Below are 61771 nucleotides of genomic sequence, written 5' to 3' on the forward strand. Positions count from 1 at the left end.
CAGGATGTTAAACACTGCTGAGCTGTGGATGACGAGGGCATTGTCGTCAGCATAAAAGCAGCTCATAGACAAGATGATTTAAGGTCTCAGTGTAGGCCTTCAGTCCCCTTAGGTTGAAAAAGCTTCCATCAGTACGATATGGGATGTAGATACTGTTTTCTTCATCAAGTTCTGCCATGGCCCTTTGGAGCATCATGCTGAAGAAGATTGTGAATGGAGTTGGTGCAAGAACGTGGCCTTGCTTCACACCATTGGTTATTGGAAAGGGCTCAGAAAGTGCATTGCCATATCTGACTGGACCACGCTGGTCCTCATGAATCAAGATGATCATTTTGAGGAACTTGGGGGGATATCCTAAACGTTCCAAAATCTGCCACAGACCTTTCTGCTCATAGTATCGAAAGTCTTGATGAGATCAGCAAAGGTTACACAGAGTCCTTTGTTCTGTTCCCGGCACTTCTCTTGCAGTTGTCTGAGAACAAATACCATGTCTGTGGTACCCCTGTTGGCTCGGAAACCACACTGGCTTTCAGGTAGTTCTTCTGCTATAGTGGGTATTAATCTGTTCAAAAGAATTCTTGCAAGGATTTTACCAGCAGTGGAGAGCAGAGTAACACCTTGGTAATTCGAACAATCTGATTTATCTCCTTTCTTCTTGTACAAGGTGACGATGACTGCATCACGAAGGTCTGATGGGAGTTCGCCTCATTCCCAAGAACGCACCACGAACTCGTGAAACTCAGCATGGAGTGCTTGGCCACCATGCTTCCAGACTTCAGGTGGGATTCCATCGACCCCAGCTGCCTTGCCAGTTTTCACCTGCTGTATGGCCTGAAGAGTTTCTCCCATAGTGGGGGCAATATCCAATTCAGTTTTCACCGGTTGTTGTGAAATGTACTGCATTGCTGAGTCTTGAACTACAGGGCTGGTACTGAAGAGAGTCTCAGGGCTCATTTGAGGGGACTTCAGGGTTCGGGGGGCCCATGGGAGCCATTGGGGACAGCAGATTTTGGGAGGATTTTGGGACTTTGGGGGATCCCTCAGGACCCCCTACAGCCCCCAGGGAACCCCCAGCGCCCTGTTGGCCGTGAATGTAAATGAGGAGAAGTCAGATGAGCCCTTCCCCCACGGTTCCATCCTGACACCCCCAAATCCTGCCAGACCCTCCCCAGACAAGGGCTGGAATGGAAAGGGGTCCCGGAGGCGCTGCCCGCACTCGCCGGGGACACTCCTGTGCTGATGCTCCGTGGTTGTTGTGCCTGCAGGGACTGGAACAGGAATGTTTGTCCCAGGAAAGCACTGCCCCATCTCCGCACGGCCCCTGCTCCAGTCACATCTTGTTCTCTCTCTTCCCCAGTAGCCCTTGGTTGGCTCCAGAGCCCTGTGGCTGTGGGTGTGTGACACATTCACATCAGTCCCTGCTCTCCTGGGCTCCTACACACGCCAGCCACGAGCTGCTCCTCCGTGATCTGGCTGTCAATTCATAAACAGATCCTTGAAAGTGTTACTGCTTTGAAACTGAACTTCTCAAGGCCCTTTCCCATCTCCATTGCCTCCTTTGGAAACTCTCTAATGGCTCAATATCTTTCTTATATTGTGTCCCCCAAACTGCCCCACTATTGCAGGTGAGGCTGCCCCAGGGCAGAGCAGAGTGGGACAATCCCCTCCCTGATGCCCCCAGCACAGGCTTGGCCCTCCTGGCTGCCAGGGCACTGCTGACTCAGGGACAACTGGCCACCCACCAGCACCCCCAGGGCCCTTTCCCAGCACTGCTTTCCAGCCTCTCATTCCCTTCTCTGTCCATCTGTGGTTGCCCCATCCCAGGGGCAGAATCGGAAACTTCCCCTTGTTGAACTCCCTGTGGTTGGTGATTCCCAGCCCTCTGATCTGTCGAGGTCTCTCTGCAGAGCCTCTCTGTTCCATGAGGCCCCTCAGTGTCCTGTTGCCTAAATGGCTGTGGGGAAGAAAAAAAGACTCCCAGCCAAATTAGGTAGGAGATAAGATAAGGATACAAAGGCTTTAATGAGCCCCCAGGCTTTCCGGAATACCCCAACGTGTGCTCTGGAATACAGATGTCCACAGTTTTTATAATGATTTTCACCCAATCCCTGTCCGGCCACCACCCAGGTTCTGCCCCTGCCACGCCTCTTGGGAATTGGGTCTGGGGGCGTTTTGGGACCCCCTCTTCTTCATCTTCATCTTCCTCAGAGCACGTAATGTCCTTGGAGGCCTTCCAGAATTCTAGGCCTGAAGGTTGTTGAGTCTATGGCTGTATCTTCTTCCCTAGGGTTAGGATGTTCTTCTACAATTCTACCTTGAAAAAGAGACTAAACAGGCTGTGGAATTTATAGGAATTGATATGGGAATGGGTAACAGGGGTTTGAGCTGGTGTGTTAAGGGTAAAGGGATAATATGCTGCTACTCTAAAATCTACATTTACTACATAACTACTTCTAAGATCTACAAAAATTAAAAAAAATCAAAACATCAAAACTCCAAGGTATCAATATATATAAGGAAAAATGGTGTTACTAATATAATGAATAAATAATAATTAATATTATAAAAATAATAAAAATATTAAATTAAATAATGTAAAAATAAAAATAAATAAAATAAAAAATAAAAATAAAAATAAAACAAAAATAAAAATAAAAATAAATAAAAATAAAAATAATATAAAAATAAAAAATAAATAAAAAGAAAAAGAAAAGAAAATAAAAATAAATATAAAATACAAATAAAAATAAAAAGAAATTAAAATAAAATAAATAAAAAGAAAAAAGAAAAAGAAAATAAAAATAAAATACAAATAAAAATAAAAACAAAAATAAAATTAGAATAAAATAAATTTAAAACTAAAATTAAAATAATAAAAAAATAAAAATAAAAATAAATTAAAAAGAAAAAGAAAAATAAACTGGGATCTGGGCCCTCCAAACTGGGCTCTGGGCCCTGGAGTGACGGACTAAAGCCCTGACCATTCCCTTGCAGAAAATTAATTAATTAATTAATTAATCGATGACAGAGGAGCCCCTGATGTGTGTGAGTGTGACCGGGGAATGTCATTAATAATTAATTAATTAATCGATGACAGAGGAGCCCCTGATGTGTGTGTGACTGGGGAATGTCATTAATTAATTAACTGATGACAGAGGAGCCCCTAATGTGTGTGAGGGTGACCAGGCAATCCCATTAATCATTAATTAATTAACTGATGGCAGAGGAGCCCTTGATGTGTGTGAGCGTGGCCGGGAGGGGGGGATTGGTCGGTGCCCACCATTCCACAGCGATCCCAAATTGGCTGCCCAGACCCTGGGGCTGCTGATCCCCCCCGGGATGTGGCTGCTGATCCTTTGGGATGTGTCCCCCTGTCCCCTCGATTTGGGCTGAAACCAAACCAAATCCGCTCTGCTTTCCCCCCTGAGGGGACAGGGGGGGTTACTCAGGGTTACCCTGCCCTGCCCTGGCTCTGGGACAGGGATCAGCTGCTCCTGACTCAGCCACCAACCTTCCCCCCCATACCCCGAGGGAAAACAGGAAAACTCTGGGGAGTTCCACTGGATTTCCTCCAGGGAAGGCATTTCCCAGGAGTCCCAGAGCCTGCCCAGCGTGGTGGAGCAGCACAGGCCCTTCCCCAGGGATCACAGCTCATCCCTCCCCACCCCAACACACACAAAGGCTTTGCAGTTCAAGAGGAAAAACTTTATGCATTTACCTATAAAAGTTGGGGGTTTCCTCACTGCTTGATTCCTTGCTTGAAGCAGAACAATCAACAGAGGCTCTCCCAGCACATTCCTGACCCCCAGCAATGGGATTTCAGCAACTGCTAACAGCAAAAAAAAATGCATTTACAACTGGTACGGAATAAAATCAAGATATCAGCAATTGAGAGGATGGGGATTTGCACACAATTCCCCGAGCAATAATCCTGGGCATTGGCTTATTTGGGGCTGTTTGTGAGGCTGAGTGTGCTGTTGAGACCCACAACTCACGGAGGAGGATTTCTTCCTTCTTTGCAGGAAGATCTGAGGGAATTTCACTGCAGAAAGGGACACCCTGACCACACCGACATCCCTCGCACTCCTCCCTCCTTGTGGGTTGGGGGGGTGGTTTTTTTATGGAAGGGCCAATTGAAAAGGTTTCCTGTGTGGTATAAACACAGATAAAACCATGGGACACTTTTTACCCAGCAGGGATTGCTGAGGATGAAGCCAAAGTCTCTGTTTCCCTCCCCCAAGTATTTCCTGGCTGTTTCCCCTCCCCGGTGTCAGAGGGTAGAATTGAATTAACACATGTGACTGAACCCTCCCAAAGGATAAACTGAACCAGAAAAAGCCAAAGGAGAGATTCCAGCCTCAGGATTGATCTCCCACACGGAGGCAGTGACCTGCCCAGTGGGACAGGTCAGGGGCCTTGCTGGGCTGGGAAGGCAGAGTTGCTATTTCTTGTCTCTGTGGTTGGTTTTGGCTAAAACTGAAGTTTTAGCTAAAAAAAAAAAAAAAAAGAAAAGCTTCTTTTATTCTTCAAGTAAACTAAAGGATGGAAACTCCAGAGGATCTCTGTAAATTCCCTTCCCCAGGAGCTGAACATGGGCCAGGGGTGGGGAGTTTAAAAATGGCAAAGCCTTAATTGGACGTGGAGCTGAGTCCAAGGGGCTGGGGGGTGGAAAATGGCAAAGCCTTAATTCGACATGGAGCTGAGGGACGGATTCCAATTCTGTAGAACTGCTCAAGCACAGCTCCCTGAGCGTGTTAAATTTGCAAATGAAGGTGCAACTGGATCCAGTTTGCAGTCAGGATGGGCACGGATGAGAAGGTTTGGAGGCTGAGAGCAACAGTCCTTCCCCTTAAATCGGGGAGATCCTCAAATTGTCACGTGTTGGGCAGGTGCTTTGGCTGAGCTCTCACCAGCACTTAAGGCACATGGGTGTCATGGTTTTGCCCACCAGCCCATCCCTGGGGCTGAGGATGGTTTTGTCCAGGTGATTTCCGGACAAAAAACCAATCAAAAAGTTCAGTGACGCCTTTGCTAATTACATCTTTAAGAAAACGGAAGAGAAGGTTGTGGCGCAGTTGAAATTAGGAGCAGCAGCCATGTAGAGAGGCGTAGCGGGCCCGAGGAGGGCCAAGGCCCCCTCCTCCCCGGCTTGGGCCGGGGGGGGCAGGTGTAGTACTGAAGCCTCCCTTCTCTCTTCTGAGAGAGTGAAGAAAAAAAAAGGTTTAAAAGACGAACTGCTTAGACGAGAAACCGCTGCAGAAGAATTCCAGCCATGAGATAACAAGACTTTCAAGGTCAAAGCTGCAGTCGCAGGAGAGAGAAGAAAAGTTCGAAGGGGGGAGAGCTGCTGTTTTCTCCCTTTCGCTCTCCCTCCCTTCAGCAGGGTAAAGACTGAAAAATAAAACCCTGCCACCTGTAGAAGTTTGTTGGGGTGAAGAGACCCCCGTGCGGCTCACAGAGGAGCTTGTGGATGCACCAGAGATTTGTGACTTTAACAGAGAGAAAGCCTTATGCTGGAGTAAAAGCGGCTCAGATGAGGCAGAGTCCTGTTAAAGACTTTGTGACCCTCGAAGGGATCGATGCTTATGCTGGAGCGAGACGGCTCAGATAAGCTTGGGATCTCAGTGAGAGATCCATGCTGCTGCTGTTGAAGATTTATGACCCTGACGGGTATTAGAACCTACGCTGGAACACAAAACGGTTCAGGTAGGGATGTTGGGATCCATGTGTGGGATCCGTGCTGCTGGTGCTAGAGAGAACCTACGCTGGAGCAGAAAATGGCTCAGGTGGGATATTGGGATCCGAGTAAGGGATCCAGACTAGACCCATGCCGAGAAGTCAATCAAGGACTGTTCTCCCATGGGGAGGGACCTCCATAGGGAAACAGGGGTGAACTCTTAAACCATTATCCCCTGTAACCCTGTGGAAGAAGATCCATAGTAAGCAAGTGTCCCCTTGCAAGTCTATGGAAGGAGACCCTTCAGGACCTGGGTAACCCTCAGCCTTCGGTTTTAACCCAGGAGGGGGGTAGGCCCAGCCCTGGAGGCCAACACAGAATGAGAGAGAGATAAAGAAGTTCCAACTGCGACGAAAGTGCTGCAGAGTTACTAGAGAGAGAGAGAGAGAGCTGGAATTCTGAGAACAGAAAAGGACTGCTTCTCCTCCTTGGACTGATATAAAGGGAAGTGGGGGGAGAAGTATCTTTTGTAAATACATAATACCTTTTACTTAAGTAGAATTGTTGTAAATATAATTCTTTAGTTTTAGTTTGTTAATAATAAATACTCATACTTTTTTTTAATTCAGTCTCTTTTTGTCTGCATAAACCTTCTCTCAACTAATAGTAATTGTATGTGGGGGTATAAAAGTAAATTGAGCCAGGGCAAAACCACGACATTTTTTGGTGGAGAATGCGGGCAAAGACTGCCCAGAAAGGCAGTGACTGAATCAAACCCCAACATTTTTAGTGCCTCATGTGAGGAATTGGCCATAATGATTTTAAGATAACTGAGAGAAAGGTCTGCAGACAAAAGTAGACTGACCATGTGTACTGTGGTTGTAGTAAAAAGAGAATAATAGAGTTAAATATTATAGTGATGTTGTTTTAAGTTTTAATAGAGTAATTTTTAGTTATAGTTTGTTTATTTATAATTGTATGTTTATTGTAGAATTTAAGATTTCTTAAAATGTAATTCGCAAAGGCGAAGGGGGGAAATTGTCGTGGTTTTGCCCACCAGCCCATCCCTGGGGCTGAGGATGGTTTTGTCCAGGTGATTTCCGGACAAAAAACCAATCAAAAAGTTCAGTGACGCCTTTGCTAATTACATCTTTAAGAAAACGGAAGAGAAGGTTGTGGCGCAGTTGAAATTAGGAGCAGCAGCCATGTAGGAGAGACGTAGTGGGCCCGAGGAGGGCCAAGGCCCCCTCCTCCCCGGCTTGGGCCGGGGGGGGGCAGGTGTAATTCTGAAGCCTCCCTTCTCTCTTGTGAGAGAGTGAAGAAAAAAAAAGGTTTAAAAGACGAACTGCTTAGACGAGAAACCGCTGCAGAAGAATTCCAGCCATGAGATAACAAGACTTTCAAGGTCAAAGCTGCAGTCGCAGGAGAGAGAAGAAAAGTTCGAAGGGGGGAGAGCTGCTTTTTCTCCCTTCCGCTCTCCCTCCCTTCAGCAGGGTAAAGACTGAAAAATAAAACCCTGCCACCTGTAGAAGTTTGTTGGGGTGAAGAGACCCCCCATGCGGCTCACAGAGGAGCTTGTGGATGCACCAGAGATTTGTGACTTTAACAGAGAGAAAGCCTTATGCTGGAATAAAAGCGGCTCAGATGAGGTAGAGTCCTGTTAAAGACTTTGTGACCCTCGAAGGGATCGATGCTTATGCTGGAGCGAGACGGCTCAGATAAGCTTGGGATCTCAGTGAGAGATCCATGCTGCTGCTGTTGAAGATTTATGACCCTGACGGGTATTAGAACCTACACTGGAACAGAAAACGGTTCAGGTAGGGATGTTGGGATCCATGTGTGGGATCCGTACTGCTGGTGCTAGAGAGAACCTACGCTAGAACAGAAAATGGCTCAGGTGGGATATTGGGATCCGAGTAAGGGATCCAGACTAGACCCATGCCGAGAAGTCAATCAAAGACTGTTCTCCCATGGGGAGGGACCTCCATAGGGAAACAGGGGTAAACTCTTAAACCATTATCCCCTGTAACCCTGTGGAAGAAGATCCATAGTAGGCAAGTGTCCCCTTGCAAGTCTATGGAAGGAGACCCTTCAGGACCTGGGTAACCCTCAGCCTTCGGTTTTAGCCCAGGAGGGGGGTAGGCCCAGCCCTGGAGGCCAACACAGAATGAGAGAGAAATAAAGAAGTTCCAACTGCGACGAAAGTGCTGCAGAGTTACTAGAAAGAGAGAGAGAGAGAGAGCTGGAATTCTGAGAACAGAAAAAAAGACTGCTTCTCCTCCTTGGACTGATATAAAGGGAAGTGGGGGGAGAAGTATCTTTTATAAATACATAATACCTTTTACTCAAGTAGAATTGTTGTAAATATAATTCTTTAGTTTTAGTTTGTTAATAATAAATACTCATACTTTTTTAATTCAGTCTCTTTTTGTCTGCATAAACCTTCTCTCAACTGATAGTAATTGTATGGGGGGTATAAAAGTAAATTGAGCCAGGACAAAACCACGACAGGGTTAATTAATCAGCGTTAATTACCCTGCAAGGGCTGCAGGAACAGCTGTGAGGCTCAGCCTGCGGTGATTCACTTCTTTAGGTATTTATTTATTGGGGTTTTTTTTCCATAAGAACAAATGTGGCCATATTTCCTCGTTTTTGTTCCATGGACACCCCTAATCCCCAGCACTTTTCCTGCAGTGTCATCGACAAGAAATCACTCTAGGCCAGAATTCCTCTCTTGGCTCCAGCTCATTAGTCAGCGGGAAAGGCTGAATTCCACTGAGCAAACCCAGGGACCTTCACCTTTCCCATCTTTCCAGCATTCCCCGTGGCTGGATGGAGGAGATCCAAACAGGTCTCAGGGAACAGGGGTCACAGCTGCTGTTGTGTCACTGCTGATCCTGGGGGAGTTGACATTCCTTCTACAGCTGATTTTAAAATTCCAACTGTTCTCACTAGCCAGGAATTTGTCCCTCTCCAAGGACAGAAAGCAGCTGTTTACAACCTAATAGTTATCAGTCTCAGTTTCAGTCCTGCCAGGAACTGAATGACACACATCCATCACACAGATCCATCTCCCATCCTCCTGCATGGCCAGGGAGGCTGGGACTTCGAAATGTTTCCAATTACTCTGATTTAGCGTGAATTTTGGGGTGTTTTCCCTGCTCCCTCCACTCCTCCAAGAAAAGGCTCTGGGCAGCACAATTCCAGCAGCTCCACCTGGAGAAGTTTCGACTAGTTTGGGGAAGATTATCCCGATTTTGAGACTGCAGAGAAAAGTGGATTTGCAGGTGTGGGAGCAATTTACCAAAGCTACTTCTGGCAGAATTGGGAGCTGAAACACTAAAAACCCCCAAATTCTCCTGCCCTGGAGCCACCCCAGGCTGTGCCTGGTGGATCCCTGGATCCCTCCTGTGCCAGTCCCACACATTTGTGTCCCTGGGATCCTTGGATCCCTCCTGTGCCAGGTGTTTGTGTCCCTGGGATCCCTGGCAAACCCACAGGATCCCAAAATTTGGATTTTTAAATTTATTTCTGATTTTTTGTTTGGCTCTGGCACAGGGAATGCAGGGCCCCAGTTCCTGAGATCTGTGGGAAACACGGTGGGTTCAGGGCCTTTCATCGACCCCAGCTGGTTGGAGAGAAAAACAAAAAGTGACTCCGTTTTTTGTGCCTTGAGATGGATTTCTTTCTTAAGGGTGATGGGACCCGGTGGGGCTGGGGGGGCTGGGAGTGGACAGGGGATGGAGGTGGATGGGATGGGGATTGGGTGGATGGGATGGGGATGGAGGTGGATGGAGGTGGATGGGATGGGGATTGGGCAGATGGGATGGGGATGGAGGTGGATGGGATGGGGATGGAGGTGGATGGCATGGGTATTGGGTGGATGGAGGAGGGTGGGATGGGGATTGGGTGGATGGGATGGGGATGGAGGTGGATGGAGGTGGATGGGATGGGGATGAAGGTGGATGGCATGGGTATTGGGTGGATGGAGGAGGGTGGGATGGGGATTGGGCGGATGGGATGGGGATGGAGGTGGATGTGCGAGAAAAATCTCATTTATTAATTTTAGAAAAAAACAACAGCAGAAAGAATATCTGTGAAACAAGGAAATAAAACGAGCAAGGAAAGTTCTAACACAGCGCACGCCGGGTGCCCAGGTCCCGAGGGTCCCGAGAACACCTCTTTATTAAAAAATCGCGCCTTTAAAAGTTCCCAAGGTCTCGCCTCGTATATACCAAGCAGAAGAGGCGTTCCCCTCTCCTTGGTTGGCTGTGCCGTGCTGGGAGGTGGGGCCTGCAGCAGCACGGCGGCCCCCGGTCTAACCCTGTGGCACGAGGGGTTTCCTTACCAATATTGATGTGACAGTTTCCCTACTCCCGTCCACATGGTTCCCTGATACCAGCTCCAGGCAGGGGCAGGTATCTTACAGCTTCCCGATACGCCTTATAGGTCAGTAAAGAAAAACTCTTAAGTTAGTGACCTGTTTAATCCATTTGCTTGTAATAAAACCGGTTATTTCTCACAGATGGGATGGGGACTGGGCAAATGGGACGGGGACGAAGGCGGATGGAGGGGAGTGGGATGCGGACTAGACGGATGGGATGGGGATGGAGGTGGATGGAGGTGGATGAGATGCGGACTGGAGAGACGGGAGGGGGATGAAGGTGGATGGAGATGGGTGGGACGGGGATGGAGGCGGATGGAGGAGGATGGGATGGGGATGAAGGTGGATGGGATGGGGATTGAGCGGATGGGACGGGGATGAAGGCGGATGGAGGTGGATGGGATGCGGACTGGACGGATGGGATGGAGGTGGAGGCGGGAAGATGAAGGCGGGTGGAGGGGGATACATGTGGATGGAGGCGGAAGGGAAGGGGATGGGGCGGATGGAGGCGGATGGGATGCGGATGGAGGTGGACGAGACGGGGATGGATGCAGGTGGAGGTGGAAGAAGGCGGATGGGGGCGGGTGGGACGGGGATGGAGGCGGACGGATGGGATTTGGGACGGATGGAGATTAAGCCGGCCGAAGGAAGATGGAGGCGAACGCATGGCGATGGAGGCGGACGGGGATTGGGCGGACTGGAGGGGGTGGGAGCGGACGGGGGAGGATGGGATGGGGATTGGGCGGACTGGAGGGGGTGGGAGCGGACGGGGGAGGATGGGACGGGGATTGGGCGGATCGCGGTGGGGGTGGACGAGCATGGAGCCGTTCGGGGGTGGATCCTGTGCCGGCAGCTCCTCCCGCGGTCGGGCGTCACTTCCAGCGGAGCCGAGGGTAGGAGAGGCCGCGTGGTGCGGGAGCGGGTGGGGGGTGCGGAGGTTTGGGGGTCCCGGGGGGAGCGGCTGGTTCCCTGCAGGCGGAGGATGCTGCGGGCACGGAGCCCCCTGGGCACCGAGCCCCCGGCCCTGGAGCTGCCCCCCGGGCCGGGGCTGTGGGAAGGAGTCCCCCCGGGCCCCGCCTGGGCCGGGGATGAGTGCTGGCATGTATTATCTGAGCCGAGCTGATGTCTCTCACCGCTTTAGCTCTAGGATTACTCTGAGGCCCAGGAATGCCCCCGGGGTCCCTCTGAGGGGCGGGGAGGTCGGCGTGGAGCTTTTCCAGACTCTGGGCAATCGAGTTCCCGTCGATCCCAATCCCTGAGGCGGCGGGAGGAGGAGCAGGAGCGGGGCGCGGGTCGGGCTTTGCTCGTTCCCCACGCGGGGCAGGAGCAGTTCCAGCTCAGTGGGGGCTGTTGTGGCCGGGGGGGGCCTCTCCCCTGGCCTGAAGTCTCTCGTTGGGGGCTTTGTGGCCACGTCCAGGGTGGGGATGTTGGCTCGGGGGGTGTCCCCGAGCCCCACGTGTGCCGGCAGAGCTCTGCGGTGCCGCGGGTGGGAGTGGGGCAGGAGGGGAGTGGGGCGTCCCATCAGCCTGGCCCTAAAACCAGAATGTTTTCTGTCCCTTCCCCAGGTCTCTGGGACGGGCCAGGACTGTCCCATTTTGGGTGTCCCAGAGCTGTGCCCCGGCATTCCGGAGAGTCCCCGGCGCTGCAGGTTATGGTAGGGTACGATAGATGAGGCTTGGGGGGGACCCAAACCCCAAAAGGTCCCTCTTGCAGCGGGTTTGGATCTCCAGGTGGGTCTCCAGCCCCTGGAAAGGTGTGGGTGCGTGTGTTCAGCTCCCTGGCAGGTCCTGTCAGCTCCCAAGGGACTGGGAAAGACCGGGGGCACTTGTTGGGTTGGGTCCTTTTGTGCCTGTAAAATGCAGGTTTGGCCGTTGGTTCCGTATTTATAACGAGGATTTGAACATTGCTGGGGCGGGGAGAAGCCCCCGAGCCCCGAGTGGCTCCTGGGGGGAGGTTTGTGCAGCAGGGTGGGGGTCCCAGGGGTGTTTTGGGGCTCTATCCGAGGGGAGGGTGCTGCCCATCCCTCTGCCCGGGGTGCAGGTCCCGGGCCACGGGGTGGGTGTGTGAGATCCTGGGTGGGAATTTCACTGAATTATTGACAGGGGGGTGGGAAACAAGTCATTGTGAGTGGGGAGGGAGGAGATAGGGAAGGGCTGGGCCTGGAGCTGCAGGAACGTGGCAAGGCTCAGTTTTCCCTGGGAGGGAAAACTGAACTCTATTATAATAAAGACTCCATGTGGTCTCTCTCTCTCCTTCCCTCCTGCAGCCTGAACCCTGTGAGTCAGTCACAGCTTTTTTTCCTCCCCTCCCCTCCCCTCCCTTCTCCCCTCCTCTCCCCTCTCCCCTCCCCTCTCCCCTCCCCTCCCCTCCTCATCTTCTTTTTTAATCTTTTTTTCTTTTTATCTTCTTTTTCCCACTGCATTAAAAAGAATTTCTCTCAGAGCAGAGCGTGTGACTCTTTCTCTGAGGGCACATGAGAGCTCAGAACCACGTTTTTAAAGGCTTTTTAAAGTCTTTTAAAACCTTTAAGGCTTTTAAAAAGTCTGGGGGGAGATGGGTTTGCCCCCTTACCCCTCTCCCTGCTCTGCCCCCCCAAACACCGGGATCACCGTGGCACGGGGGGATCACTGTCAGCTTTTATTAACCCCCAATAAAACTTTCACCTCCACAAACTCACAGGGACCCCCCCAACTCCTGGGGACCGACCCTTCCCCAAATTCCTCCCCCAGATCCTCCCCCTGCATTCCCAGGTCGGCGCCTCATCCTCTGTGCCCCGAAACCCACCCAAGACATTCCCCCTGCCCCCCCATCTCCTGGGGACCACCCGGACCCCCCACCCCCAATAACCCCTGGGCCCCTCAGGTGCTGGGGGGAGCCCCTCGAAGTCTGTCTCCCCCTTCCTCCTTCCCCCCCCCCTCAAATTCCAGAGTGCCCCTGTGGGGTTGCTTCCCCCGTGTCCCCTCGAATTTCTGGGACCCCCTCAAACCCTCCCGGGGCCCCCCCAGACCCCCCTCACCGAGCCAGAACTCGCCGCTGATGTTCCCGAAGCCGCGCGCGTACGACTCCCACCCCCGCTAGAAATCTGTGCCCCCGTCCTGGCGCCGCTGGAACACCTTTGGGGGAGTGAAGGGGGTCAGGGGCACCCCCAAAATCCACCCAGGGGCCCCCCAGTTCCACCCCAGACCCCCTCAGTGACACCACAGCCTCTTGCAAACCTTCCCCCCCCCAAAACCCCTAAAGTAGCTTCCCAGTACCCCCCACTTTCCCTCCTAGTGCCCCCCCAGTTCCTCACCAAAACCTCCCAGTCCCCTCCCAGTGCCCTCCACACCCCATAATCCTCCCTCAGAACCCTCTCTTGTCCCCCAGGACCCCCAATTTCCTCCCGTGAAGTGCCCTATGGAAGCCCCGCAGCCCCTCCCAGTGCCCCTGTGTCACCCCCAGCCCCCCGAAAGACCCCCTTTGCTCCCACAGAACTCCCTATATTCCTCCCCTAGCCTCTCCCAGTGCCCCCAGTCCCCTCCCAGTGCCCCCAATGCCCCCCCACACCCCCATAATCCTCCTTCAGAACCCTCTCTTGTCCCCCAGGACCCCAAGTTTCCTCCCGTGAAGTGCCCTGTGGAAGCCCCCCAACCCATTTCCAGTGCCCCTCTGTCACCCCAACCCCTCCCATTGCCCCCAAGACCCCCCTTGCTTGCACAGAACTCCCTATATCCGCCCCTCCCAGTGCCCCCAGTCCCACCAGCAGCCACCACTGTCGCTGTCCATGTCACAGAAGACCCTGAGGGGCCGGGCCGGGTCCCCCCCGAGGAACACGAGGGTCTCCTGCGAGGGGCCCGGCCCGTTCCGCTGCTCCTCGGTGCAGTCCCAGGGGTGGGGGTGCGGCACAGGGGCTGGGGAGGGACACGAGGGGGTCCCTCAGGCACCGTGGGGGCTTCTGGGGACCCGGGGGTGCGGGTGCCCCCTCCCCAAAAGGACACGGACCCTCCCCACGCCATCGACGCCATCCCCACCAGGGCCCCGGTGGCCCCAAAAGACCCGCTGGCCCCACCCAAGAGGCACAACTCCCCCACCCCCCAAAAAAAACCCTGCCCCTCAAAAGGACCCCCTTCAACGAACCCCCACCACCACCACCGGTGTCCATTTGACCCCAAAGACCCAGAACCCCTCCCAAAGGACCCCCTTCAACGAATCCCCCACCCAGGGTCCACAAAGACCAAGCGCCCCCCAAAAGGACCCCCTTCAACGAACCCTCCACCACCACCCCGGGGTCCATTTGACCCCAAAAAGACCCAGAACCCCCTCCCAAAAGGACCCCCTTCAACGAATCCCCACCCCGGGTCCAAAAAGACCCACACCCCCCAAAAGGACCCCCTTCAACGAACCCCCCACCACCACCCCAGGGTCCATTTGACCCCAAAAAGACCCAACCCCCCCCCTCCCCAAAAAAGGACCCTGGGGTCTGGGTGCCCCTCAAAATGAGCCCCCCCCTGTTGCAGACACGGGAAAGCAGGGACACTCAATATGAGAATCAACATGCTCCGTTTATTGAACACACACCACAGCAAAATATAGGATAGATAATGAGCTTATTTGGGGACATCAGGGATGGGGTTTGGGGCCAGTGGAATGGGGAGTGTCAAGGGGGAAACTGGGGCCATGGGGAGGCCCTGGAGACATTGGAGACACCAGGGGGGTCTCAGGGTGCCAAGTGTAAAATTGAGGACACCAGGAGGGTCTTGGGGACACCATGGAGGTCTCAGGACTCACCTGGTTGTGGTGCTGCCCCTCCTGTCCCCCCCCAGGCCCCAATAAGACCCCCCCAAATGTCCCCCAATCCCCATTTTTCCTTTAGTCACCTTCCCCCCAGATCCCTTTCAATGCCATTGCCACCAAGATCCATTGTACCCCCCAAATACACCCAGAGCCCTCCCCAAGCCCCCCAAATCCTCTCCAACACCCCTAAAGAGGGATCACCTGGCACAGGAACACAGTGGGCTGTACTGGGGGCACTGGGCTGTACTGGGAGGGCACTGAGGGGGCACTGGGCTGTACTGGGAGAGCCCTCATCCCCAAAGCCCCTCCCCTGGGCATCCGTGCCACGGTCTGGGAACCACGGCGGGGTTGGATCAAGGGGTGCACTTGATGATCTGGGAGGTCTTTTCCAAGGTGGCGGATTCTGGGATTCTCTGGGTGCCATTGCCAGGGCAGCACATGCTGGAGGCTCTGTCCACAGGGGATAGATGTGTCTGTGCAGACAGAGAGACAAGGTCAGTCTGCAAAGATGTGGGGTTAGAAAAGCAGGAGAAGTTGTGGGGTGGTTCTGGCAGGAGAAAGAAGCCCCCAGGCCAGTGCAAGCAGGCCCCCCTGGGCTTGCACATCATCTGCCCTCCCTGCAGGTTCCTGTCCTGGAGAGCAGGCCCTGAGGTGTCCCTGAGCAATGGCCCAGAGGTGAGCCCTGAGGTGTCCCTGAGAAGAAGTGGAAGGCAGAGGTGGTGCTGAGGCAGGAGAGCCCCGTGCTGGGGAAGAGGCTGAGCTGGGAGTGCCCAGCAGCGAGAAGGTGCTGTGTCCATGCCCTGTGTGCCAGGTGAGCTGGGGCTTTGCTGCAGAGCTGCGGGCACTGATTGGAGCGGCTGCAGCTGCTGAGCTGGTGGCACCCAGGAACACAAAGTGTGCCCGGCCACGGAGCCTGCAGGGAGGAGCAGGGACAGCCTCAGGGGAGCACTGGGGGGCCGTGAACCTCTTGGCTGGGGCAGGAAAGAACCGCTGGCCACGGGGACGGGGTGTTGGTCCCAGCCACTGATGGGGCCGAGCAGAGCACGAGGCCTCTTGCAGATCCCTGGAGCAGCCTCCCACTTGCCAGCCCTGCCCTCGTGGGGTGACACTGTCCCCTCCCTGCAGGACACTCCCCCTGAAATCCTTGGGGGATCCTTTTGTGTCTATTGCTGGTTGCTGCTTCATCCTGGGGACCTGAGGGCCCCTCTGCAATCCCAGCCCTGGGGCACAATCTGCTCTCCAGAGAAATCTGGTAAAGAAACTGCCCAGAAGCTTCTGGTCCTTTGAACAACAAAAGTGTTTATTTGTGGACGTCGGGAGCAGGCGGGGTTCGCACCACAATGCTCTTGCTCGAAGGTGTCGGTACAAAACAGGGTAATTTATACAGTGTAACTTCTATGATTACAACACCTTACATTCCTATTCATATGATTTCAACATCTAATCATTCATGTTGATAATAGCTGGAGTACAGGCAGAGCTCAGGCAGAGCTTGGGGTGGAGCTTTTCTTGGCCCTCAGTTCTGGGGGTTCATTCCCCTTTCTTCATCATCGAGGCTGAGGTCTCTGTAGTCTTCCTCAGTGTGACCCCTCTAACTTTCCACTGTCTTTGCCCCACTCACTGAAACACGGAGAGAGCCTTGGCTTTAGGCCTATTTCTCCTATTCAAATGTCTACCTTGGCTGACTTTGCCTTAATTTGTGGCCTACAGACCCACTGTAGAATGTTTCCAGCATTCTTCTTAAGATCAGGTCCAAGAAACAGAACAGAACAGATTTTTCTTTAGCAATTTAGGCAGAGCGGGTATGGAGGGGCTTCTCTCAGCTAAGCAAGATATTTCGGATAATTCTCTAGGCCTTGCTCTCATTTCAAGAGGGAATGTCTGGGAAGGCAGCACCCCAAAGGGGAGAGTCAGAGGAGAAGGGACCCTTGGGACCCCCAACACTCCCAGCATCCCTAAGTGGGACTCCCAACATCCCAGACAGGGGGGACCCTCTGAACCCCAGAGGGGGGAGACAAAAGAGGGGGAAGTCCTGGGAGAGATTTTTTTTTGTCTCATCTTCAGAATTTATATTTCAGCTGAATCTCAACTTTTTTGCAATTTTGGGGACGGGGGTCTTCTTGCTGTTTCTGAGGGGTTTTTACCTGAATCTTGGTGGTTTGGGTTTTTGTGGGCTGAATCTTGGTGTTTTGGAGGTCCCCCAGAACCCTGAAGTTGGGAGATGGGGGAGTCTTGGATTCCTGGGACCCCCAGCAGCCTGGAGAGGGAGGGCAGGGACCCCGTAGAGGGGAGACCCCAAATACACACGGGACTCCCAGCAGCTTGGAAAGGAGGGACCTCCAGAATCCCAAAGTGGAGGGACCAGAGAGGAGGAGCTCCTGGCTGGGGTTTTTTGGGCTGAATCTTGGTGTTTTGGAGGTTTTTGTGGTCCCAGGATGCCTGGTGAGTTCTAGAGATGGACTTGGGCAGGAGGAACCCCCAAGGCAACGCGCTCAGCCCTTGTTTCCCCCCAGCAGGATTTGTTTTTACCAAAGCTTGGGCGGTACAAGGAAGAGGAAGGTGCCGCGGGCCCCCCAGGCAGGTGAGGAGGAAGTCAGTGCCCCTTTGGCCCTGTCTTGTGGTTCCTGTGGCAGCCGAGCATCGCCCCCGGTTGCAGGACAACCCCGCTGGCGCCGCCGTCCTGCCAGGGCTGGATCTGGGGGATGTCCTTGCCCTTCCCTGTGGACCGGAGGCAAATCCCCTGCCTGTCCTTCTTCCTTCCTGCCCCAGGCCCCGAGCTGAGGACGGAGAGCACGGAGGACAAATCCCCCCGGCAGAGCCTGGTGGGAGATGCTGTTTTGAAGGACTCCCCGGTGCAGGAAGGCAGTGGGGAGGAAAAGACCCGGAGATGCCCCTGGAGGAGGGGCTGCAAAGCCAGCCCAGGGAGCTCTGAGGAGGAAAGACCCGTCCTGTGCCGGGAAGGCGACCAGAGCTTGAGCCAGAGCTCTGAGCTGGTGGTCCCTGAGCAGCCTCCCAACAGGGAGAAGCCCTTCAGGTGCTTGGAATGTGGGAAGAGCTTCAGGAAGAGCACCTGCCTCCTCAGGCACCAGCACATCCACACTGGGGAACGACCCTACACGTGTAGGGAATGTGGGAAAAGCTTCATTGACAGCTCCACCCTGATCCGACACCAGAGCATCCACACTGGAGAACGACCCTACACGTGTGGGGAATGTGGGAAGAGCTTCAGGCAGAACTCCAACCTGACTGCACACCGTCGCATCCACACTGGGGAACGGCCCTACACGTGTGGAGAATGTGGGAAGAGCTTCAGTGAACAACTCCACCCTTATCAAACACCGTCACATCCACACTGGGGAATGGCCCTACACGTGTGAGGAATGTGGGAAGAGCTTCAGCAAGAACTCCCACCTGATCCAACACCAGCGCATTCACACTGGGGAACGGCCCTACACGTGTGAGGAATGTGGGAAGAGCTTCAGGAGCAGCTCCTACCTGATCCAACACCAGCGCATCCACACTGGGGAACAGCCATACATCTGTGAGGAATGTGGGAAGGGCTTCAGTATCCGCTCCAGCCTCCACACCCACCGGCACATCCACTCTGGGGAACTGACCCACCGTGCAGCGAATCGCACGAAGAGCCTCACGTGCGGAACTACACGTGTAGGGAATGTGGGAAGAGCTTCAGGCAGAACTCCACCCTTATCCAACACCGTCGCATCCACACTGGGGAACGCCCCTACACGTGTGGGGAATGTGGGAAGAGCTTCCACCGGAACTCTGACCTCCGCACCCACCAGCTCATCCACACTGGGGAACGACCCTATAAGTGCTTGGAATGTGGGAAGAGGTTTCAGACCAGCTCCACTCTCCTCCTGCACCAGCGGACACACACAGAGGAGAGGCCCTTCCGCTGCACCGACTGCGGGAAGGGCTTCAAACAGAATGGCAACCTCGTCACCCACCGGCGCATCCACACCGGGGAGAGGCCCTTCAAGTGTGGAGAGTGTGGGAAGAGCTTCACCCAGAGGTCTACCTTGACCAAACACCAACGGACTCACCAATAAGGGAAGGCCCTACGAGTGCCCCAACTGCAGGAAGAGCTTCAACCGCTGCTCCCACCCCAAATGACCCCCTGATGGTGAGGCAACCCCTGGAGTCCAGTGACTGTCAGTCCATCCCTTTCTACCAGAAAGGGCCCATCCCCTTTGCCAGGGGCAGGTTGTGCCAACAGAACCCTTCTTGGGGGGTGTGTGGAGATTCTTGCCCTGGCTGGGGACCCCGCAAGGTCACTGCTGGAGGTTGAGAGCAGAGATCTCCCCATGAGCGTTTGTGGGGACGGAGAAACGACACAACGACTTCGTGATCAATAAGTGCGTTCGATTTATTGTCTATAAGCTGTCATTTTTATAAGGCATTTAATAAGCTCATACATATTGCAAAAGCCAAGCTCATGATTGGTTAATTTTTTAAAGCTGCTTACATTTGTGCATAGCTATGTCTACAATTCCAACTCTTCTTCCCTATCTGCAGTACAAGGTCTTTCTTTTGATTCTTATTCGGCTGCATGATCAAGGAGACAACTCCCAAAGAGCACTCCATCTCTCAGTGGATACATTTCTCAGTGACCCTTATCTGCTAACCATTCCTGAGCTATGCTTCTCAGTGACACATCCTCCACACTTCCCCCGTTTTCTTTTAGCAAGCTCGTATTTGCATGTTGAAGCATAGCGTTCAGGGAGCGAGTAATACAATTTTGAATGCAAGTAAAAATACATGGCAGAAGAAACAACAGAACTAAAATGAAAAGTACAACAGGCACCATTTGTTTAAGACTGTCTTTGAGTCATCCAGTAATTCCCCAGGATGCAAACCAGTCATCTAAACTAGAAGAGTTCACTTTTATGTGATGCAATTGTTGCTGATTTCTCAAAGTTTTTGGTGGATGCTGAGAGAGTGGTCAGACAGGTTCATGTAGCACATTCCATCAAATTCCTGGCAGCCGTGGCCTTGTGCTAAAAGCAAGAAATCAATTGCTGCTCGGTTTTGTAAAACAGCATGGCGAATACTGTCCACATCAGTCTCTAGGTCATATAAGACCCTAGAGGTAGAATTGAACTGTTTAACGGCCCAGCAAGCTAGCTTGCTGAGTTCTCGCCAATTAGCAGCAGCCATAGCACCAGGTACAAAAAAGGACAGAGCTATTGTTTCAGTCCGAGAAGTAAGTTTGACATTGTCATCATAGTCTTGCAGATACCAATATGGTAGACAGTAAATAGTGTTTATTAGCTTGTAACACGGCCTTTTATAACACTTTAGCTACATTGTCACTTCCGTTTGTTTATGCTATCACCTAAGTTACTATTGGCTATCGGGCATCGGAGGGGCGATGATCCCTGGCTTTCCGTACATTCCGAAATCTTCCGAGCACCAGACCCTGTCTGCCCACATTTCCCCCCTCTCCATGTCGTATAAATCAGGTCGTAATCTAAGGAGTGCAAAATGTTGTCATAGAGGTTACAGAGGTCAAAAGTTTTTAAGGTTCAACAAGTGGCTCAAAGAAAACTTCGAGAGGTAGAAAGGAGTGTCTTAACACTGAGGTACAGAATTGTGAGTCAGTGTAAAACTATGCAGAACTACATTGGTCTAAGGCACTATTTACAGCATTTGTCGCTCTTTGACCACCATGATGTTGATGGATTTCAATGGCTGGTTAAGTGAGTGGTTTGCACGGGCTGGCTCTACCTGGGAAAGTGCCAGGATCAGTATCACCTGATGATAGACCTCACTGTTTTTTTTTCGTGGTGGTTGTCTCGAGGCTGTCTGGGCTTTGTCTGCGCCAAGCTCGTGGGGTTGGACGGGATCCTGGTCGGTGTGTCGTCTCCCTCTGGTACTGGGCTTCCGATGACCCAATCCTACAAGTAAAAGCTCGCAGTTTCCATTAGTTTTATTCAGCAAGTCTGGTTTAACAGATTTAAGTGGGCACCATCTTGGGAAAGTGTCAGACTCAGAGGCATTTCATGCCTCGTAGCTGCATTCATATGTGGCTGTCTCATGTCCCAAGTGGGAGGAGGCTGGGTGTGGCCAAGGTAGTCGGGGTGCCCCCTCCCCTTCGTGTTTCTCTGATTCTTAACCCTACACTCCTTAGTAAAATGCCCTTTTTTGTCACATGTAAAGCATGACCTTCTTGGCCGATTACGAAAAGAGGGTTTTATTATTGTCGGGCTTCCCAGCTGGGGACAATTTATTGCCACTAGGCCTGGCTGGCCGCATTTAAAACACACCATTGCATTAGCTATTGCTGCGTTAACAGCCACCTGGATTGGGGCCAACCGTTCTTCTTTTGTGACATGCTTGATCATATCTGCAATACTCGCCCCCACTGGTAATGACTGTAAAATGTCCTTGGTTGTTGAATGACATTGCTGGTGTAAACAATCTGCAACAACCGGGCTCTTTGCCTCCGGGGGCAGGGAGGAGGAATCCACTGCTGCCTGGAGGCGATCTACAAACTGTGTGAAAGTTTCGCTTTCAGCCTGTTTGATGGTAGACCACGGACATGGCTTAGCAATGACTGCTGAGGCTATGCGAATAGCTTCTCTGGTTGCAGGGGTGGTTGCTCTAATCTCATGTAGCTGCATACCTTCTGCTTGAGTGCGAGTGGTAATCATAGTGGGGTCAGTACCTAGCAGTTGTTGCAAGCTGGAACCATACAGTGGATGATTTGCCCCGGCTATTGATGTTAGCTGTTTTGTACAATTATCCTCCCACTCCTGTTCGAAAACAATCATGCCTGCCTCATCGAAAATCATTCTACAGGTTTGCTTAAGCAGATCGTCCCCTCCAAAAAGACCGTCTATAAGAGTGAAAACCATGGCAGAATCAAGCCCTTTGCCTGCTATGGTCTTGATAATAGCTTGAACCCAATCAGCACATGCAGTTCTAATTGCCTTCCAGTCGATAAGAGGGGTTAGTTCTTTCTGTGGCTTCAAGTCAGTCGCGTGCTGCCCGCCTCTCTCTCGCCGCTGGCCTTGTAACTCCCGGGGGAGCGTGGAAGCGCCTGGCTCAGAGTCCGAGCCGGACTGACAGGGCACTTCCGGTTTACACTGCCTCTTGGACGGGCTACGGCCCCGCCCCTCCCCCTTGTGGGCGCACGACTGCCCGCCCCGCCTCTCTCTCGGGCACACAGACCGCTCCCTGCCCCTGCGCTTGCCCCAACCCCTTTGCGGGGCATGGGAGTTCCGTAAACCTTTTTTCAAGCGACCACCATGACTGACACTACCTCCCGACTCCCCCTCCTCCTCCGGACTCGAGCTGTCTGTTTCACTCGCGCTATCTTCTCCACTCGAACTCTCATTTTCACTTACACAGCCCTTTTTACACAATGCTTTTCTCTCACTCCACTGGCACTCACCACTCCTCCCCTTGGTCCGTAACTGTGTGAGCAATTTCCAATCAAGGGGTTTAACTTCATAATTTATCTGACCCTGGGGACCAGGAGTATATATAACAGGAAAGGTTAGTAGTCCCCCTTCTGGCAAACTACCACCCTCCTCCTCTAAACAGTGCCGTGAAACTGCTTGCCAAGTTTCTCTCCGTTCTCTCGCCACTGCCTCCGCCAGGGCAGCTCCTGCCCCGGGGGGAGACACTCTTGACGATAGAGATACAGGGTGTTCAGCATCTGGCGCAGTCGGTTTGCTAGGCGGCACTGGCACTAACGGAGGTGGACATTCCGCATCAATATTCTCGGGGGAGTCCCTGTGCCTGACTTCTGTTATTTCCCTCGATTCTTGACATTTTGGAATCGCCCCTATTTCTTTACCAGGAGTGTCATCACTTATATCTGCAACAGTACCCACAGCCCCTTGAGTAGTGGCAGAGTTAATACTACCACTAGAAAAAGCCGGTGGCATAGGTGTCTGAGAAAGCCATTCACTGTCAGTAAATTCTTTATTCTGATTGTGCACGTTTGCAGCCTGTGCTGCAGCCCTGCGCTGCGCCTCATGCTGAAGAAGAAGATTAAGTATTACACGCCACTTCTTGCCCCATTTTTTGACCAGTTTATCTTCATCTAGAAGGGCATCCTGAATTTTTTCCCCAAACTTACGCCACTCAGTTACTGCATGAACCGAATGAGGGTTACTAAAACATCCTAATTCTACCCCATATGCTAATAAACCAGGTAACTCCTTTTTCAAATCAATTTCTTTACAACCCTTTTTCTGCAAAAATGCAGTAAAAAAACTATATGCTGCTTCCCTATCCATACCTGATGCGAGCGTTGCAGCCTTTGCAGGCTTCGGCAGCACGTAGGCAGAGTCTGTCTATACAGCACTCCGGGTCCGGGACGCCCCGTCTTCCAGGCTGTCCTTTTGTGACCGACTCCCGCTGCTTGGAGCCCTGCTCTATTCCATCCTCACCGTGGTGTTAGAGATCATGTCGTGGGGTCACCATTTGTGGGGACGGAGAAACGACACAACGACTTTGTGATCAATAAGTGCGTTCAATTTATTGTCTATAAGCTGTCATTTTTATAAGGCATTTAATAAGCTCATACATATTGCAAAAGCCAAGCTCATGATTGGTTAATTTTTTAAAGCTGCTTACATTTGTGCATAGCTATGTCTACAATTCCAACTCTTCTTCCCTATCTGCAGTACAAGGTCTTTCTTTTGATTCTTATTCGGCTGCATGATCAAGGAGACAACTCCCAAAGAGCACTCCATCTCTCAGTAGATACATTTTCTCAGTGACCCTTATCTGCTAACCATTCCTGAGCTATGCTGCTCAGTGACACATCCTCCACACAAGCGTTGGTCTGGGGGAGTTCCATCCATCTCTAATTCATAATTCTTGTTTTGGTGCCAGCTTGAGTGGAATTGATTTAAGAATTGCTTTAGTTTAGAGCACTGTCCTATCTTATGCTGTACTACTGGTAGTTTTAGTGTTTCTATTGTGCAGTAAATAATTCTGATGAAGATCTTTTGTCTGATCATTTGTAACCCTAAATAATTCATTTCTATCAATAGATGTGATTTGCCATCCTTAAAACCTGGGAGACAAAAGTGGTTCAGTCCCACCTCTGTAATTCCTCTAAACTGAAAGTGTTGGCATAACCCAAGGCTGAGATTGGATCCAGCAGCCCCAGCACCCCACAGTCAGTTGGGAGCTCAGGGGGGCACGCCCCATTACCAGCCCCCCTGAACCCAAAGACCCCCATGGGACCATCAGACCTGCCAGACCATCCTCCCTTTTCCACCCTTCTACCTGTTCCTGCCACTTTTTCATGGTCCTCTCAATCCACAGCCCCTCCCAGATCAGTTTTGTGGTCTCAACCCCCACATTTTTCCCCCCTCTCCTATCCCTTCCACATCATCCCCCATCCCCAGTGGGGTCCTGGGTGGGGTGTGATTATGTTTGGGGGTCCTTGAGGGCCTGTGGGGAGATTTTGGGGGGTCCCAGCACCTTTTGGGGTGAGCTGGGTGCCCACTGAGGGGCAGGTGCCCTCCCAAAGCACCCCCAGAGCGGTATGACACGGGGGGAACACAGGGGGTCCCCATTCTCGATCCATCCCAGTGCTGGTTCTGCCCCCCAAACTCGGCTCCACCCCTTAGGATTCCCCCAAGCCTCCCCACTGCCCCCCAATAACCAGGACTGGGGAGAACTGGGAAGCTTTGCTGGGATCACTGGGAGCAGCTGGGTGGAGGCAGAGTGACAGCAGGGGAGGGGGACACACGACCCCCCAAAATCCTCACGGACACGGGGGGGGTCCAGGCTGTGCCTGAGGCCCCAGGGAGGGGCTGTGGCCGCTGCCGGCTCAGGAGCTCTGTGGGGAGAGAAAAGGGGGTGACAGCGGGGTGGGGGGACAGGGAGGACACCAGGATACACCCAGAGCTGGACTGGACCCAGCGGGACCAGAACTGGGGCAACTGGGATCGTACTGGGAGCACCTGGGTCCTACTGGGGTCATACTGGGATCAATACTGGGAGTGACTGCAGTAATACTGGGAGTGTGTGAGAGGGACTGCAGCCATGCTGGGGATGAATGGGATCAAACTGGCTTCATACTGGATGTGTCTGGATGTTACTAGGATCACCCTGGGGATCACTGGCCTCATACTGGGAGCAACTGGGACCATGCAGGGGGGCAAATGGCATCCTCCAGGCAGGGACTGACAGTGCCTGGGGCCATCCTGGACTCAGACTGGGAGTCCCTGAGAGGGAAAGGAACCATCCTTGGGGGGGGGCTGGGAGCAACTGGGACCACCTTGGGGGCAACTGGGATCGTATTGGGAGTGACTGGGATCACAGGGGGAGTGACCAGGACCATACTGGAACCATCCTGGGAGTGACTGGAAGTGCCCAGGATCATACTGGGAGTGACTGGAACTATGCAGGGGGTGACTGGGAGCAACTGGGATCATGCTGGAAGCAAGTGGGGGTAACTGGAAGTGACAGGGTGCATGCTGGAGGCAACTGGCATAGACTGGGAGTGACTGGGATCACACTGATGGGAACTGGAAGCATCCTGAGCTGAATGGAAGTAACTGGGTATGATACGAGCCTGCTGAGGGCAACTGGGATATACTGGGAGTGTCTGCAATGATACTGGGGGTGACTGGGACCATTCAAGTGGCAACTGGGAGTGACTGGATGTACAGTGGGACAACTGGGATTGACTGAGACCTTGCTGGGGGAAGACTGGGACCATACTTGGCTTGACTGGATCTGTGCTGGAGGCAACTGGGAGCAGCTTGGCCCATGCTGGGGGGAACTGGGCCCACAGTGAGGGTGACTGGGGTCATACTGGGAGTGGCTAGGAGCATTTTGAGGGCAGTTGGGACCATGCAGGTGCAACTGGGATAAACTGGGAGCAAGTGGGATCATACTGCAGGTGACTGGGATCGTAGTGGGAGCCACTGGGACCACACTGGGAGTGACTGGGAGTGGCTATGAGCAACTGGGATCATGCTGGAATCACGGCAAAGAGATTTCTTCCTTAAAATCCTCCTTTTGGCCAGAGAAGCCTGGGTGCCATCGCAGATGTTTCATGCGGTGTTGGAGCATTCCCAGGAGCACAAATCCACAGGGATCTGCTGCAAAGTCGCCTCCAGAAAGGCCAAACCAGCCCAGGGTGAGTTTTGTAGCCAAACACAACCAGGTTTGTGTTTCCAGGGTCACCAGCTCTGCCCTTCTCACCCCTCTGAGGTGGGGTGGGAGCAGCGCCGAGACCCAAAAAGCTGCCAGAAACACCCCACAAAAGTTGCCAGAACCCCCCCAAATTAACAAGCCCCCTCCAAATCCCAAGCAGATCCATCCTCCCATCCTTGTGCTTTGCTGCTGGTTAAGAGAAGGTTGGAAATACAATTATATACATAATTAATATTGCAGAAAACATTGATATTGATACCTCGGAGTTTTGATGTTTTGATTTTTTTTAATTTTTGTAGATCTTAGAAGTAGTTATGTAGTAAATGTAGATTTTAGAGTAGCAGCATATTATCCCTTTACCCTTTAACACACCAGCTCAAACCCCTGTTACCCATTCCCACATCAATTCCTATAAATTCCACAGCCTGTTTAGTCTCTTTTTCAAGGTAGAATCATAGGGAACACCCTAACCCTAGGGAAGAAGATACAGCCATAGACGCAACAACCTTCAGGCCTAGGACTCTGGAAGGCCTCCAAGGACATTACGTGCTCTGAGGAAGATGAAGATGAAGAAGAGGGGGTCCCAAAATGCCCCCAGACCCAATTTCCAAGAGGCGTGGCGGGGGCAGAACCTGGGTGGTGGCCGGACGGGGATTGGGTGAAAATCATTATAAAATCTGTGGACATCTGTATTCCAGAGCACGCGTTGGGGTATTCCGGAAAGCCTGGGGGCTCATTAAAGCTTTTGTATCCTTATCTTATCTCCTACCTAATTTGGCTTGGAGTCTTGTTTTTCCCCACAACCACTTAGGCAACATCACAATAGCCCTGTGACATCACGGCTGTCCCTTTGTTGTCAACAGGCCCCTGTGAGGTCATTAGTCCCCAGTGATGTCAACGATCTCCCTGTGATGTCACCACTATCCCCTGTGATGCCACCAGTGTCACCGATAATGTCACTGGTGTCTCTGTGGTGTCTCACCTGGCCTTGTGATGTCACCGATGTCCCCTATCATGTCACAGATACCCCCGTTGATGTCACAGGTGACTCTGTGGTGTCATCACTGTCCCCTCTTATGTCAACAATTTCCCAGTGATGTCACTGCTGTCTCTGTGATGTCACCACTGTCCTTAGCGGTGACACCAGGTCCCGATGATGTCACCGATGTGTTTGTGACATCACTGCTGTCCCTTTGTTGTTATCAGTCCCCTGTGATGTCACTGTTCCCTAGTGATGTAAGCTCTGTCCCTGTGATGTCACCACTGTCCCCTGTGATGTCAGCAATGTCCCCAGATGATGTAATTGGTGTCTCTATAATGTCAGCCCTTTCCTTCTGGTTGCAAATGATGTCACTGGTGTCTCTGTGATGTCACCATTGTCGTTGTGAAGCCACAGATGTCCCCTGTGATGTCACCAATAGCCCTGTGACATCATGGCTGTCATTTGTTGTCACCAGTCCCCTGTGATGTCACTGGTCCCCAGTGATGTCACCGATGTATCTGTGATGGAACCACTGTCCCATGTGATGTCGCCTATGTCTCCGATGGTGTCACTGGTGTCTCTGTGATGTCACCCCTGGCCTTGTGAAGTCACCAATATCCCCTGTGATGTCAAAGATGTCCCCGTTAATGTCACTGGTGTCTCTGTGGTGTCATCACTGTCCCCTGTGATGTCAACAGTGTCCCCAATGATGTCACTACTGTCTCTGTGATGTCACCACTGTGCCGAGCCGTTGCACCATGTCCTCATCATGTCACCGATGGCAGTGATGTCCCTGTGACATCACGGCTGTCCCTTTGTTTTCAACAGTCTCCTGTGATGTCGCTGTTCCCCAATGATGTCATCTATCTCCCTGTGATGTCACCACTGTCCCCTGTGATGTCAACAATGGTCCCAATGATGTCACAGGTGTCACCCCATCCTTGTGAAGTCAATGAAGACCCCTGTGATGTCACCAATGTCCCTGTGACATCACGACTGTTTCTTTGTTGTCAGCAATCCCCTGTGACATCACTGGTCCCCAGTGATGTCAGTAACAGACAGTTACTGCTGTCTCTGTGATGGCACCACTGTCCCCAGCGGTGGGACCGTGTCCACCTGATGTCACCAAGTTCCCTGTGATGTCACCGGATGCCTTTGATGTCAGCGATCTCCCTGTGACATCACGTGCTGTCCCTTTGTTGTTCACCAGTCGCCTGGGATGTCACTGGTCCCCAGTGATGTCACCCATGTCTCTGTGATGTCACCAATGTCCCCTTGATGCACTCATGTCACCGTAATGTCACTACTGTCTCTGTAACGTCATCCTTGTCATAGTGAAGTCACCAATGTCCCCACTGATGTCTCTGATGTCCCTGTGATGTCATCAGTGTCACCGACGATGTCACTGGTGTCTCTGTGATTTCACCCTGGTCTTGTGCAGTCACTGATGTCCCCTGTGATGTCACTGATGTCCCCTGTGATTTCATCGATGTCCCTGTGACATCATCACCATCCCTTGTGATGTCACCAATGTCCTTGATGATGTCAGTGGTGTCTCTGTGATGTTACCCTTGTCATTGTGAAGTCACCGATGTCCCCGTGGATATCAGCGATCTCCCTGTGACATCACTGCTGTCCGTTTGTTGTTATCAGTCCCCTGTAATGTCACTGGTCCCCAGTGATGTCACCCATGTTCCCTGTGATGTCACTGGTGTCTCTGTGATGTCACCCCTGTCTTTGGGAAGCCACCGATGACCCCTGTGATGTCACCCATGTCCCTGTGACATAATCACTATCCCCTCTTATATCACCAGTGATACCGATAATGTCACTGGTGTATCTGTGGTGTCATTACTGTCCCCTGTGATGTCACTGGTCCCCTGTGATGTCACTGCTATCTCTGTGATGTCACTACTGTCCCCAGTGGTGGCACCATGTCCCCGTGAGGTCACCGATGTCCCTGCGATGTCACCAAATGCATTGGACTTCACCGATGTCCCTGTGACATCGCTGCCGTCCCTTTGTTTTCAGCAGCCCCCGTGATGTCATTGGTCCTCAATGATGTCACTGCTGTCTCTGTGATTTCATCCCTGTCCCTGTGATGTCACTGATGTCCCTGTGACATCGCTGCTGTACCTTTGTTTTCACTGTTCCCCTGTGATGTCACTGTTCCCCAGTGATGTAAGCTCTGTCCCTGTGATGTCACCACTGTCCCCTGTGATGTCAGCAATGTCCCCAATGATGTAATTGGTGTCTCTATAATGTCAACCCTTTCCTTCTGAAGACACCGATGTCCCTGTGACATCAGGGTTGTCCCCTCTGATATCACTGGTTGCAAATGATGTCACTGGTGTCTCTGTGATGTCACCATTGTCGTTGTGAAGCCACAGATGTCCCCTGTGATGTCACCAATAGCCCTGTGACATCATGGCTGTCATTTGTTGTCACCAGTCCCCTGTGATGTCACTGGTCCCCAGTGATGTCACCGATGTATCTGTGATGGAACCACTGTCCCATGTGATGTCACCTATGTCTCTGATGGTGTCACTGGTGTCTCTGTGATGTCACCCCTGGCCTTGTGAAGTCACCAATATCCCCTGTGATGTGAAAGATGTCCCCGTTAATGTCACTGGTGTCTCTGTGGTGTCATCACTGTCCCCTGTGATGTCAACAGTGTCCCCAATGATGTCACTACTGTCTCTGTGATGTCACCACTGTGCCGAGCCGTTGCACCATGTCCCCATCATGTCACCGATGGCAGTGATGTCCCTGTGACATCACGGCTGTCCCTTTGTTTTCAACAGTCTCCTGTGATGTCACTGGTCCCCAATGATGTCATCTATCTCCCTGTGATGTCACCACTGTCCCCTGTGATGTCAACAATGGTCCCAATGATGTCACAGGTATCACTGCGATGTCACCCCTGTCCTTGTGAAGTCAATGAAGACCCCTGTGATGTCACCAATGTCCCTGTGACATCACAGCTGTCCCTTTGTTGTCAGCAGTCCCCTGTGACATCACTGGTCCCCAGTGATGTTACTGCTGTCTCTGTGATGTCACCACTGTCCCCAGCAGTGGCACCATGTCCCCCTGATGTCACCAATGTCCCTGAGATGTCACCAGATGCCTTTGATGTCAGCGATGTCCCTGTGACATCACAGCTGTCCCTTTGTTTTCACCAGTCGCCTGGGATGTCACTGGTCCCCAGTGATATCACCCATGTCTGTGTGATGTCACCAATGTCCCCTTTGGTGTCACCAATGTCACTACTGTCTCTGTAATGTCATCCTTGTCATAGTGAAGTCACCAATGTCCCCACTGATGTCTCTGATGTCCCTGTGATGTCATCAGTGTCACCGACGATGTCACTGGTGTCTCTGTGATTTCACCCCTGGTCTTGTGCAGTCACTGATGTCCCCTGTGATGTCACTGATGTCCCCTGTGATTTCATCGATGTCCCTGTGACATCATCACCATCCCTTGTGATGTCACCAATGTCCTTGATGATGTCAGTGGTGTCTCTGTGATGTTACCCTTGTCATTGTGAAGTCACCGATGTCCCCGTGGATATCAGCGATCTCCCTGTGACATCACTGCTGTCCGTTTGTTGTTATCAGTCCCCTGTAATGTCACTGGTCCCCTGTGATGTCACCCATGTCCCCCGTGATGTCACTGGTGTCTCTGTGTTGTCACCCCTGTCTTTGGGAAGCCACCGATGACCCCTGTGATGTCACCCATGTCCCTGTGACATAATCACTATCCCCTCTTATATCACCAGTGATACCGATAATGTCACTGGTGTATCTGTGGTGTCATTACTGTCCCCTGTGATGTCACTGGTCCCCTGTGATGTCACTGCTATCTCTGTGATGTCACTACTGTCCCCAGTGGTGGCACCATGTCCCCGTGAGGTCACCGATGTCCCTGCGATGTCACCAAATGCATTGGACTTCACCGATGTCCCTGTGACATCGCTGCCGTCCCTTTGTTTTCACCAGTCCCCCGTGATGTCATTGGTCCTCAATGATGTCACTGCTGTCTCTGTGATTTCATCCCTGTCCCTGTGATGTCACTGATGTCCCTGTGACATCGCTGCTGTACCTTTGTTTTCACTGTTCCCCTGTAATTTCACTGTTCCCCAGTGATTTCACCGATGTCCCTGTGATGTCCCCAGTGTCCCCTGTGATGTCACCCCTGTCCTTGTGAAGTCACTGATGTCCCCTGTGATGTCACCAATGTCCTCTGACAACAGGGCCTATCCTTTGTTCTCATTAGTCCCCTGTGATGTCACTGGTCCCCAATGATGTCCCTGCGGTCCCTCTTATGCCACCACTGACGTCAGCAGTGGCACCTTGTCCTTGTGATTTCTCCAATGTCCCTGTAATGTCACCAGTCCTTTGTGATGTCACCAGTCCCCTGTGATGTCACCGTTGGCCCTTGTGATGTCAGCAATGTCCTCGATGATATAAATGGTGTCTCTGTGATGTCACCCCTGTCCTTGTAAAGTCTCCTACGTTCCATGTGATGTCATCGATGTCCCTGTGACATCACAACTGTCTCTTTGTTGTCACCTGTCCCCTGTGACCCCATTGGTCCTCAGTGATGTCACTGCTGTCCCTATGATTCCACCACTGTGCCCACCAGTGGCATCATGTCCCTGTGATGTGACCGATGTCCCTGTGATGTCACCACTGTCCCCTGTGATGTCACTGATATCCCTGTTATATCACAGTTCTCACCAATGTCACCGATGATATCTCTGGTGTCTCTGTGATGTCACCCTTGGCCTTGTGCAGTCACTGATGTCCCCTGTGATGTCACCGATGTCCCTGTGACATCATGGCTTTCCCATTGTTGTCACCAGTCCCCTGTTATGTCATTGGTTTCCAATGATGTCACTGCTGTCTCTGTGATGTCACCACTGTCCACAGCGGTGGCTCCATGTCTTCATGATGTCACTGATTTCCCTGTGACATCAGGGCTTTCCTTTGTTGTCACCAGTCCCCTGTGATGTTACTGGTCCCCAATGATGTCACCCATGTCCCTGTGATGTCACCTCTGTCCCCTGTGATGTCACCATTGTCCTTGATGATATCACTGGTGTCACTGTGATGTCACCCCTGTCCTTGTGAAATCACCAATGTTCCCTGTGATGTCACTGATTTCCCTTTGATATCACGGCTGTCCCTCTGTTTTCACCAATCCCCTGTGATGACACTCGTCCACAGTGATGTCACCAATGCCCCTTTCATAAGGGTTAGCTTTAGGGTTTAGGGTTAGGGTTAAGGGTTATGGTTGGGATTAGGAGGTTATGGTTTAGGGTTAGGTTTAGGTTAGGTTTCGGCTTAGGTTTTAATGTTAGGGTTAGGGGTTAGTGTTAGGGTTTGGGTTTAGGGTTAGGATTTAAGTTTAGGACTAGGACTAGAGTTAGCATTAGGGTTAGGGTTAGGGTTTAGACCAAACTCCTCCCTCTTAGCAATTGTAAATCCAAAATTAAAAGGCTCTAAGTATGGAGAGGAAGTATGGAGAAAGGAAAAAGAACAGCCCTTTATTAAAGGATAGATGTGTATTCACAGAACAACGAAAGAACACAAAGAAAACAACCAAACAATAATCCCCTACCCAAAAGTCCCCTTCAAACAAAAAAGGAAACAGCTCAGTTTTTACGTTTTTGGTGCAATTGGAATTACAGCCAGCAGGGGGCGCTGTTGGATCACTGGAGGAGCAGAGCCTGCAGTGTTCTCTGGTGTCCAGCAGGGGGCGCTGTTGGATATGGCAGTTGCCATGGGGGGTCCCCGGGGGTGCAGGAGAAGTTGAAAATGGAGATTTTCCCACCCCACACTGAGAAGGAGAAAGAGGAGAGAAGAGGTTTCTTGCCAAGAAAACTCACGCTGTCTGTGGCTGGCTGTGTGACTTCCCCTTTTCCTTGATGTATATTAAAAAAAAAAAAAAAAAAAAAAAAAAGAGAGAGAGAGAGAGAGAGAGAAAAAAAAAAAAAGAAAGACTGATAAAAACACGGGAGCAGAAGAGGGAAAAAAGGGTGACCTCCTTCCCAAATAGTTCCTCTCTGATGAAGTCTGAGCAGTTCTGGGCTGGGGCAGAAAACAGGGTGCAGGCAAACTGGGGCCAAGCAGGCCAGGTTGAGAATAAAGAAACCTTGGAGCTTTTCTAACCCATGCCTTGTCTCAGTTCAGGCAACAATGAAGTGTCCTGTTTCCCAGGAGAGGGAAAAGAAAAGAAAACAAAAAAAGATCCTCATCCCTCCCCACAGACTTCCAGGGCCATCAGTCTGGAATCTGAGTCCCTGACCAGTTCCTTTGTGTTGCTCAATCACACAAGGCAAGACCAACCTGCCCATTCAACATCCCTCCCACAAAGTGGGCAAGGGGGGGAAGGAAAACATTCAATGCTCAGTTCCTTTTTTCCTTAGAACAAGCAAATGTGTCCCACTGTGGGACGGCCATTTCAGCACAACACTCCTACAAGAGAACGACTGCCCTTCCACCCAGGAAAGAAAGCCCTGAGTCTGCGTCTCTCCAGTGCAGTTGCTGCGCCACTCTCGGCACTGCACAAAGAGCAAGAACTTTGTGTGTGGGCACCTTTGTCTGGGAGGTATCTTCATCTGTACTGAACCCTAGACCTAAAGTTAAAAAAACCTCTAAACCTAAAGCTAACACTAAACCCTAACCCCTAACCATAAAACTATCCCTTACTCTAACCCAAAGTTACCTAAAACTTAACCTGAACCTAATCCTAAGCCTAACCTTAACCCTATATGTAACCTTAACCTTAAATTCCAACATCCCACATTAACTGTGAATCATCATCTATGAAGTGCAATTTGTGTGCCACTGTCGGTACTACACAAAGAGCAAGAGTTTTCTGTGCGTGCACCTTTGGACTGGGAGGTATCTTAGACAGTACTGAACCCTAGATCTAATATTAAAACAAAAATCTAAACTAAACCCTAAACCGTAACCCATACTGTAACCGTACCCCTTACTCTAATCCAAATGTTATCTAAACAATAACCTGATCCTAACCATAACCCTAAACCCAAACCCATAACTGTGACCGTATCCCTTACTCTAACCTGTTATCTAAACAATAACCCTAACCCTAACCGTAACCCAAACCCCTAACCTTTTCTGTAACTCTAACCTTAAAGCATAGCCCCTAACACTAATCAGAACCCTGACTCACCATCTATCTAGTCCAATTGTTGTGCCACTCTCGGTACTACAGAAAGAGCAAGAGCTGTGTATGCAGGCACCTTTGTCTGGTAGACCTACACCCTAGAAGTCCACTTAAAAAAAAATCTAACCGCAAACCTAAGCCTTACCCTAAACCCTAAACACTAACACCTAACCCCTAATCCTAACCCTAAAACCTAAGCCTAAACCTAAGCCTAACCCTAACTCTAAACCCTAAACCCTAACCTCAACCCTAATCCAAATGAAAGGGACATTGGTGACATCATTGGGGTTGAGTGTCATCGCAGGGGATTGGTGAAAACAAAGAGACAGCTGTGATGTCACAGGGACATCAGTGACATGACATGGGACATCAGTGACATCACAAGTACATGGTTGACATCAAAGAGATGTCAGTGACATCATTGGGATATTGGTGACATCACAGGGGACAGTGGTGACATCACAGGGGACAGTGGTGACATCACAGGGACATGGGTGTCATCATTGGGTACCAGTGACATCACAGAGGACTGTTGAAAACAAAGGGACAGGCGTGGCATCACAGGGAAATCAGTGACATCACAGGGGACATTGGTGATTTCACAAAAACAGGGGTGACATCACAGTGACACCAGTGACATCACCTGGGACAGAGGTGACATAACAGGGACATGGGTGACATCAAAGGGGACATCGGTGACTTTACAAGCATAAAGATGACATGACAAAGACACCTGTGACATCGTCAGAGACATTGCTGACATCACAGGGGACAGTGGTGACATCAGGAGGACATGAGTGATATCATTGGGGTCAGTGACATCATAGGTAACTGGTCACAAGAAAGGGAGAGCCATGATGTCACAGGGACATCGGTGAAATCACAGGGGTCTGGTGACATCACAGGGACATCGGTCACATCACAGGGATATGATGCCCTCGGTGGGCACAGTGGTGAAATCATAGGGGCAGCAGTGACATCACTGAGGACCAGTGAGGTCACAGGGGACAGGTGACAACAAAGGGACAGCTGTGATGTCACAGGGACATCGGTGACATCACATGGGATGTAAGTGGTTTCACAAGGACAGGGGTGACATCACAGAGACACCATTTATATCATCGGGGACATTGCTGACATCACAAGGGCCAACGGTGACATCACAGGGGACTGGTGACATCACAAAGGACTGGTGACATTACAGGGACATTGGAGAAATCACAGGGACAAGGTGCCACTGCTGACGTCAGTGGTGGCATAAGAGGGACCGCAGTGATATCATTGGGGACCAGTGACATCACAGGGGACTAATGAGAACAAAGGCTAAGCCCTGTTGTCACAGGGTCATCGGTGACATCACAGGGGACATCAGTGACTTCACAAGGACAGGGGTGACATCACAGAGACAGCAGTGACATCATTGAGGATCAATGACATCAGGGGGGACTGGTGAAAACAAAGGGACAGCAGCGATGTCACAGGGACATCAGTGAAGTCAAAGGCGTCTGGTGACATCACGGGGACATCGGTGACATCATGAGGACACGGTGCCACCGCTGGGGACAGTGGTGACATCACAGACACAGCAATGCCATCACTGGGGACCAATGACATCACAGGGGACTGCTGACAACAAAGGGACAACTGTGATGTCACAGAGACATCTGTGACATGCCAGGGGACATCGGTGACATCACAAGACTGGGTGTGACCTCACAGAGACACCAGTGACATTATCGGTGACACTGGTGGCATCACAGGGGATAGCGGTGACACCACAGGGAGATGGGTGACATCGTTGGGGACCAGTGACATCACAGGGGACTGTTGACAACAAAGGGACAACCGTGATGTCACAGGGACATCACTGCCATCGGTGACATGACAGGGACGTTGGTGCCACGGTTCGACACAGTGGTGACATCACAGAGACAGCAGGAAATCATTGGGGACATTGTTGACATCACAGGGGACAGTGATGACACCACAGAGACACCAGTGACATTAACGGGAACATCTTTCACATCACAGGGCACATTGGTGACTTCAGAAAGATAAAGGTGACATCACAGAGACATCAGTGACATCACTGAATACATGGGTGACATCACAGGGGACAGTGGCACCATCACAGATACATCAGTGACATCATCGGGGACCAGTGATATCACAGGAGACTGGTGATAAAAAATGACAGCCATGATGTCACAGAGAGACCGCTGACATCACAGGGGACATCAGTGGCTTCACAACAACAGTGGTGACATCACAGAGACACCAGTGACATCATTTGGGACCAGTGACATCGCATGGGACTGTTGACAAGAAAGGGACAACACTAATGTCACAGGTACATTGGTGTGTTCACAAGGACAGGGTTGACATTTTAGAGACACCAATGACAATATCAGGGACATTGATGATGTCACAGGGGACAGTGGTGACATCACAGGGACAGTGGTTTCATCATTGGGGAACAGTGACATCACAGGGGACTGATAACAACAAAGGGACAGCAGTGATATCACAGCGACACTGGTGACATTACTGGGACATGGTGCCACTTCTGGGGACAGTGGTGACATCACAGAGACAGAAGTGACATCTTTGGGAATATTGTTGACATCACAGGGGACAGTGATGATACCACAGAGACACCAGTGACATCGTCGATAACACTGGTGCCATCACAGGGGATAGTGGTGACATCACAGGGATATCGGTGACATCATTAGGGACCAGTGACCTCACAGGGGACTGCTGACAACAAAGGGACAGCTGTGATGTCACAGGGCTATCAGTGACATCACAGGGGACCATGGTGACATCACAGAGATACCAGTGACATCATTGGCAATATTGGTGACATCACAGGGGACAGTGGTGACATCACAGAGACAGCAGGGACATCATTGGGTACCAGTGACATCAGAGTGACAACAGAGGGACAGCAGTGATGTCACAGGGGCATCAGTCACATCACAGGGACGTGGTGGCACTGCTGCAGACAGTGGGGATATCACTTGGACAGCAATGACATCATTGGAGACCAGTGATGTCACAGGGGACTGCTTACAGCAATGGGAAAGCCGTGATGTCACTGGGACATTGGTGACATCAAAGAGGGTGGAGGTGACAACACAGAGACACCAGTGATATCACTGGGGACACTGGTGACATCACAGGGGACAGTGGTGGCATCAAGGAGGAACCTGTGAAATCATAGGTGACTGTTGCCAAAAAAGGGAAAGCTGTGATGTCACAGGGACATCAGTGACATCACAGGGGCATCGGTGATATCAGGGGAACATGGTGCTACCGTTGGAAACAGTGGTGACATCATAGAGACAGCACTGGCGTCATTGGGGATGAGAAATATCACTGGGGACTGGTGACAGCAAAGGGACAGCAGTGATGTCACAGGGATGTCAATGGCATCACAGGGGACCTGGATAACAACACAGAGACACCAGTGATATCATGGGGGACATTGGTGACAGTGATGACATTACAGGGACAGCAGTGACATCATTGTGGACCAGTGACATCACAGAAGACTGGTGAAAACAAAGGAGGAACCGTGATCTCCCAAGGACAGCAGTGACATCACAAAGGACATCGGTGACTTCACAAGGATAGGGGTGACATCGCAGAGACACCAGTGACATCATCGGTGACACTGGTGACATCACAGGGACAGCAGTGACACCACTGGGCACCAGTGAGGTCACAGGGGACTGGTGACAAGAAAGAGACAGCCATGATATAACGTGGACATCGATGACATCCTCGGGGATATCGATGACTCCACAAAGACAAGGGTGACACCACAGAGACAACAGTGACATCATCGGTGACACTGGTGACATCACAGGGACATCCATCACATCACTGGGGACTAGTGACCTCATAGGGGAATGGTGACAAAAGAAGGATAGCCGTGATATCACAGTGACATCGGGGACATCATTGGGGACATTGGTGACTTCACAAAGACAAGAGTGACATCATAGAGACACCAATGACATCATCAGGGACATTAGCAACATCACAGGGGACAGTGATGTCATCACAGGGACAGTGGTGACATCATTAGGGACCAGTGACATCACAGGGATCAGGTGACATCACAGGGACATTGGTGACCTCATGGAGACATGGTGCCACCACTGGGGACAGTGGTGCTATCAAAGGGACAGCAGTGACATCACAGGGGACATCGGTGACTTCACAAGGACATTGGTGACATCACAGAGAGACTAGGGACATCACCAGGGACAATGATGACATCACAGTGGACAGTGGTGACATCACAGGGATAGCAGTGACATCATTGAGGACCAGTGACATCACAGGAGAATTGTAAAAACAAAGGGACAGTTGTGATATAGTGGGGACATTGGTGACATCACTGTGGACATTGGTGACTTCACAAGGACAAGGGTGACATCACAGACACCAGTGACATCATTGGTGACATTGGTGACATCACAGAGACATTGGTGACATCATTGAGGATGAATGGCATTACAGGGGACTGGTGACCACAAAGGGACAGCCGTGACGTCACAGGGACAGCTGTGACATGATTGGGGACACAAGGACCACCCCTGGGACACCACTGACATCACAGGAGACAGTGGACACATCTGTGCGGACAGCAGTGATGTCACTGGAGACATTGGTGACATCAAATGGACAGCGGTGATGTCACAGGGACAGAAATGACATCATTGGGGACAATGGTGACATCACAGGGACAGCAGTGACATCCCTGGAGACCAGTGGCATCACAGGGACATGGTGCCACCCCTGGGGACAGCAGTGACATCAATGGGGACCAGTGACATCACAGGGCATTGGTGACATCATAGGGACATTGATGACATTATTTGGGACAAGTGACATCACAGGGGACTCGTGACAAAAAGGAACAGCCATGATGTCACAGTGAAATCAGTGACATCACGTGGACATGGAGCCACCGCTGGGGACAGTGTTGACATCACAGACAGCGGTGACATCACTGGGGACAAGTGATGTCACAGGGGACTGTTGACAACAAAGGGACAGCCATGATGTAACAGGGACATTGGTGACATCACAGGGGACTTCAGTGACTTCACAAGGCCAGGGGTGACATCACAGTGACACCAGTGACATCATCGGGGTCATTGTTGACATCACAGAGGACAGTGGTGACGTCACAAGGAGATAAGTGACATCACTGGGGACCAGTGACATCACAGGGGACTGGTGACAACAAAGTGGCAGCAGTGATGTCACATGGACATCAGTGACATCAGTGACATGATGCCATGGCTCGGCACAGTGGTGACATCACAGAGACAGCAGGACATCATTGGGGATATTGTTGACATCACAGGGGACAGTGATGACATCACAGAGACACCAGTGACATTAATGGGGACATCTTTCACATCACAGGAGACGTTGGTGACTTCACAAGGTCAGGGGTGACATCACAGAGACACCAGTGACATCATTTGGGACAAGTGACATCACAGGGAACTGATGACATCATTGGGGACACAGGGACCACCCCTGGAGCAGAACAAAAGCAAGATCAAGGGAACACACGACCCCCCCAAACTCTGGGTGGGGATGGACTGGGGGGTCTCGGCTGGGCCTGAGGCCATGGGGAGAGGCAGCGGCGGCTGCCGGCTCAGGAGCTCTGTGGGGAGAGAAAAGGGGGTGACAGCGGGCTGGGGGGGCAGGGGGGCACACACGCTCTGGGGAAGGGGGGACACGACCCGCGGGGACCCCCCTTTACCTTCTCCCACAGGTAGAAGCCGAGCCCCAGCGCCAGGAAGACGAAACCCAACACGAAGCCCCGAACCCCCACCAGGATCTTGCTGTGGACGGTGTCCTGTGGCATCTCTGGGGGGAGCCGGGGGGGTCAGGACCCCCAAAACCTCCCAGAGACCACCCAGGACCTCACAAGCCCTGTCCTAGTCTCTCCCAGTCCACCCAGCACCCCCTGAAACCTCTTCCCAGTCCCTTCCCAGCCCCTCTGGGATCCCACAAAGCCTCTACCATCCTCTTTAGGACCCTCCATCCCCCTCCCATCACCCCCGGGACCCTCCTGAACCCCTCCCAGTCCCTTCCCAGCCCCCCCTGAATTTCCCCGACCCCCTTCCAGTCACTCCAAGCCCCTCACAGCCTCCCTCCCATCCCACCCAGGCTCCCCAAAACTCCCTCCCAGTTGCCCCCAGAACTCCCCACCGCCTCTCTCAGCCCTCCCAGGATGCCCCAACCTCCTCCTCAGCCTCTCCATTGCCCTCCAACCCCTTCCTGTTACCCCCAAAGTGCCTCCCAGTGTCCCCAGTGCTCCCCCACATCCCTGGTCCCCCTGCCAGTGTCCCCCGGTGCTGGGGGGGCCGGGCCGTACCCCAGTGCCAGCTGAGGGGGTGCTCCAGGCTGACGTGCTCCACCTGGCAGGTGTAGGTGACCCCGTGCTGGGGGGGGATTTCCAGCATCACCAGCACCTGGTAGGTCCAGTCCCCATTGGGGACCGCGTCAGTGGCCACCACGTGCTCCGGCAGCTCCTGCCCATCCTGGAACCACCTCACCTGCACCGGTGCAGGGTAGAAATCCATCACGGAGCAGAGCAGGCGGCCGGGGCCGGGCTGGGAGCTCGACGGCACCAGCGAGATGGACACGCTGGGGTGCACTGGGAGAGACGGGCGAGACACTGGGCTGAGCTGGTGGGCACTGGGAGAGAGGGTGGAGGGCTTTTAGGACATTGGTACGGGTTTGGGTGGTGCTGGGAGGTACTGAGAATGGACTGGGGTAGAAGGGGATGGGCTGGAGGGTCACTGGGGAGAGAGCTGGGAGATGTAGGAGTGAACTGAGAACGACTGGGAATGGACTGAGAGGGTCTGAGAGTGGAGTGAGAGGGACTTGGAATGACTAGAAGGGACTGGGATGGACTGGGAAGGACCCGAGCAGGACTGGGAAGCTGAGTCCTGGGGAGGAAACTCTGCGCTGCGGGTCTGCCCGGCAACTGATGACTCATCGGAGAGAAGCGCTCTGATTCGCTGAAGGAGGGAGAGCAGTGGGAGCAGCAGGGTGGAGACGCAGGGGGCACTGGGAGAGACTGGGACGGAATGGAATGGGGGCCACTGGGAGAGACTGGGATGGATCGGAATGGAATGGGGGCACTGGGAGAGGCTGGGATGCACTGGGATGGACTGGGAGCCACTTGGATAGAGCACAAGGCCACGGGGATGGGGCTGAAGGGTCTGCAGTGATTCCCAGGGAGTGTTTGAGGGGCTCCAGGGTCATTCCCGGGGCAGGGGAATTCCCGAGGGGACCCGCTCTGCCCCGCGCTCACCTCTGCGGTTCACACTGAACGGGATGACGCCTTGGTAGTTGTACCGGCAGTACCTGTCCACCGCAGCCCGAAAGTACTCCAGCAAGTCCTGTTGGCTGTTCCAGTGCCTGGCCACCTTCTCCCCACGCGGGGTGTCCCCCACAAAGACCCCCACATCGCTGTCGAAGTGCATGTACTGCTGCCGGTTGTAGATGAGTCTCCCCACGAGCCTCACCCGCTCGGTGCCATTGATGAAGTGGCACTCGGACTTTTTCATCTCCTGGAACACCCCTGTGTGTGCAGGACACGAGTCAGGGGGTGCCCCATCCCTCCTCAGGAGCCCCCTATCCCCCCACAGCAGGTTGGGATCTCAGGGGACCACCCCGGACTCCCCTATCCCACCCCCCTCTGCCCCACGGCCGCCGCAGCATCGGCTCTTGGCTGGGGGGGAACCTCCCCATCAGCCCCTCGGGGATGGACAGAAGGGTTGGGGACCCCCCAGTGCGGATCCGCCCCCCGCCTCCCAGAGCCCCAGGGAACCGCTGCAGGGCTCCAGTGATGGGGGACACCGAGGGACCCCCATGGCACCTCTCTTCCTGCTCTCCCACCCACTTTACCCACCTCTCCCACCCCTTTCACCCCGTCCCCCCAATCCACAGACACCCTCCCCGGGCTCAGTTTGGGGCTCCCACCCCCCTCCCGCTATTTCCGGGCGTTCCAATCTCCCTCGCACTCACTTCTGGGGCTCCCACCCCCTCTTTTCTCTCCTCTTTCCTCCTTCCTGCCCCCCTCCCCCCACCTGAGAGCTCCTCGCCCGCAGCCGGGGGGCTCCCAGCACCACCAGTACCACCAGTACGGCCCCAGCTCCCCGCACACGCTCCATCCCCAGCGCCGGGCAGGTGCTGACACCCCAAAACCAGCCCGACGGGGCCGTTTTTGGACTGTTTTGGACGCGCTCTGATTGGCTGAGCGCAAAGTTGGGTCCCGTTTTTCCTCGCGTCTTCCCGGCAACTGATGAGTCATCAGAGAGACGTGCTCTGATTAGCCCAGTTTTTCAAGAGCGCTTTCTGATTGGCTGAGGCCGTTCAAGGCGCTACAGCCCCGGGGGTGGGGGTTCTAGGGGGTCCGTGGGGTGCAGTGGAGGTGGGACCTCAGTAGCACCAACAGATGTGCATCCAGAGGTCCCGCAGCTCTGCTGAACCCAAAAACGAGAATCCAGGTGTTTCGGAGCTCTGACGTGCCCCCCAAACGAGTCGATTGGCTGATCTCGGTGAGGGCTCAGTTTTGGCCGGGTCTGCCTGGCTACTGATGACGCGTCATAAGCGCTGGCTTCCATTGGGTGCTCTGGAGCTGACCCTGCCCGCAGCTTAGGAGGACCAGGGTGGGTTTTTGGGGGGTCCCGGATTTCTGAGTAACCCTGGGTGCCAACCACCTCCAGTTCCCGTGATTTTGGGGGTCTGGGAGTGCCCAAATTACCCCGTTCCCAGGATTTTAGGGCTCTGGATGTGCCCAAACCACCTTTCTCCAGGATTTTTTGGGTCTCAAAGTGGCCAAATCCCCTGTTTTCAGGATTTTTGCAGCTCCCCCACTGCCCCACCTGACAGGATTGCAGGGGAAATGCTCTCTGCTTTTTGCCTCCCCAGGATGGAGTTGCTGTGCTGTGATCCCAGGTGAGGGATGCAGCAGTGACCACACGGCACGCAGGCAAGCAGGAGGTAAAGAGGGTTTATTCAAGTTTCCCGCGGCTTATAAGGATGCTGGAAGGAAGGGAAAGGCTTGGCTACTCGGCCAGCCAATGAGAGGGACCGGGAGGGTAATACCCAGTAAGAACCCAGGAACCAGGGAAAGGCAGGGGAAACAGCAAACGGGGTTAGGATAGGGGCGTGACCCGGCTCTGGGGGCAGAACAGGAACTGCATTCCACACGGCCGGCAGCATGGGATGGTGGGGGGAGAGAGGTTACATAACATAGGGTAGCGCTGAACAATGATTTCACAACATGAGGTTTCTCTGTGCCGACTCCAGGAGTTCTCTTGGGCCGCATCTGTTTCTCCTCTATGACTGATGTTTCCATTGCATGTTGTCTCCCACACCCCCCAATAAGCAGGACTGCAGAGAACTGGGAAGCTTTACTGGGAGCACTGGGAGCAGGGGGTTCATGGCTGGGCTTCGCGAACAAAGGTTTGAGAAGGGCTCTACCCACGCTTGCTACAAGCGCGCTGATGGCTAAAAAGGCCAATGCCAAATAGACAAGTCCGGTTGCAGAAGGCACAGCAGAAAGACTCCCCAGGTGATATCGATGAGACGCGATTCTTTCTGCATTGTCTTTTCTCCTCGAGAGTGATCCTGCGTGTGTTCTCAAAAGCAGCAGCAGTGTTATAGATGGTGTCTCCAGGCCTCCCGATTGGAGGCCAGGGTAGACCAATGGTGGTGATCAATATGGCCAAGGCTGAGGGATTGTTTCAGGCAGTCCTTGTATCTCCTCTTTGGGGCTCCTCTCCTGTGGCAGCCAGTGGCAAGTTCCCCATAGAGCACAATCTTAGGGAGGCGGCAGTCCTGCATCCTGGAGACGTGCCCTGCCCAGCACAGCTGTGTTCTCAGCAGCATGGCCTCAATGCTCGGGACTGCTGCCTGTTCAGGGACAGACGTGTTGGTCACATAATCCGTCCAGTGGATGTTTAGGATTGTACGGAGGCAGCGCTGATGGAAGCGTTCTAAGAGACGCAAGTGGTGGCTGGTAAATGACCCACGATTCAGACCCATATAAAAGAGTAGACAGTACAATGGCTCTGTACTTTGTACTTTTCTTCAGGTGTTTGTTTCTCCAAACTCTTTTATGGAGTTTACCAAAAGCTCTGTACACCTTTGTAACCTGTTGTTTATTTCTGCATCAATCTTACCGTCTGAGGAGATGATGCTTCCCAGGTAATTAAACTGCTGGACTGATTTGAGCTCTGTTTCACCAATGGTGATAGCGGGATGACGGGAGACTTCTTGACGTGCAGGCTGATATAAAACTTCTGTCTTCTTCAAGCTGACTTCCAGTCCAAAAAGTTTAGCAGCCTCTGCACAGCAGGATGTTAAACGCTGCAGGGAGCAGGTGGCTGGTGTGAGAACAAAAGCAGGGCCAGGGGGGACACAAGACCCTCACAAACTCCGGGTGGGGATGGATTGAGGGGTCCCGGCTGGGCCCGAGGCCACGGGGAGGGGCTGCAGCTGCCGCCGGCTCAGGAGCTCTGTGGGGAGAGAAAAGGGGGTGACAGAGGGCTGGGGGGGCAAGTGGGGCACACACGCTCTGGGGAAGGGGGGACACGACCCGCGGGGACCCCCCTTTACCTTCTCCCACAGGTAGAAGCCGAGCCCCAGCGCCAGGAAGACAAAACCCAACACGAAGCCCCCGACCCCCACCAGGATCTTGCTGCGGACGGTGTCCTGTGGCATCTCTGGGGGGAGCCGGGGGGGTCAGGATCCCCAAAACCTCCCAGAGACCCTCCAAGACCTCACAAACCCCATCCGTCTCTCCCCCAGCCAACCAAGACCACCTGAAATTTCCTGCCAGTCCCTTCCCAGCCCCTCCGGGATCCCATAAAGCCCCTACCATCCCCTTTAGGATCCTCCAACCCCCCTCCCATCATCCCTAGGATCCCCCTGAACCCGACCCAGTGCCATCCTAGCCCCTCCAGCACTTCTCCAACCCCCTCCCAGTCGCCTCAAGCCCCCCACAGCCTCCCTTCGATCCCACCCAGGCTCCCCCAGACTCCCTCCCAGTCGATGCCAGAACCCCCCAAAGCCTCTCTCAGACCTCCCAGGAACCCCCAGACTCCTCCTCAGCCTCTCAGTTGCACCCCAAACCCTTCCCATTACCCCCCTAAAGTGCCTCCCAGTGTCCCCAGTGCTCCCCCACATCCCTGGTCCCCCTGCCAGTGTCCCCCCGGTGCTGGGGGGGCCGGGCCGTACCCCAGTGCCGGCTGAGGGGGTGCTCCAGGCTGACGTGCTCCACCTGGCAGGTGTAGGTGACTCCGCGCCGGGGGGGGATTTCCAGCATCACCAGCACCTGGTAGGTCCAGTCCCCATTAGGGACCGCGTCAGTGGCCACCACGTGCTCCGGCAGCTCCTGCCCATCCTGGAACCACCTCACCTGCACCGGCGCAGGGTAGAAATCCATCACGGAGCAGAGCAGGCGGCCGGGGCCGGGCTGGGAGCTCGACGGCACCAGCGAGATGGACACGCTGGGGGGCACTGGGAGAGACGGGGGAGACACTGGGCTGAGCTGGGGGGCACTGGGAGAGAGGGGAGAGGGCTTGTAGGACCTTGGTAGGGGTTTGGGTGGCACTGGGAGGGACTGGGAATGGACTAGGGTAGAAGGGAATGGGCTGGAGGGTCACTGGAAAAAGAATTGGAAGATCTGGGAGTGAATTGAGAACGACTGGGAATGGACTGAGAGGGTCTGAGAGTGGAGTGAGAGGGGCTGGGAATGACTGGGGGGTCTGGGAATAACTGGGAGGACTGGGAACGCACTGGGATGGACTGGGAAGGAACCAAGCGGGACTGGGAGGCTGAGTCCTGGAGAGGTAACTCTGCGCTGCGGGTCTGCCCGGCAACTGATGAGTCATCGAAGGGACGCGCTCTGATTGGCTGAAGGGAGGGAGAGCGGTGGGAGCAGCGGGGTGGAGACGCGGGGGGGGACACTGGGAAACACTGGGATGGATAGGAATGGAATGAGAGGCACTGGGAGAGACTGAGATGGATCGCAATGGAATGAGGGGCAATGGGAGAGAGTGGAATGGACTCGGGGGGCATAGGAAGAGACTGGGATGGGGCACAAGGCGGGAGATGGGCACAGGGAGGGCTGAGGTTTCTGGGGTGATTCTCAGAGAGGGTTTGAGGGGCTCCAGGGTCGTTCCCGGGGCAGGGGAATTCCCGAGGGGACGCGCTCTGCCCCGCGCTCACCTCTGCGGTTCACAAGGAACGGGGTGGACGCCTCGTAGTTGTGCCGGCAGTGCCTGTCCACCGCAGCCCGTTTGAACTCCAGCCATTCTGGTTTGCTGTTCAAGTACCTGGCCTGGATCTCCCCATCGGGGTGTCCCCCACAAAGACCCCCACATCGCTGTCGAAGTGCACGAACTGCTGCCGGTTGTAGATGAGCCTCTCCACGTACCTCACACGCTCGGTGCGGTTGATGAAGTGACACTCGATCTTTCCTAGAAACTGGAACACCCCTGTGTGACAAGGACATGGGTCAGGGGGCGCCCCGTCCGTCCTCATCATTCCCCAGCCCCTGCCAGCAGGTTGGGAGCTCAGGGGGCCACCCCGGACCCCCCTTTCCCACCCCCCTCTACCCCACGGCCGCCGCAGCACCAGCTCTTTCTGGGGGAACCCCCCATCAGCCCCCCGGGGATGGACAGAGGCGTTCGGGATCCCCCAGTGCAGATACGCCCCCCCACCCCCGAGCCCCAGGGAACGGCTGCAGGGCTTTAGTGATGGGGGACAGCGAGGGACCCCCATGGCACCCCTCTTCTTGCTCTCCCACCTCCCTTTTCCCCCTCTCCCACCCCTTTCCCATCGTCCCGCCAGACCCTCCCTCGCTCAGTTTGGGGCTCCCACCCCCCTCCCGCTAATTCCGGGGGTCCCAACCCCCCCACACACTCACTTTTGGGGCTCCCATCCCTTTTTTTCTCTCCCCTTTCCCCCCTTCCCGCCCCCCCCCGCTCACCCGAGAGCTCCTCGCCCGCAGCCGGGGGGGCTCCCAGCACCACCAGCACCACCAGCACGGCCCCAGCTCCCCGCACACGCTCCATCCCCAGCGCCGGGCAGGTGCTGACACCCCAAAACCAGCCGGGCGGGGCCGTTTGGGGGGGTTTTGGACGCGCTCTGATTGGCTGAGGGCAAAATCGGGGCTCGTTTTTCGTCGCGTCTTGCCGGCAACTGATGAGTCATCAGCGCGAGCGCACTCTGATTGGCCAGAACTGCGTTGGAGCTTTCTGATTGGCTGAAGGCCGTCGGGGGCGCTGCAGCCCCGGGGGTGGGGGGTTCTGGGGGGTCCGTGGGGTGGACCCGGTTGGGAACAACCCCCGATCTCCCCCCGGGGCCCGAGGGCGGAGCGGGCCCGGTTGGGAACACCCCGCTCGTCTCCGCCGCTGCAGCCGCTTCCCCTGCTCCGGCCCGGGCCCGCGGGGGTCGCCGCTCCTGGCGCGGGTGGAGGGGTCGGGCCGGGCCGCGCCCGCTGTTCCAGTCCGGTCTGGGGCTGCCACGGGGTTCTTTAGAGGATGGCTTCGAGGGCGAGATTAAGGCACAAAACTCCAGATGTTAGGTCTCAAACAGACAATTGGCTTTATTGGTAACAATAAGTAAAAGGGGAAAGAAAAGCGAGGGATGGGGAGGAGAGGGAGAGAGGAGGAAAAGGAAAGGCTGCAAAAGGAAAATGCAAAAGATTATCAACACCAGTGAGAGAAGCGGGTGTAGTCAGCCTCGGGCAGTCAGGGAAGGGCCACTGGAGGGAAGCAGGGGGTGAGCAGGCTGGATCCGAGACAAGCAGGAGACGCAGGCAGGTGGGACACGAGCAGGACGGAGGCAGACAGGACAGAGTGAGCACCCCACCCGACTCTCGGGGCCGCACTTTCAGTGGCACAGAACAACAGAGGCCCCTCGGGGTCGTTCATCGCTCCCTCACACCCCCCGAGGCCGCCCCGGTGCTCCCTCGGTGCAGCTCTTTTAAGTACCAAGCAGTAGAAACCCCTCGGCGCAGCTATTTTATTTTGTTTATTTTATTCTCTATATTTCATTCTATTTACACCTGGCAGGTCCTGCCCTGAAGCTCTTTCAGTGACACGGAGCAGCGATGACCCCTCAGTGAGGTTCTTGTATTGTATTTTATTCTGTGTATTTTAGTCCATTCACACCTCCAGTCCCTTGGTGCTGCCCTTTTGTCGCCGCCCCGTGATGCGGCTTTTTCGGGGACACCGAACATCGTCTGGCCTGCCTGGTGCCGCCCCGCCGGTCCCTCGGTGCAGCTCTTCTTGATACAGGGTGGCAGGACATCCCTGGTGCAGCTTTTTATTCTCTTCCTTTTATTTTCTATATTTAATTCTATTCCCACCTCGCCCTGCCGTCGGTGCAGCCCTTTGACGACACCCGACAGCGGGTCCCTCGGTGCAGCTCTTTCGGTGACTCGGGGCGGCTCCTTTAGTGTATTTAATTCTCTCCTCTCTATTTGATCCCATTCACGCCTCCCTCGCCACAGCCCGGGCGACCATTCCACGGCCGCCACTCCTCGCTCGTCCCTCGGGGCAGCTCTTTTACATACGGGGCGGCGGAGGCTCCCCGGGCGGCTTTTTTGTTTTACTTTGCTTTATTCTCTATATTTTATTCTGTTCCGACCTCACTCCCTTCTCTGGCGACACCCGCCAGGGCCCGTCCCGGGCGGCTCTTCAGTGCCAGGGGACGGCGGGACCCCCCCAGGGCCGATCCCTCTCGCATTCACTTCAGTCTCCACTTTGTGTTCCCAGCCCGCCCGTCCCGGGGCAGCTCTTCTGTATTTGTGTCTCTTTTCAGACAGACCTGGCATTTCATTGATCGATTCCCCACATTTTATGCCTGTTTAATGATATTTTATTGATTGTCTTGGAGATCAGGATCAACATCTGGATCCTTCCGGCCGTGGTGCTTTCCAAGGAGAGCAGGACATGGGCAGAGCCAGGAGACGCAGCCTGCGATCACCCAGTGCCACCTGGGAGAGATGTTGGAGAGCAAAGCCTCCCTTCAGGTTGGAAGGAAACTCTGCATTTCGTGAGCTGCCTGGACAAAGTATGCCCACAGCTGTGTGGGAAGCTGACAGGAGGGAATAACATTCCCAAGCACCTGCATATCTGCTCTGAAGGAATGGTTGTCTGCAGGTACAGACACTTCTTAGTTTGACCATTCAGCTACTTTAATAAAGCCTTCAGTTGAAGATATTTGTTTTATCACGAGCTCCTGGTACCTCCAAAAGCCAGGTCAGGATTGCCAACAATTTCCTTTCCTATGTGGATATAATTACTTGGCAGGATTCTGTTGTGGAGTCTGATGCTCTGTATCAAGACATTCCTGGAATAGTATTCCAAGGAGCATCCAAAGCAATTAAAGAATCAGGAATAATTGTGGTCCTTGGCTTTCAAACATGAAAAAGCAGGAAGCCGATCCATCGGGAAGAGAGACAGGGTGGGTGGGAGCGGCAGATGGAACTGGCAACAGATCCCAACCAGGAGCAGCACCAACCAGAGGAGCCACCACACCCTGAGACAGAGTGTGGTCCCCGCACAGCCTGGGAAGGAGGTTCTCCTCACGAGGGAACTGTCCCCAAACCAACCCTATTTCCTTAAAAAGGAGCCTGTGCAGCTCTGGGGGGAGTCGTTGCCAGGAGGTTTAATCCGTGGAAAGAGATAATGGATGAGGGGCAAGCTCTGGGGGTGTCCATGTATCTGTTAGAAAAACAAACTAAAAGTTTGGGGCCTGATATTCTTCAGTGGTCCCAGACTGGGAGAGAAGTTCATTGTTTAGAGCTGGACAAGGAGAATTGTCGTGGTTTTGCCCACCAGCCCATCCCTGGGGCTGAGGACGGTTTTGTCCAGGTGATTTCCGGACAAAAAACCAATCAAAAAGTTCAGTGACGCCTTTGCTAATTACATCTTTAAGAAAACGGAAGAGAAGGTTGGTTGCGCAGTTGAAATTAGGAACAGCAGCCATGTAGGAGAGACGCGGTGGGCCCGAGGAGGGCCAAGGACCCCTCCTCCCCGGCTTGGGCCGGGGGGGGCAGGTGTAGTACTGAAGCCTCTCTTCTCTCTTGTGAGAGAGTGAAGAAAAAAAAAGGTTTAAAAGACGAACTGCTTAGACGAGAAACCGCTGCAGAAGAATTCCAGCCATGAGATAACAGGACTTCCAAGGTCAAAGCTGGCAGCTGAAGCTGCAACAGGAGAGAGAAGAAAAGTTCGAAGGGGGGAGAGCTGCTTTTTCTCCTTTTCACTCTCCCTCCCTTCAGCAGGGTAAAGACTGAAAAATAAAACCCTGCCACCTGTAGAAGTTTGTTGGGGTGAAGAGACCCCCCGTGCGGCTCACAGAGGAGCTTGTGGATGCACCAGAGATTTGTGACTTTAACAGAAAGAGAAAAACCTTATGTTGGAGCAGGAGCGGCTCAGATGAGGCAGAGTCCTGTTAAAGACTTTGTGACCCTCGAAGGGATCGATGCTTATGCTGAAGCGAGACGGCTCAGATAAGCTTGGGATCTCAGTGAGAGATCCATGCTGCTGCTGCTGAAGATTTGTGACCCTGAGAGAACCTACGCTGGAACAGAAAACAGTTCGGGTAGGGATGCTGGGATCCATGCTGCTGGTGCTGGAGATTTGTGACCCTGAGAGAACCTACGCTGGAGCAGAAAACGGCTCGGGTGGGATATTGGGATCCGAGTAAGGGATCCAGACTAGACCCATGCCGAGAAGTCAATCAAGGACTGTTCTCACATGGGGAGGGACCTCCATAGGGAAACAGGGGTGAACTCTTAAACCATTATCCCCTGTAACCCTGTGGAAGAAGATTTATAGTAAGCAAGTGTCCCCTTGCAAGCCTATGGAAGGAAACCCTTCAGGACCTGGGTAAGCCCCAGCCTTCGGTTTTAGCCCAGGAGGGGGGTAGGCCCAGCCCTGGAGGCCAACACAGAATGAGAGAGAGATAAAGAAGTTCCAGCTGCGACGAAAGTACTGCAGAGTTACTGGAGAGAGAGTTGGAATTCCGAGAACAGAAAAGGACTGCTTCTCCTCCTTGGACTGATATAAAGGGAGGTGGGGGGAGAAGTATCTTCTGTAAATACATAATACCTTTTACTTAAGTAAAATTGTTGTAGACATAGTTCTTTAGTTTTAGTTTGATAATAATAATAAATACTCATACTTTTTTCCAATTCAGTCTCTTTTTGTCTGCATAAACCTTCTCTCAACTGATAGTAATTGTATGGGGGGTATAAAAGTAAATTGAGCCAGGGCAAAACCACGACATTATCTCTACTCAGGAATTCTCTGGGTTTTTTTCTCTCCTCTGAGAAGAGCAGAGGGGGAAGGAGGGGGGAAAGCAGTTTTCAGGAAGTGCTTAAAATCCAGCCAGGGTCAAAACCCTGACAATGCTACGACTGGAAACCTTGAGACATGGAAGGTCGTGGTCCTACGCCCTGGCTCTGAGCAAGTAAAGAATAAGACAGAAACATTAAAGACGCCAGCTGAATGGGAACGATCCCGAAAGGACAGTGAGAACATCTAATGTTTAGCTTGTAACAAAACCATGAGGAAAAGAAAAAGGGGGATTGTAAGAAATAAATGAGACAGTTTTATTACAAGCAGGGTTTCCATGGTGTTGAGAAGCCTTTCTGTGATCAGGAAGGGGGGTCCTAGAGTTGCCTATGGCTGCAGCTCTGTTGCAGCCTTAATCTGTTCTAGTTACTAATAGTTATAATCCTGTTAACTGCTACAGTTACTGTGTGAAGGTGAATCAGGAAGCCTGTGAGACAAGAGACCAGACAGGGCTCACTGCCAAGGGGCCACACGGCCGGGACAGGGAAACAATCTGATAGGTCGGGTAAGACAATCAATGGACTGATGAAGGAAGGTGTGAGCCAGCCCTGAGAGACCCAGTCGAGTTCAAGAAGAGGGGCTGTATCACATTTTAAGGAAGAAAAGGAGCAGGGCTTGCCGTGGGAGGAGTGAAGGAGTGGTTCTGTAAATCAAGAAACCTTAAAAGGACTCATCCCTCCCATTCCCTGTGTGCTCTCAGACTCTGGCAGGAGGCTGACTGCACCCAGCACACTGAAAATAAAGTTCTTTGTTTCACTTTGTTTGGCTGTCTCTGAAAGTTTAATTAGAGATATTTCTCACAAACCCTGTACAAAGAGAGAGGGAAGACCAGGAAGTATATGTACAGGTAGAGAGAAGAAAGAAACATCAAACAAACACAGAATCATCAAAGTCAGGACAACTGAGGGCCCATTACCTGAAAATGATTATCATCAAGGAAGATAAACATCCGGAGGCATTCTAAAAAATAACTGAGGGGCAAAAAGACATATATGCAGTAATTAACCCTGCAACTGAGAAATGTTAGGGATGCCTCAGTTCAATGTGCCAAACAGGAAAGACATCAAATTTAAAACAAAAACGCGGCACAATCAAGAATGCACAAAGTAAGAGAACATCACAAAATTGGATGAAAAAGAGGACCATCAAAAAAGAGCAAGGTTCCAAGAATTATTCCATATAGATAGAGGGAAATTGGCAAGGATCATCCTTGACAATATAGAATCTGCGAAATGTGAGATATCACCCAAGGAAGTGTATTCTGTGTTTAAGTCAAGATGGGAAACAACTGAAGATTCAAAGGCCTTGGAGAACATCAATCTAAAGGACAGGAGGAGAACAACACCTTCCAAACCATGGTCATGGCAAAGGAAATTTCCAAAAATATCAGGGAGATAAATAAAAACTCTGGTCCCGGGCTGGATGGGATTACATTAAGGGAACTTACTAAAATGGACCCCAAATACTCCCAGATCACAGAGATTTTCAATCTATAGTAAACATCTGGCAGATACCAGGCATGGTAAGGGGATGACGAACTGGACCCAAGTCAACCAAGCCTGATCATCTTAATGACATCAATAATTGGAGACCAATTACCACTGGGTCAGTCATTCTAAGACTGTTTTCAAGAATACTGACGGCAAGGTGGGCCAAGGCATGCCCCATCAACCCAAGGCAAAGAAGCTTTATAAAATCCCCAGGTTGCTCTGAAAATTCAGAATTATTACAGTTATTAATCAGGAGTGCAAAAAGACAGCACAGAGAGTTGGGGGTGGTGTTTGTGGACTTTTGACACCATAAACCACCAACACATTATCACAGGTTTAAAACAGAAGGGTGTCGATTCTCATATAATTAATCTAATTAAAAACATGTATGAGAACATCTACACCCATATTGGCACCAAAAATGAGAAATCAGAACCAATTCAAATACAAGTGCGTGTCAAACAAGGTGATCCTGTGTCTCCATTGTTATTTAATCTAGCCATGGACCCTCTACTGTGTGACTGGAACAGTATGGTGAAGGATTCCATCACAGAAATAATTCTATAACAGCGATGGCCTTTGCAAGTGATCCTGTCTACTTAGTGGATCCTGGAAGGGTATGGAAAGAAACACTGAAATTCTTGAGACATTTTGTAATCTAACTGGTCTCAAAACACAAGGTGAAAAGTGCCATGGCTTTTTCATCAAGCCTACAAAAACTGATACACTATCAAAGATTGTCCATCATGGACTATTAATGGCACACCCCTCAATATGGTTTGCCCTGGTAGTTCTGAAAAATATCTTGGCCTTCAGATAGATCCATGGACAGAAATAGCCAAGCCAGATTTATCTCTAAAAATAGGAACTTGGCTAAACAGCATCACAAATGTGCCACTCAAACCACTACAAAGACTGGACATCTTAAAAACATATGCTGTCCCCAGAATAATATACTTAGCAGACCACACAGAAACAAAAGCAGGCTTCCTTGAATCCCTTGACCTGAACGTTCCATCAGCTGTTAAAGAATGGCTGCATCTTCCATCTAGCACTTCTGATGCCATCCTCTATTCCAGCATTAAGGATGGAGGTTTAGGCATTACTAAATTACAAGCGTCGATCCCGAGCGCACAAGCCAGAAGAGTACAAAGACTGGCACAATGTTCTGATTAAGGGCATTTCTAAAGGAAGAAAATCATCAATTAAACATATGAGAAATTATGGGTTAAAGCTGGAGGAGATAAAGAAAAGATACCAAATATCTGGGAACCCAAAGTAAAGGTTGAAACAACTAAGCTGGGTGAAGAGGATACATCGGAATGGGAAACATGCACACCGAGAAACAACTACCCATGGCCTTGTAATTGGAGAAAAACAGAACTCAAAAGATGGGCTCCACTGCTGTCCCAAGGCATAGGAATTACTAACTCTGAAGGGGACAAAGTCAGTAACAACTGGATTAAGAACTATCGTGGCATACCCCATGGAAAGCTCCAACAGCTCTGCAGTTGAGGGCAAATGTCTACCCCACCAGAGAGTTCCTAGCGAGGGGTAAGAAGGATGGATACATCAAGTCCTGCAGACACTGCCAGGCTGAAAATGAACCTGTTCCCATATCACTGGGAAATGCCCACTTGTTAAGGATGCTAGGATCAAACAGCACAATTACATCTGTGACGTGTTCTCTCAGGAGGCAAACAGAAAAGACTGGGGAGTACAGCAAGAGCCTAACATCCAAGATTCATCCAAGGAGCTGTACAAACCCAACCTCATCTTGGTTAAAGATAAACAGGCATTCGTAGCAGACGGGATGGGGAGTTATGAATTTGACAACACCTCTCTGGAAACAGCTGCAAAGCAGAAAGTGAGCAAACACCAACATCTCCAGGAGGAAGTGCAAAAACTAACAAATGCAGAAAAAATTACATTCATGGACTTTCCCCCTGGAGCGAGGAGTACCTGGTATCACCAGAATCATGACCTGTTAAATGCTCTGGGTCTCTCCAAGTCGAGGTGGGAGAAGACAGCCTGAGCTTTGGCCTCTAGAACACTACTCACTTCTGTAGATATTGTACAGATGTTTGCGAGCAAAGCTCGTACTACTGTTGTATCTTAATTTACAATAAAGTTTATCAGTGGCTAGGGCTGCAGGGCTGCCACAAGCCAGTTAGATCAGGGCAGATGGTACGTGGGGATGACAACTGGGACTCATATCATGATGTGTCACATAACGTCAACTTCTGGACAAAATTCTACCAGTTCTGACCAAGGTGGACAGGCCACCATTACGTAACCCAGAAAAGGAACATATATTTCTATGTGTTCAACAAATAGCCAAATGCCTTGTCATCTAATTAGTGATGTGCATGAATGGATGAACGAAGAGTCCCACTGTCCCTACCTACTATCCAGCCAAACCACAGCCAAGGGAATGGACTTGGTCGAATCAGTGGGGAAAGAAGATCCTGCTGAGCTTGACTCTAGTCTGGCACTGTGAAGAGACATGAGAGGTGTAGTGTGGGAGATGGGTCTGAGGAAGAATACCGAAGATGGAGAGATCATTTGAGAGTGGAGGATGCTGATGAAGACGAGGCCCCTGAAACCCCTGTTTGACATTCTCTGGGACTGTTTTATAATCATTGCAATAGCGGGTTTCCCCATTTTGAGAGTTCACTGTATTTTTCCCACTTCTGCATTATTCCCTATTTACTTAAAATCCTTTTTCCCCATTAGTTAATTTCTGCTGCAATGCAGTAGTTTCCTTCTATGTCCCATGTTTCCTTATATGTTTAAGCCCGTCCCATGTTCTACCCTACATAGTTTTCTTTTCCATGCTCCTCCCAAGTTCCACCCCTTCTTCTAGAAAGTTCAGCACCCACCATATAAAAGGCAGAAGCCATCTTAACAAAACTGTCATTTCACCACCACACCCTGGAGTGACGTGCCGAGGCTCGGTGGAACCTGAGGGGTCACACAGGGTGGCAGTGGCAGATTTTTGGAGCATCCTGCCTGTCTTATAAATCCTGTCTGACTGAGGTTAACAGGGCATGCCTTGGCCAGCCTTGCAGTCATTATTCTGGAAAAGAGGCTTAAAATGATTGATCCGATGGTAATGGGTTGCCAGTTGCTGATGTCCTTCAGGGGTTCCGGTCTGGTTGATTTTGGTATTAAAATAGTCTGGCAGCACCTCACCGTGTCCGGTATCACTGCTGATGCCAGCCATAGATGGAAAATTTCCACGGTCTGGGAGTGGTGAGTGCCATCCTGTCCCGTTCCCCCTGCCGTAGCGCAGGAATCGCCGTATGGAGCAGTGAGGGAGGGACGGAGAGAGAACAACAAGCAGAGACGTGGGACCCCTCGTGGGTCTGACAAACAGGCAGTCCCAAATAACCAAAGACAGACGGGTCAGACAGAAGCAGAATGTTATTACTGCCACAAGAAAGGACATTTGAGAAGGAATTGCAGGAAGCGTATGCAGGATGAGCAAATATTTCAAGAGGATTAGAGGGGTCAGGGGCTCTGTTTGCTGGGGACCCGGACAAATACAGAGCCCTTGATAAAATTAAAATTGGGTCCCCAGCAACAAGAATTTGAGTTCCTAGTGGACTCAGGAGCAGAGAGATCAACTGTTCAGAAAATACCTTGGGGCTGTGTAGCATCCCCAGACTCGGTACAAGTTATAGGGGCAAAAGGAGAACCATTTAGGGTACCCCTTATTAAAAATGTAGAGATAGAGACTCCTAAGAAATATGCTGTGGGATCATTCTTGTTAGTCCCTGAAGCAGAATATAATTTATTGGGAAGGGATTTAATCATAGAATTAGGAATAGGCTTAGAGGCAAAGGAACATGGATTACAAGTAAAGTTATATGCTCTTACAGTTGAAGATATGAAAAAGATAAACCCTGAAGTCTGGTATACTCCAGACTCTGTGGGGAAATTAAATATAAAACCATTTGAAGTCATTATTCAGAATCCTGGGGAACCAATTAGAGTAAGACAATGAAGGAAGGGTAGGATTAAAACCTATTATAGAAAGGTTTATAACACAGGGACTATTGGAGTCTTGTATGTCACCACATAATACCCCTATTTTACCAGTAAGGAAACCTGATGGAACCTATCGATTAGTCCAAGATCTGAGAGAAGTGAATAAGAGAACAGTCACCCGATTTCCAGTGGTTGCTAACCCATACACTTTACTGAATCAACTCACCCCCAACCATAAATGGTACAGTATAACAGACTTGAAAGATGCCTTTTGGGCTTGTCCCCTTAAGGAAGAAAGCAGAGACTATTTTGCCTTTGAATGGGAAGACCCTGAAACCCACCGAAAGCAACAGTTGAGGTGGACAGTTTTACCCCAGGGGTTCACAGAGTGCCCCAACTTATTTGGACAAGCTTTAGAACAATTATTGGAATCTTTTGAGACACACCAAGGTACTGTGTTAATCCAATATGTAGATGACTTACTAATTGTGGGAGAGAACCCAGAGACAGTTAGAGAAGAGAGTATTAGATTACCTAACTTTTTGAGTTTAAAAGGATTGAAAGTGTCAAAATCAAAGATACAGTTTACTGAAGAAGTAGTTAAATATCTAGGACATTGGCTAAGTAAGGGACACAAGAGACTGGACCCCGAACGAGTAAATGGAATTCTGTCTTTGCAGGCACCTAAAAACAAAAGACAGATAAGACAATTATTAGGATTATTGGGGTACTGCCAACAATAGATTGAAAACTATAGCAGTAAAGTTAAATTCTTATATGAAAAATTAACAAAGGACGGATTAATCAAATGGAATCATGAAGATGAGGAGCAATTAAAGAGATTAAAAGAAGATCTAATAAATGCTCCGGTATTAAGTCTGCCCGATATCCAAAAACCATTTTATCTTTTTGTGAATACTGAAAATGGGACAGCCCATGGAGTCTTAACTCAAACATGGGCAGGACAAAGGAAGCCAGTGGGGTACTATTCTAAATTACTAGACCCAGTAAGTCAAGGGTGGCCTACTTGTCTGCAAGCTATTGTAGCAACATCTTTATTAGTAGAGGAAGCCAGAGGAGTAACCTTTGGAGGGGAGTTGAAGGTTTTCACCCCTCACAATATAAGAGGAATCTTACAACAAAAAGCTGATAAATGGGTAACAGATAGTTGCTTGCTAAAATATGAAAGTATCCTACTACACTCACCCAAGTTAGAATTAGAGATGACAAATTTGCAAAATCCAGCCCAATTCTTATATGGGGAACCTGAAAGGGAACTAGTACATGATTGTTTACAAGTAATCAATCTTCAGGCTAAAATTAGGGAAGACCTAGAGGAAGAAGAATTGGAGGAAGGCGAGAAATTATACATAGATGGTTCGTCAAGAGTTGTAGATGGATGCCGAAAATCAGGGTATGCTGTGATAGATGGGATTACATTTCGGGTAAGAGAATCTGGACAACAATACCTGGAATTCCTATCTTATATGCAGCCCCTGAAGCTGTAATAAGATTTGATAAGCAAATTACTGATGAATAGAAAAAGGGGGAATTGTAATAGTTAATTAAAGCAAAAATAGATAATTTGCTAATCAAATAAACTGTGTAATGTTAAGAGTTAGTGGTTTGCTTAAGCTGCAAAATATCAAACCATAATGTTATGTTACTGTGGTTAACTATATCTTGTTATGTTAAGCAAGTTATATTCTGTTATGCTGAATGTAAGCTTTAAATTTATTTATAAGTAAGAAGGTTGGCCAAAAAGAACCAGAAAAAGGACTTGCTGCCTTCATCCGGGACCTGCCTTCATCCGAGGACTGCCTGAAGGGGGGATAGCAGCACGTATAAAAGATGGGTGCCAGTTTTTCGAAAGCGCCGACCGTTGGTGGAGCAGGAGACTCCCTGGTCGCCCAGCGCTGTTTTGCTCATTTGCTTTCAATAAAATTTGGTATTTCAAAAATTAAAATATTTCTGGTTTATTGATGATAACAGGGAGGAAACACCATAACAGCAACGGCCTTTGCTGATGACTTGGTACTATTAAGTGGATCCTGGGAAGGCATGAAAAACAACATCAAAGTCCTAGAGATCTTCTGGGAGCTTACTGGTCTCAGAACACAGGGAGAGAAAAGCCACGGCTTCTACATGAAGCCAACTAAGGATTTGTACATCACCAGTGACTGTCCAGTGTGGACTCTTAACTGCACACCCCTCAGTGTGGTTGAACCCAGTAGATCTGAGAAATATCTGGGCCTGCAGATTGACCCCTGGACTGGTACAGATACACCAGAACTATCTGCAAATTAAGAGACTGGTCACAATGGATCAATAAGGCACTGCTAAAACCATTACAGAAAACTGACATCTTCAGAATTTATCCCATCCCCACATTAACCTGCTTGGGCACCACACTGGGGGGAAAGCAGGGTTCCTCGAGTCCCCTGACCTACAGATACGATCGACTGTCAAGGAATGGTTGCCTTTGCCACCGAGCACATCACACCATCCTAAATTCAAGCACAAAGGGTGGAGGTTTGGGGACCACCAGGCTCAAGGGATTGACCCCAAGTGCACAAGCCCAAAGACAGCATAGACTGGCTCAGTCTTCAGATGAAACAGTCAAAACAATTCTGAAAACAGAACAAATCAAACAAGCATATGAAAACCTATGGATGAAAGCTGGAGGAGACAAAGAAAAGAAGTCAACAATATTGGAACCCAAACCAATAATGGAACTACCCAATTATGGTGATGAGAAAGTAACATCAGAATGGGAGGTACCCATTTTGAACATCAGCCCCTTAAATCCTGAAACTGGACAACACCATGTCATGGTTTTGCCCACCAGCCCATCCCTGGGGCTGAGGATGGTTTTGTCCAGGTGATTTCCAGACAAAAAAACAATCAAAAAGTTCAGTGACGCCTTTGCTAATTACATCTTTAAGAAAACGGAAGAGAAAGTTGGTTGCGCAGTTGAAAATTAGGAGCAGCAGCCATGTAGGAGAGAGCGGTGGGCCCAAGGAGGGCCAAGGCCCCCTCCTCCCCCGGCTTGGGCCAGGGGGGGCAGGTGTAGTACTGAAGCCTCCTTTCTCTTCTGTAAAAGAGTGAAGGAAAAAAAGGTTTAAAAGATGAACTGCTTAGACGAGGAACCGCTGCAGAAGAATTCCAGCCATGAGATAACAGGACTTCCAAGGTCGAAGCTGGCAGCTGAAGCTGCAACAGGAGAGAGAAGAAAAGTTCGAAGGGGGGAGAGCTGCTTTTTTCTCCCTTTCGCTCTCCTTCCCTTCAGCAGGGTAAAGACTGAAAAATAAAATCCCTGCCACTTGTGAAAGTTTGTTGGGGTGAAGAGACCCCCCGTGCGGCTCACAGAGGAGCTTGTGGATGCACCAGAGATTTGTGACTTTAACAGAAAGAGAAAGCCTTATGCTGGAGCAGGAGCGGCTCGGATGAGGCAGAGTCCTGTTAAAGACTTTGTAACCCTCGAAGGGGACGATGCTTATGCTGGAGCAAGACGGCTCAGATAAGCTCGGGATCTCAGTGAGAGATCCATGCTACTAGTGCTGGAGATTTGTGATCCTGAGAGAACCTACGCTGGAGCAGAAAATGGCTCAAGTGGGATATTGAGATCCAAGTAAGGGATCCAGACTAGACCCATGCCGAGAAGTCAATCAAGGACTGTTCTCTCATGGGGAGGGACCTCCATAGGGAAACAGGGGTGAACTCTTAAACCATTATCCCCTGTAACCCTGTGGAAGAAGATCCATAGTAAGCAAGTGTCCCCTTGCAAGCCTATGGAAGGAGACCCTTCAGGACCTGGGTAACCCCCAGCCTTTGGTTTTAGCCCAGGAGGGGGGTAGACCCAGCCCTGGAGGCCAACACAGAATGAGAGAGAGATAAAGAAGTTCCAGCTGTGACGAAAGTGCTGCAGAGTTACTGGAGAGAGAGAGAGCTGGAATTCTGAGAACAGAAAAGGACTGCTTCTCCTCCTTGGACTGATATAAAGGGAGGTGGGGGGGAGAAGTATCTTCTGTAAATACATAATACCTTTTACTTAAGTAAAATTATTGTAGATATAATTCTTTAGTTTTAGTTTGATAATAATAATAAATACTCATACTTTTTTTTCAATTCAGTCTCTTTTTGTCTGCATAAACCTTCTCTCAAGTGATAGTAATTGTATGGGGGGTGTAAAAGTAAATTGAGCCAGGGCAAAACCACGACACACCAGAATTTGCAAAATGGACCAAGCTGGTATCCCAGGGCCTGGGCATTACCAACTTTGAAAGGGGTGGGACCAGCAACTTTGGGATAGAGAACTACAGAGGCATCACCAAGCCTGTAACAGCACTGCAATTAAGAGCCAATGTTTACCCCACAAGAGAGTTCCTAGCAAGGGGTAGACAAGCAAGGTACATCAAATCCTGCAGACACTGCCAGGCTGAGAATGAAACATCGTCCCATATCACTGGGAATTATCCAGCCTTGCAGGAGGCAAGACTTAAAAGGCTCAGCTATATCTGTGACATGTTATCAAAGGAGCTAAAGAGAAAAATTGGGTGGTGTTTCAGGAGAACCACATACAAGAGACAACAAGTTACATAAACAGGACCTCACATTTGTGAAGGACAACCAAACATACGTGGTGGATGTCACTGTGATACTCACACATCTTTGGAAAGAGGCTGCAACAGAAAA

General features: G+C 51.5%; 1 long non-coding RNA gene, 1 other non-coding gene and 3 pseudogenes across 2 annotated transcripts; 2 read left to right on the plus strand and 3 right to left on the minus strand.

Annotated features, from left to right (window-relative positions):
• Positions 1-11141: 11141 nt before the first annotated feature.
• On the plus strand, positions 11142-11225 carry LOC126643295 (small nucleolar RNA SNORD45). The gene has a single exon (XR_007629709.1). It is a non-coding gene; the product is annotated as a small nucleolar RNA SNORD45 (small nucleolar RNA).
• A 3815-nt stretch (positions 11226-15040) lies between these two features.
• Positions 15041-19449, plus strand: LOC126643291 (zinc finger protein 501-like; annotated as a pseudogene).
• A 20437-nt stretch (positions 19450-39886) lies between these two features.
• LOC126643294 (class II histocompatibility antigen, B-L beta chain-like) lies at positions 39887-43576 on the minus strand (annotated as a pseudogene).
• On the minus strand, positions 43249-47343 carry LOC126643292 (class II histocompatibility antigen, B-L beta chain-like; annotated as a pseudogene).
• A 465-nt stretch (positions 47344-47808) lies between these two features.
• On the minus strand, positions 47809-61764 carry LOC126643293 (uncharacterized). Its single transcript, XR_007629708.1, has 2 exons — positions 60400-61764; positions 47809-50548 (listed from the first exon to the last, which is right to left on the minus strand). It is a non-coding gene; the product is annotated as an uncharacterized LOC126643293 (long non-coding RNA).
• Positions 61765-61771: the final 7 nt, after the last annotated feature.

This window comes from Myiozetetes cayanensis, unplaced genomic scaffold, assembly GCF_022539395.1.
Source record: "Myiozetetes cayanensis isolate MyiCay16 unplaced genomic scaffold, myiCay2020 scf262, whole genome shotgun sequence".
Lineage (NCBI taxonomy): Eukaryota > Metazoa > Chordata > Aves > Passeriformes > Tyrannidae > Myiozetetes > Myiozetetes cayanensis.